This window comes from Coregonus clupeaformis, chromosome 6 (genome assembly GCF_020615455.1).
Source record: "Coregonus clupeaformis isolate EN_2021a chromosome 6, ASM2061545v1, whole genome shotgun sequence".
Lineage (NCBI taxonomy): Eukaryota > Metazoa > Chordata > Actinopteri > Salmoniformes > Salmonidae > Coregonus > Coregonus clupeaformis.
In genome coordinates this window covers 3,770,236-3,842,127 of record NC_059197.1, presented here as the reverse complement: position 1 = coordinate 3,842,127, position 71,892 = coordinate 3,770,236, and the positions used below count along the sequence as shown (strand labels likewise).

The 71,892-nt window shown below is 42.7% G+C and overlaps 3 protein-coding genes and 1 pseudogene across 4 annotated transcripts; 2 read left to right on the top strand and 2 right to left on the bottom strand.

Annotated features, from left to right (window-relative positions):
• Window positions 1–1,498: 1,498 nt before the first annotated feature.
• On the bottom strand, window positions 1,499–8,453 carry spcs2 (signal peptidase complex subunit 2). Its single transcript, XM_041877268.2, has 5 exons — window positions 8,352–8,453; window positions 4,074–4,157; window positions 3,785–3,945; window positions 3,074–3,208; window positions 1,499–2,882 (listed from the first exon to the last, which is right to left on the bottom strand). The coding sequence occupies exons 1-5, from the start codon at window positions 8,388–8,390 to the stop codon at window positions 2,696–2,698; spliced, it is 606 nt and encodes a 201-aa protein (XP_041733202.1). The 5' UTR covers window positions 8,391–8,453; the 3' UTR covers window positions 1,499–2,695.
• Window positions 8,454–13,074: 4,621 nt separating this feature from the next.
• Window positions 13,075–23,637, bottom strand: rnf169 (ring finger protein 169). The gene is made up of 6 exons (XM_041877269.2): window positions 22,837–23,637; window positions 22,190–22,263; window positions 21,562–21,654; window positions 21,319–21,428; window positions 20,974–21,076; window positions 13,075–15,453 (listed from the first exon to the last, which is right to left on the bottom strand). The coding sequence occupies exons 1-6, from the start codon at window positions 23,222–23,224 to the stop codon at window positions 14,212–14,214; spliced, it is 2,010 nt and encodes a 669-aa protein (XP_041733203.2). The 5' UTR covers window positions 23,225–23,637; the 3' UTR covers window positions 13,075–14,211.
• Window positions 23,638–43,196: 19,559 nt separating this feature from the next.
• Window positions 43,197–46,202, top strand: LOC121568435 (annotated as a pseudogene).
• Window positions 46,203–46,547: 345 nt separating this feature from the next.
• On the top strand, window positions 46,548–61,976 carry pgm2l1 (phosphoglucomutase 2-like 1). 2 transcript variants are annotated; one of them, XM_041877271.2, is made up of 14 exons: window positions 46,548–46,856; window positions 48,059–48,226; window positions 52,858–52,964; window positions 54,153–54,237; window positions 54,588–54,671; window positions 55,127–55,320; window positions 55,714–55,903; window positions 56,180–56,277; window positions 56,521–56,701; window positions 57,380–57,473; window positions 57,886–58,015; window positions 60,402–60,591; window positions 60,699–60,832; window positions 61,119–61,976. In XM_041877271.2, the coding sequence occupies exons 2-14, from the start codon at window positions 48,140–48,142 to the stop codon at window positions 61,219–61,221; spliced, it is 1,677 nt and encodes a 558-aa protein (XP_041733205.1). In that variant the 5' UTR covers window positions 46,548–46,856; window positions 48,059–48,139; the 3' UTR covers window positions 61,222–61,976. The 2 variants fall into 2 exon arrangements, with proteins under 2 accessions (XP_041733205.1, XP_041733204.1); XM_041877270.2 differs by having other exon boundaries at window positions 46,548–47,184.
• Window positions 61,977–71,892: the final 9,916 nt, after the last annotated feature.

Below are 71,892 nucleotides of genomic sequence, written 5' to 3'. Positions count from 1 at the left end.
GGGTTCATTGTCCATTTGGAAGACCCATTTGCGACCAAGCTTTAACTTCCTGACTGATGTCTTGAGATGTTGCTTCAATATATCCACCTAATTTTCCTTCCTCATGATGCCATCTATTTTGTGAAGTGCAGCAGTCCCTCCTGCAGCAAAGCACCCCCACAGCATGATGCTGCCACCCCCGTGCTTCATGGTTGGGATGGTGTTCTTCAGCTTGCAAGCCACCCCCCTTTTCCTCCAAACACAACGATGATCATTATAGCCAAACAGTTCTATTTTGGTTTCATCAGACCAGAGGACATTTCTCCAAAAAGTATTTGAAGCAGTGGCTTCTTCCTTGCTGAGCGGCCTTTCAGGTTATGTCGATATAGGAATTGTTTTACTGTGGATATAGATAATTTTGTACCTGTTTCCTCCAGCATCTTCACAAGGTCCTTTGCTGTTGTTCTGGGATTGATTTGCACTTTTCGCACCAAAGTACGTTCATCTCTAGGCGACAGAAAGCGTCTCCTTCCTGAGCGGTATGATGGCTGCGTGGTCCCATGGTGTTTATACTTGAGTACTATTGTTTGTACAGATGAACGTGGTACCTTCAGGCGTTTGGAAATTGCTCCCAAGGATGAACCAGACTTGTGGTCTACAATTTTTTTTCTGAGGTCTTGGCTTATTTCTTTTGATTTTCCCATGATGTCAAGCAAAGAGGCACTGAGTTTGAAGGTAGGCCTTGAAATACATCCACAGGTACACCTCCAATTGCCTCAAATTATGTCAATTAGCATATCAGAAGCTTCTAAAGCCATGACATCATTTTCTGGAATTTTCCAAGCTGTTTAAAGGCACAGTCAACATAGTGTATGTTAACTTCTGACCCACTGGAATTGTGATACAGTGAATTATAAGTGAAATAATCTGTCTGTAAACAATTGTTGGAAAATGTACTTGTGTCACGCACAAAGTAGATGTTCTAACCGACTTGCCAAGACTATAGTTTAACAAGAAATTTGTGCAGTGGTTGAAAAACGAGTTTTAATGACCCCAACCTAAGTGTATGTGGGGCGGCAGGTAGCTTAGTGGGTAAGAGCGTTGTGCCAGTAACCGAAAGGTCGCTGGTTCTAATCCCCGAGCCGACTAGGTGAAAAATCTGTCGATGTGCCCTTAAGCAAGGCACTTAACCCTAATTGCTCCTGTAAGTCGCTCTGGATAAGAGCGTCTGCTAAATGACGTAAATGTATGTAAACTTCCGACTTCAACTGTATATCAAGACACCTGCTGGTAACTCCTAACTGCTTAGGACAGCTCATGAGGTCTTAAATATCTGTCGACTAGGTGGGACTCGACTTAAGGCTTCTTGCATAGCTTTTATTTTTACCCATAAGAGTAGGAATAAAACGTCTCTATTCTCAGCATTTACGACCAACTTTCTATTCTGAGACACTTTGTGGATACAGGCCCAGATCAGCACTACTATTCATTGAGACATAGAACAAAAAACTAGACAATGTAAAAATGCCTTCTAACTTTATTTGAAACTTATATGAACAGGCACGTACAATAAGGTTGCGAAAGCCAAAAATCTACTGACAAAAACGGCTAAGTCTCTGTAGCACTCACTTTTTAAAGTCATACCACAGAGAAATGAACTGTATCCAGGAATATCATCCAACCTTTACAATATAAATTAAGTCTCAAATGGTCATGCACTCCTGAGTGAGGATATCTGATCAATACTATTTCATTTTCAAACCGTTGACAAAACATGTACATGAAAACAATTATCCCTGCTTTAAAGCTGAAACAGCGCCACTGGTCACCCCCAGGCAGTTTATTGTTTTTGAAAAGGAGTTGAGCATCCAGCAACATACATTTAAAAAAAAAAAAAAAAAAAAATTGCAGCACATACTCTGCTGTTCTCTCACGCGTGCAGTGATGTGCAATATCTGGAGGGGGGGGAAAAAACATTGTTCGAAATAACATCTTTGTTGTCGTAATATCGCAAAAGGACATGGCAGTTTCACTGAAACGGATTCCAACTTTAAAGAACTACTTCCAACAAACCATGTATTGAAGAGGCATGGTGACGACTACCAAATGTGTGGATACAGTCCCTTTTCAGATAGTTTCTTTTGCCCTTTAAAGCCTTATGTAACTAGATCCATAGTAACAAAATCCATTTAAAAAAAATATATGTATAATTGCAAAGCTTTAAAAGGACAGTAGTTACATTGAATAAAGCTTTCAGGACAAAAAAACTAACATATTTTACATAATTTCCAACAATAATGATCTGGTCATTCACTGCACGCATTATGTAAGGCTTTGTCCTACAGCATAAAATATGGGAAAGAAAAGTCAAAGACCAATGTCTGTTCATTTTTAGAACGGCCATTCAAGGGTAAAGATGAAAACTTGAGCGGCGCAAAAAATATTGTATTAATCTTTGTTTTGAGTTGTCTTAGGGGTCCTTAAAAGCAATGTCTAGATGAAACTTGTATCAAGGTAAACATAGGGGAAAGAATTTAATAGACAACCGTCATAAAATGTATTGAACAAATTAAACAATGGACAACAAATGCTGGCGTGCAGACTTTTATAACAACCAATAGCTAATACAAATGCACCCAGGACCGTACAATACCAGTGCACACTACTGCAGTTTCTGCCGATGTGGTGCAGCTTTGTAAAGAAGGTCTGATCATTATTATTTTGTCTTCTTCTCAGTGGCCAAGTTGTCATGGAGTTTTGACACACACTTTTCAAACTGGTCCATGACCAGCGTTCCGTTCCCGTCAAAGAAAGCACCCACAGACTTTGTGATCTCTTGCTCCCGCGTGTGTCTGGACTTCCCATCTGTGAAGGACACTCTTAGTGTGTACTGGTCATCAAACCTGCAGAGAGTAGAAGTCACAACACACAGTCAACACTTGGAAATTAAAACAAGAAAACGATTTGCTAGGATGGCTTCAATATCAAGATAAAAATGTTTTAAACATTACCAGGCATCATCTCTCAGAAAATGTGATAGTACCAAATACAGTACCAATTTTTTCCCCACTAAATGTAAACCATAAAAAAATACCTTTTCAGACTAGATGAAAGTTGCCAGGTGTGGTCAGGGTCCATGCCAGCGGGGTCTTTCTGGACAGAAACGAGGAAGATGTTCTTTTCTTGGTAGGAGGTGTATAAGGTTAGAATGCCCATCATTATGAAATACGTAAGGATCAGTTAGGGAAAACGTGGATATATAAATTCCAGAATCTGATAATTGTCCTTCCAAAAATGTCCATTAAGTTACTAAGCCGTGAGAATGTACATTTGGGTAATTCAAGATTTGGGGAGAGTAATAATAGCCTATCAAAAACATGTTATCAGCATCAGTCTGTAAATATCCAAATGGACATAAATTACATTAAAGCAATATCTACAGTTGGATGAATTGTTTTATAAAACCAATAAAGTAATGTTAGGCTGTGTTGTGTTACGATTGCATTACACCAATGGAATGTAGAGATTAAATGACAAAGTTTACGTGCACAACGATGGCACAGTTTGACATCATTAAGCACAATGAACACTGCCATCATTCCTCCACACACATCCCACAATTAATATTTGCTAACTTTAGTTGGATGATGTAGATGGGCGTATTGTACAGTGGTAAGTGTGAGGAGGAATCATGGTGGCAGTCAGAGTACAAAATTACCTCAAACTGTAGGCAATCATGCCAACTTTATGCATGTCTGCTATTGTGACAAAGCAGTAATTGTATTATTTTTCCCTTAAAGGATATGATATGACACAGATTGCCAGGACTGGCTTGGACTCAGGGAATGGATGAAGGAAGTCCCAAATTAAAGCTACGATGGCGAAGAGGCAGGAGATTGTGCAAATGAGGAGACGTCCATCTACGAGATTGAAGTTCTCGGCATAACCATACTTCTCCAAGAGCACCTGATGAATGTTGGGAAAAACATTATCAAAACAGATGTAAAATGTCAAAACCATACACTTTAACATACAAGAGACTATTGAAATCAACTAATCATTGTCTGTGTGTACTCATTGTACTGTATTCAAACCTTCTTCGCTGCATCATCAAGAGAATTCTTGACAGCTGCACCATCCCATTTGTCAATCTTCACAGGTTTCTCATCAATCCTCCACTGTAAACAAATGACAATGGTCAATAGTATGAGCAACACAGTTCTTGACAGACAGTTTCCTCCTCCTGTACCAAACTCCTATTGCAGGGGCATGTTAGATGACAATTACACCTTGTTCACACCGCAGGCCTTAATGCTCAAATCAGTTTTGTTTTTCAAATCGGTTTTGGACTACTGACTGTCAAAACATCAAGTTATAAGTGACCAAATCGGATGAGTGTGTGTGTGGTGTTCAGACAGCAGTCATTCGCTGACAAGGCTATGCTAGTTGTCATAGTAACAAGGGGTGTGTGTGCAGTGGTGTAGGCTGATTGGTGGGGTGTGCTTGTGCTTCCTATCACTCAGAAGTTATGTAGCATGCTAAGGTGACAATGCCTGCCATGGACGTTTCCCAGTTGCTTTGAATGTAAAAAATCATAGGGTAAGAACGCTTTTAAAGCCTCAAAGGATATAAAATGATTCAACTTTCAAAACGAGTCCTAGCTAGGTAGCTGTTTAGCTTTCTAGCACATGCACTCATTTGTTTGTAAACAATTAACAAGCTTGTTAGCTACCACATGTTCTTGACAAACTGTCAGAGTACCTAGCAGTAATCCTGTGTAGCTCAGTTGGTAGAGCATGGCGTTTGCAACGCCAGGGTTGTGGGTTCGATTCCCACGGGGGGCCAGTATGAAAATGTATGCACTCACTAACTGTAAATCGCTCTGGATAAGAGCGTCTGCTAAATAACTAAAATGTAACTAGGCAAATGATTGTCAGACAGCTCTGCAGCATGCTTAGGCAGGCTAGCTAAATAGTTTGACTAGAAACAGTACAGCAGGGTTCCCCAATTTGGCCCTTTTATTTGACCCCCCAAGCTTTGAGCAAAAAACGAATAAATAACTAAATAAATAAATAAATATACACAGTGCTTTCGGAAAGTATTCAGATCCACTGACTATCCATATTGTTACGTTACAGCCTTATTCTAAAATGCGGTCTAAGTCACTGCATCGCAGTGCTAGAGGCGTCACTACAGACCTAGGTTCGATCCCTGGCTGTGTCGCAGTCGGCCGCGACCGGGAGACCCATGAGGCGGCGCACAATTGGCCCAGCCTCGTCCGGGTTAGGGGAGGGTTTGGCCGGCCCGGATATCCTTGTCCCATCGCGCACTAGCGACTCCTTGTGGCTCTAGCGACTGCATGCTGACTTCGGTCGCCAGTTGTACGGTGTTTCCTCCGACACATTGGTGCGGCTGGCTTCCGGATTAACCGAGCAGTGTGTCAAGAAGCAGTGCAGCTTGGCAGGGTCGTGTTTCGGAGGACGCATGGCTCTTGACCTTCGCCTCTCCCGAGTCTGTATGGGAGTTGCAGCGATGGGACAAGACTAACTACCAATTGGATATCATGAAATTGGGGAGAAACAGGAATAAAAAGTACCACAAAAAAAACATATTTGCATAAGTATTCAGACCCTTTGCTATTACTTGAAATTGAGCTCAGGTGCATCCTGTTTCCATTGATCATCCTTGAGATGTTTCTACAACTTGATTGGACATGATTTGGAAAGGCACACACCTGTCTATATAAGGTCCCACAGTTGACAGTGTGTGTCAGAGCAGAAACCAAGCCATGTGGTCGAGGGAATTGTCCATAGAGCTCCGAGACAGGATTGTGTCAGGGCACAGATCTGGGGAAGGGTACCAAATAATTTCTGCAGCATTGAAGGTCCAATAACAAAGTGCCCACCAAGCCTCTTCCTACAGCTGGCCGCCCGGAAAAACTGAGCAATCGGGGGAGAAGAGCCTTGGTCAGGGAGGTAAACAAGAACCCGATGGACACTGACAGAGCTCCAGAGTTCCTCTGTGGAGATGGGAGAACCTTCCTGAAGGACAACCATCTCTGCAGCACTCCACCAATCAGGCCTTTGTGGTAGAGTGGCCAGACAGAAGCAACTCCTCAGTAAAAAGGCACGACAGCTCGCTTGGAGTTTACCAAAAGGCACCTATTTTTCGATTGATGTCTACCCTATGTGGGCCAGAAAGAGACAATGAAATATTTTCAATGTTTTGTTCGCAACATTACCAAAAGTATGTGGACACCTACTCGTTGAACATATCATTCCAAAATCACAGGCATTAATATTGAGTTGGTCCCCCCTTTGCTGCTATAACAGCCTCAACTCTTCTGGGAAGGCTTTCCACTAGATGTTGGAACATTGCTGTAGGGACTTGCTTCCATTCAGCCACAAGATCATTAGTGAGGTCGGGCACTGATGTTGGGCGATTAGGACTGGCTCGCAGTCAGCTTCCAATTCATCCCAAAGGTGTTCGATGGAGTTGAGGTCAGGGCTCTATGCAGTCAGTCAAGTTCTTCCACACTGATCAACAAACCATTTCTGTATGGACCTCGTTTTGTGCATTGTCATGCTGAAACTGGAAAGGGCCTTCCTCAAACTGTTGCCACAAAGTTGGAAGCACAGAATCGTCTAGAATATCATTGTATGCTGTAGCGTTAAGATCCCCTTAATTGGAATTAAGGGGCCTAGACCGAACCATGAAAAACAACCCCAGACCATTATTCCTCCTCCACCAAACTTTACAGTTGGCACTATGCATTGGGGCTTTCTCCTGGCATCCGCCAAACCCTGATTCGTCCGTCGGACTGCCAGATGATGAAGCGTGATTCATCACTCCAGAGAAGGCGTATCCACTGCTCAAGAGTCATATTGCGGCAAGCTTTACACCACTCCAGCTGACGCTTGGCATTGCGCATGGTGATCTTAGGCTTGTGTGCGGCTGCTCGGCCATGGAAACCCATTTCATGAAGCTCCCGACGAACAGTTATTGTGTTGACGTTGCTTCCAGCGGCAGTTTGGATCTTGGTAGTGAGTGTTGCAACTGTGACAGACGATTTTTACACGCCATGCGTTTCAACGGGCCCGTTCTGTGAGCTTGTGTGGCCTACCACTTCGTGGCTGAGCCGTTGTTGCTCCTAGATGTTTCCACTTCACAATAACAGCACTTACAGTTGACAGGGGCAGCTCTAGCAGGGAAGAAATTTGACGAACTGACTTGTTAGAAAGTTGGTATCCTATGACGGTGCCACGTTGAAAGTCACTGAGCTCTTCAGTAAGGTCATTCTACTGCCAATGTTTGTCTATGGAGATTGCATGGCTGTGTGCTCGATTTTATACACCTGTCAGCAATGGGTGTGGCTGAAATAGCCAAATCCACTAATTTGAAGGGGTGTCCATATACTTTTAGTGTATTTTTGGCATTGGAATTACCATTAAAAAGCGACATAATTAAAAAATATATATATTAACCCCCCCAAAAAACTACATTGAAAACGGATTCTTTTTTAATACAATCGAACCGACCTCAAAGACAAGCTAATTGCTCAGCACTACTTTCCTGTGGATATAGTGTCTCACATTCCTACCGCCAAAAAGGACCAACTAGTAAAGTACATTAAAATATAACTGTATTCAACATTCAGGCTTGTAGAGGTCATGAGAGGATACTTTCCTGATTCAAACACTCTTTCTGCCCGACGTAGAATTGAATGCAATTGAACGTCGGGTTTCCAAGCAATAAAAGCAGTTGATTCTAGGCTCCAATTGTTAATTCAAACAATTGCACTAAGTTACAATGAATGCAATCCAAGATAGTACGGTTAAATCGTTGCTTGCTGCAGTATTGAATTACTAGTTAAATAGTTACTGTGGCTAGTCACTATTATACATCTAGTGAAGTTTGTCAGCATTTGCTACCTAGTTTCCTAGCTAGCTATCTTGCGCGTAGTGTTAACATCTGGCTAGCCAACAACAGCCAGGAAGAATATTAGCTAGTAGCATGCTAGGCCAGCCATAGCTTATCCAAGTTAGCTAGCTGGTCAATCAGCTTCCCTCACTTCAAATAAGATCTGCGTTCCTCTTGAAATTAGAACATATAAATAACGTTACTGCTATAGCCCACGTTATTTGCATAGCCAATTCCTTTATTTCCTTCAAGCAAGTAAAACTAGCTTGCTAACTACTGTTAACGTTAGCTTAAACTCAAAATGAACGGTCTGTCTAGTAGACATGCTTGCCGTGGCGTAATACAATATTGGCTATGCGGCCAACTATTGAAAAAGACCCAAGCATGACAGAATTAATTTCCGATCCCTGTGTCTTATAAAATGAACAATGACGGTGTAAAATAATTCTTACTTTCTCAAGTAGACCATTCTTCCCATTTCTGGCTGCCATCTTTCCTTCCTGTACATTTGCTGTGTGTGACCTGGAACAATGTGATTGGCTAAAATTATAATTTTTGCAGCCAACCAAACTAACTAGGAACGACGTACGTTTACGGAAGCGGTTTGGACGTTTCAAATGATTGGTCAATGTTTTCATTGAGGCCCACAGTTCAAACAAAGAATGAGGATTCAATGGGCGGATTCGATTATGCTGAACCAGTCTATGGCCCATGACGTGAACGGGCAAATCTGCGCCGCTCGGTCATGTTGTCAACAAGGCAGCATGGTGCATCAATCAGAAACAGACAATATCTAATTTCCATAAAATATATGTTTCAATTTTTTATCAAAAGCAGTCACTTTTGCATGTGAATATACATAATCCTACACATTACTCTACGTGCTTAATTAAGTCACTTTTGGTTTGAGCAGATTTCGCCGTGGGTTTTAAACCGGGCGCCCGTGCCAGATTAATCATATCCCCTAATTTTAGCTCGCCCTGCTCACAGGGTCGTCAACTATCTGGGCAAGCGGCAAAGTCATAAACCCCGCCCATTTCTACAATTTATCTTCTTAAAACCTGATTTGAAACCTAACCCTAACCTTAACCACACTGCTAACCTTATGCCTAACCCTAATCTTAAATTAAGACCAAAAATATCATTTTAGATTTCACAATGAAATCGAGGAGGGGTTATGGATCTTTCTTTTTTTTTTTTTTTCACCTTTATTTAACCAGGTAAACCAGTTGAGAACAAGTTCTCATTTACAACTGCGACCTGGCCAAGGATGTATACTGAACAAAAATATAAATGCAACATGCAACAATTTCAAAGATTTTACTGAGTTACAGTTCATTGAAGGAAATCAGTCAATTGAAATAAATTCATTAGGCCCTAATCTATGGATTTCCCCAGTGGGTGGGCCTGGCTGCCAAGTGGGTGGGCCTATGCCCACCAAGGCCCACCCATGGCAACACCCCTGCCCAGTTATGTGAAATCCATAGATTAGGGCCTAATTAATTAATTTCAATTGACTGATTTCCTTATATGTACTGTAACTCAGTAAAATCTTTGAAATTGTTGGGTTTATATATTTTTTCAGTATAGATATGATAGCCAGCTGCAGCTATCACCAGGCTATGCTAGCTAGGTGGTGTCAGCTTGGCTAAACACTAGGTCAGCGCAGGCTTTAGCCTACACAAAGAACTGAATTAGCTGACCATCTTGAGATGGTGAGTCAGTCAGGAGTGGAGAAGTCCTTAACTTCAAAACTTTGTTAGCAAAGCTAGCTTAGCATAACTAACTGTACTCACTACTGCCCTTGTTTGTTGTGATTGTATTGTAAAAACACACCCAAGAAACACCCACATCAAACCACACCCCAAAGACAACGCTCGTTTGCCTTCAATCATGCCCGGTAGCATTTCTTAATGAGCATTGATGAAAAACAAAGCCAAATCAGGAAGTGCAGTCACCCTTTAATAGTGTTTTCTATGGCAAATAATTGTTGGTGTAGTAATGGCCGGGGGGACCTAGGGTACCGATGTACTTGGAGGGAGTTTCTCTTAGGTGTTGTGTGATTAAGATTTGCAGAGCTACGCCTCCCTTAGCTTAGGTGATCCTCCCCACCAAATACACAACCATATTGATTGGAAACAACTTGTGTCAATTAAATAACATTTCCTAGAGCTTTATACCTACATCAAGACTATTGGATATTGCTGGAAATACCGGTAAACGCAAAGTGCCTAAAAAAAACAACTAAAAAGCATGGCCCTAGATATAGCTACAAGAATATTAGCTTGAGGAAGAAAAATAAAAGCTTAAAGATTGTAAGATTTGTTGAATTTAGCTAGAAACTCAAGTTCAAATGAATGTTGAAATGAATTATTTAAAGTGATAATAACATGTTTATTTAAAACATTTTTAGAGTTTTATGTATGACCTCCAATGAGTCTAAATATAAATGCAAACCAATGACTAATATTATGTGAGGGAGATTACAAGTCTTTGCTCTCATTGTGTTGAGTTGAGTGGTCAAATCAATGTCTTGGAAAGCCGTTCAGCATTCAAACATTTCACATTTCAATACCAGATTCTGGAGAAAAAAACGATACAGGACCTACGTGCCAACTTCTTTACATACTTAAAGTGAAAGTTAAAACAAGACAAGCGCTTGAATGAAAAGAAAAAGTAATTCAGCACTCCTTTGTATTTGAATGTGTTATTGTGTTTCATAGTTCCTTCAGAACGTGAATGGACATGATCAGAACAAGTTGTTTCCTTCAAAGTACAGTGCTGTCAATGAATCATGTAGGCTATACAAGTGGTACATTCTGATTACTATAAAGAATCAATAACCTAATCTTTAATCAGGAATCTTTAATCAGGAAAGTAAACAAAAAAACTGCAGATGTATCATATGACACAGTCGACAGAAATTAGCCATTTCGCAATAACCTATTTCCATTTGGCACTAACTTCCCCTCCAATACTAAAATATGCATCTGCGTATTTAAACTGTATATATAAAGGTAAGTATACAAGTATTTGTGTACATAATTATGTACGTAATATTGCAATATCTTATACTTGAAAAATGTTAAGTAGTAATGGACATTAAAGCTAATATTTTGGCATATGCCATTGGAAAAATATACATCTTTAGGAAAACAAGAATCAAATAGAATATGAAAGACATTTCTCAAATAAAATATAATAGCCCTTTCAATAAGCGTCTCAAACAATATAGTAACTACAACTCAAAGATCAGAAAAATAACAATGCTGATGAGATATATTTATATGGAATCTCCAATTGAAATATTGCAGAAAACAATTGTCCTAATTAATACCATACTATAGCAGTCAACCCATAATTAATATAGATCAAAACTATAAGCTTTGGCAGTATTACAGCTTTATAAAGCTGTGCCATACACATGTATAGAGACATTTTAGTTTGTACTAGTCAAAAGAGGGCATAGATCATTTGAGAGAAATGCAACAGTGAGTGTAGAGGTAGAAGTGTGGGCATAAGATTGACAGAAAATACATACAGGTATTGAATTTGATCAGAAAATCACCCTCCAAAAAACATGTTAATATTGCACCCCTTAACAATATTACTGTAATAGTTTTCACATATTGCATACAGTGGGGAGAACAAGTATTTGATACACTGCCGATTTTGCAGGTTTTCCTACTTACAAAGCATGTAGAGGACTGTCATTTGTATCATAGGTACACTTCAACTGTGAGAGACGGAATCTAAAACAAAAATCCAGAAAATCACATTGTATGATTTTTAAGTAATTAATTTGCATTTTATTGCATGACATAAGTATTTGATACATCAGAAAAGCAGAACTTAATATTTGGTACAGAAACCTTTGTTTGCAATTACAGAGATCATACGTTTCCTGTAGGTCTTGACCAGGTTTGCACACACTGCAGCAGGGATTTTGGCCCACTCCTCCATACAGACCTTCTCCAGATCCTTCAGGTTTCAGGGCTGTCGCTGGGCAATACGGACTTTCAGCTCCCTCCAAAGATTTTCTATTGGGTTCAGGTCTGGAGACTGGCTAGGCCACTCCAGGACCTTGAGATGCTTCTTACGGAGCCACTCCTTAGTTGCCCTGGCTGTGTGTTTCGGGTCGTTGTCATGCTGGAAGACCCAGCCACGACCCATCTTCAATGCTCTTACTGAGGGAAGGAGGTTGTTGGCCAAGATCTCGCGATACATGGCCCCATCCATCCTCCCCTCAATACGGTGCAGTCGTCCTGTCCCCTTTGCAGAAAAGCATCCCCAAAGAATGATGTTTCCACCTCCATGCTTCACGGTTGGGATGGTGTTCTTGGGGTTGTACTCATCCTTCTTCCTCCAAACACGGCAAGTGGAGTTTAGACCAAAAAGCTCTATTTTTGTCTCATCAGACCACATGACCTTCTCCCATTCCTCCTCTGTATCATCCAGATGGTCATTGGCAAACTTCAGACGGGCCTGGACATGCGCTGCCTTGAGCAGGGGGACCTTCGTGCGCTGCAGGATTTTAATCCATGACGGCGTAGTGTGTTACTAATGGTTTTCTTTGAGACTGTGGTCCCAGCTCTCTTCAGGTCATTGACCAGGTCCTGCCGTGTAGTTCTGGGCTGATCCCTCACCTTCCTCATGATCATTGATGCCCCACGAGGTGAGATCTTGCATGGAGCCCCAGACCGAGGGTGATTGACCGTCATCTTGAACTTCTTCCATTTTCTAATAATTGTGCCAACAGTTGTTGCCTTCTCACCAAGCTGCTTGCCTATTGTCCTGTAGCCCATCCCAGCCTTGTGCAGGTCTACAATTTTATCCCTGATGTCCTTACACAGCTCTCTGGTCTTGGCCATTGTGGAGAGGTTGGAGTCTGTTTGATTGAGTGTGTGGACAGGTATATTTTATACAGGTAACGAGTTCAAACAGGTGCAGTTAATACAGGTAATGAGTGGAGAACAGGAGGGCTTCTTAAAGAAAAACTAACAGGTCTGTGAGAGCCGGAATTCTTACTGGTTGGTAGGTGATCAAATACTTATGTCATGCAATAAAATGCAAATGAATTACTTAAAAATCATACAATGTGATTTTCTGGATATTTGTTTTAGATTCCGTCTCTCACAGTTGAAGTGTACCTATGATAAAAATTACAGACCTCAACATGCTTTGTAAGTAGGAAAACCTGCAAAATCGGCAGTGTATCAAATACTTGTTCTCCCCACTGTATATCTAACCTGGCCACACTGATCCTTTAACTCAACAATATAAAATGACCAGGAGCTAGATATTAGAGTGTGAGCGGCTGTACACCTCAACACCCACACGTTTCAGGCTGCCTGCATTGCAGTTGTTCTACGCAGATTGTCAGATCGTTAAAACGTATTGATGGGGTTTCTGCAATGTTAACCACTACTCTGGCAAATACTATCTAACATTGACAGAATCCAATCAATATGACTTAATTGATCATCTGTGCAACTCTTTGTGTCGCAAGACGCCCTGCTGTTCATGGTAACACCACATTGTTGAATCTACCTTCAACTAAAAAGAATAACAAATTATGCAAAATAAATTATGTTAAGAAAGGCAATGAGATATAGAGCGATTGAGGTGCTAATGGACACTGTCTGTGTGCAAAATATTTTAGCTGAGCCAAGGATATAAACGGAGTTTTCACAGCAATGGAACTTACATTTTACGAGTGTTTTAATGCATCATTCCTAATGCACAAAGATGTAACAAGTGTTTCCCAAAACATCACGTAGAGGTGCTAAGTGCATCGTTGGAGCAGAAAGGAACATGTGGATCATGAAATAAATCAATAGGATGTTACTCTGCCGGGTTAATGGGAATCTGAATGAAGGGTCTGACAAAGTAATAGTGCTAGATCTTGTGTCCACATCCTTGGCTGAGCTAGAATCAGAATCATACATGAGCCTGAACACAAAGATTTTCAAATGTCTGCACAGTATGAATCTCAACACAACCTCATGCCGTGAATAATATTTTGCTTTTTCTCAGTGCATTAACTGCAGAAATATGATGTAGTGTATTTTTAAAATGTCATGAGTACCTGCAAACGAGAAGAAAATAAAATGTTTCAGCAAAATCATGTTTGTAGAAACTAAATCTAATAGGAATACATCAAAATGAACATTAATTTATGACATAAACCAGCTAGGGCTTAGTTAATCTTTAAAAGCACTGAATTTGGAACCTGGTCAACAAAAGAAGTATAGTTGTTGTATGCAAGAAGTTGGCTGATTGAATTATATAAAAAAGCACAAGAATAACAAATTAATAATTGCAATTAAAGTGCTCATTCCTTTTGGAAATTCTTCCTGATCTGCGTGGATTGCATTCAATTCTGTTTTCATTGCAGGATCGGAGAAAGTACTTGTCAAGACTGGTCTTTTGCTTGTCTACTTGTTGCTGTTCCCTGTCAAACTGTCTTTGAAGATTCAACGCTAGCTCTCTGTCCTCTCTCTCTTGCTGTACCTGTTGAATGTACAGGTCAGCCTGTGCACACTCTATATTAAAACCATATTGGCTCTGGGATCTTGGTCTCTTGAGTCCAGACTCTGTCTCCTCTAGGTGTTTGGTCTTCTGGCTCCTCTTCTTGCCCCTCCTTGAGGTAGGTTGGTTCTGGGCACAGTTTCTATTGCCCAATTCTTTTCTCTGATCCTGTGAGTCCTTTGATTTAAGTTTGCAACCCCTAACACTGGCATTTATATTGTGTGGGACTAAGGTTGGATTTTGATGAATTGAGGTTGGTCCACAATGTGATTCAGGTACCACCATAGACTCAGAAGAAACCCCACATTCTGTTACAGTCTCCTCACTAGTTAAAGGTACAAATGGAGTATGAAACTTTGTGAATTGTTTTTGATGGAGGGCTGTCTCTCCAATGGCCTGGTCAAATATCAGTCTTTGTTTATTATGTATACAAGTTCTTTCATTTTCTTGCTCAGAGCAAGCAGTCTTGGCACACCTACCCAAGTGTTCTTTTCCCTTATTTGCTGCTAGAGTGCAGCTACAGGGCTTGCTGTCCTTCTCCTCTATGGGGCTTGGTTTGAAAACAAGGTCCTCGAACATGGGGCTGTTCATGGGGCTGGTCAAGGTGCCCTTCGAGGTCACTTTGACAGACTGACGATCCACCTCTATCTGCTTCCATTTCTGGAGGATAGTAGGGCTGGCTTCATAGCTGGTGGGCCTCTGCAGGCTGCGGAATAAGTTCCGGGGGGTGGACTTCACAATTGTGGGTTCCATCACTCGCCCGTCAGGTAGTCGCTTTGGTGGGGTGCACGGCGAGCACACTATTGGCTTGAAGTGATTCAGCTCCTCAGAGATACTGTCATTGCTCTCTGGGCTAATGGACCTCTCCTGTTTCAACTGGGGGACCATAAAAGGTGTTGATGGAGCCATGATGACACCTCGCCAGCTACGCCTCTTGTCTTGGACAATGATGGGTGCCGAAAGAGATCGGCTGTTCTCAGAGGACAGAAGGATTCCTGCACTGTAGCTGTGAGCAATACTTGCCTGTACAGAGACAACAAACCAACAAAAAAAAGAAGAGCAATGTTTTAAAGGACATGAACAGTCAAAATCATATTGGATGATATTTCAATGAAACCAGATCAAAGTATGATGACCAAAGCATGAAAAATTATTTAATCAATTTTGAATCATTGATCAAGTTTGATCATAAAGTTACTGGTCCCATCCCCCATGTCAAACACTTAGATTCAAGGAGGTGGGTTTATTAAAGGGATAGGGTGACATCACCAATGTTCCCTCAAATGTTTTGGGGCACTGAGCAAATTGAATGTCTACAGGCCTACATTGCATGAGACTTTTAAAAACGTTTTAACATTATACTTTTTTACTTAGTCTGTAACACCAAGGGCCAAATAGGTAATGCAAGAAATCACATTACAAAATAAAATTAATTATTATTACCATACAGAGAATTAGACAATGTAGGCTACTCCTCTGCCTATTGGCTTATTTACATAGTCAAGCCTGTCTCAAAATACAACACAGCCCCTTTAATTAAGACATAAGATTTTTACCTGACTGGCTTTTCAAAGACAGCTTGAAATGTAGTCTACACATTTTGTGCTCTTGTAGGAAGCAGTAACTCCCCATTGCTGACCTATACGTATCTATAACTGGGCTAATAACTCGCTAACTAGCAAAGAATATCAACAAATGTTCACACACGCGGCTCTGATCTAAAAAGCGCATGAATTCACTTGCAGGTTATTGAAAGACCTCTCATGGGCTACCCGGCCGAATTGTACTCCATTGCGCTCTGGCTCTGCCTACCATGACTGTAAGTCGCTTTGGATAAAAACGTCTGCTAAATGGCATATTATTATTATTATTATTACAACAAAATCACAGACTCAATCTTGGATTGTTGCATTGAAAAGGGACTGATATAATGTTGATTTGAACACAGAAAAAACATTGATTTATATATTGCAAACTAATGGGGTGAACTCAGTGATGTTCAATCTCTTGCACCTCTGCGCGGACTGGCATTTCTTCTGCGCGACAGTCCTGGAGGCGGTGCGCGTCCATGCACGCACGCACCTTAGAGGGAACATTGGACATCACCCTAACTCTAATTTTTATGCACCAATGGTAACATGATATTCTCTTACCTAATTTAAATAAGTACCGCCTTGTAACCAACAGCAGAGAAGGCGTGTTTGCGGAGGGGCGTGGTTTGTATACAGAGCCTTCAGAAAGTATTCATACTCCTTGACTTATTCCACATTTTGTTGTGCTACAGCCTGAATTCAAAATGTAGTAAATATATATTTTTTCTCACCTATCTACACACTATACCCCATAATGACAAAAGTGAACACGTTTTTAGAAATTTGAGCAAATTATATGAAAAACGAAACAGAAATATCTCATTTACATAAGTACTCACACCCCTGAGTCAATACATGTTAGAATCATCTTTGGCAGCGATTATAGCTGTGAGTCTTTCTGGGTAAGTCTCTAAGAGCTTTGCGCACCTGGATTGTACAATATTTGCACATTATTCTTTTTAAATTCTTCCAAATCTGTCAAGTTGGTTGTTGATCATTGCTAGACAGCCATTTTCAAGTCTTGCCATAGATTTTCAAGCCGATTTAAGTCAAACGTAACGAAGCCACTCAGGAACATTCAATGTCATCTTGGTAAGCAACTCCAGTGGCTTCATTACATTTGAGTGGCTTCGTTACAATTGAGCATTTGACAACTCTGCATCACAATGGTAGGGATTAGCTGAGCTGGGCTTGTGTTATTGTCTCAATGCAGCCTTATAATGCTGTGAAAGGATCCAGGAACCCAAATGATTTGGGTGGATCCCATCCTCCTTATAAAAGGTGGTAAGGGTAGGCAACAACACATCTGCCACGCTGATCCTCAACACAGGGGCCCCTCAGGGGTGCCTGCTTAGTCCCCTCCTGTACTCCCTGTTCACCCATGACTGCGTGGCCAAGCACAACTCCAACACCATCATTAAGTTTGCTGACGACACAACGGTGGAAGGCCTGATCACCGACAATGATGAGTCAGCCTATAGGGAGGAGGTCAGAGACCTGGCAGTGTGGTGCCAGGACAACAACCTCTATCTCAACGTGAGCAAGACAAAGGAGATGATCGTGGACTACAGGAAAAGGAGGACCGAACACGCCCCCATTCACATCGACAGGGCTGTAGTGGAGCGGGTCGAGAGCTTCAAGTTCCTTGGTGTCCAAATGACCAACAAACTATCATGGTCCAAACACACCAAGAAAGTCGTGAAGAGGGCACGACAATGCCTTTTCCCCCTCAGGAGACTGAAAAGATTTAGCATGGGTCCCCAGATCCTGAAAGAGTTCTATAGCTGCACCATCGAGAGCATCCTGACCGGTTGCATCACCGCCTGGTATGGCAACTGCTCGGCATCCGACCGTAAGGTGCTACAGAGGGTAGTGAGTATGTCCCAGTACATCACTTGGGCCAAGCTTCCTGCCATCCAGGACCTATATACTAGGCGGCGTCAGAGGAAGGCCCAAATAATTGTCAAAGTCTCCAGTCACCCAAGTCACAGACTGTTCTCTCTGCTACCGCACGGCAAGCGGTACCGGAGCGCCAAGTCTAGGTCCAAAAGCCTCCTTAACAGCTTCTACCCCCAAGCCATAAGACTGCTGAATAATTAATCAAATGGCTACCCGGACTATTTGCATTGACAACCCCCACTTTGTTTTTACACTGCTGCTACTCGCTGTTTATTATCTATGCCCCTACCTACATTAATATGCCATTTAGCAGACGCTTTTATCCAAAGCGACTTATAGTCATGCGTGCATACATTTTTGTGTATGGCTGGTCCCGGGGATCGAACCCACTACCCTGGCGTTACAAGCGCCGTGCTCTACCAACTGAGCTACAGAGGACCATGAACAAATTATCTTGGACTAACCTGTACCCCCGCACATTGACTCGGTACCGGTACCCCCTGTATATAGCCTCATTGTTATTTTATTGTGTTACTTTTTTATTGATTTAATGTTTATTATTATTATAAATTGTTTACTTTATTTAGTAAATATTTTCTTAACTCTATTTTCTTAACTGCATTATTGGTTAAGGTCTTGTAAGAAAGCATTTCACGGTAAGGTCTACAACTGTTGTATTCTGCACATGTGAGAAACACAATGACTTGATTGATTTGATTTGTTAAGCAAATGTTTACTCCTGAATTTATTTAGACTTGCCATAACAAAGGGGTTGAATACTTACTGACTCAAGACATTTCAGCTTTTAATTCATTTGTAAAAATTTCTAAAAACATAATTCCACTTTGAAATGATGGGGTATTGTGTGTACAGTGCATTTGGAAAGTATTCAGACCACTTGACTTTTTCCACATTTTATTACGTTACAGCCTTATTCTAAAATTGATTAAATTGTTTATTTTCCCTCATCAATCTACACACAATAACCCATAATGACAAAGCAAAAACAGGTTTGTAGAAAGTTTAGCAAATGTATTAAAAATAAAAAACTGAAATATCACATTCAGACCCTTTACCCAGTACTTTGTTGAAGCACCTTTGGCAGTGATTACAGCCTCGAGTCTTCTTGGGTATGACGCTACAAGCTTGGCACACATGTATTTAGGGAGTTTCTCCCATTCTTCTCTGCAGATCCTCTCAAGCTCTCTCAGGTTGGATGGGGAGCGTTGTTGCACAGCCATTTTCAGGTCTCTCCAGTGATGTTCGATCAGATTCAAGTCCGGGCTCTGGCTGGGCCACTCAAGGACATTCAGAGACTTAAAAAAAAAAAAAATATATATATATATATATATATATATATATATGACATTTAGCAGACGCTTTTATCCAAAGCGACTTACAGTCATGCGTGCATACATTTTTGTGTATGGGTGGTCCCGGGGATCGAACCCACTACCTTGGCGTTACAAGCGCTGTGCTCTACCAGCTGAGCTACAGAGGACCACAATCAGGAGCCACTCCTGCGTTGTCTTGGCTGTGTGTTTAGGGTCGTTGAGCTGTTGGAAGGTGAACCTTTGGCCCAGTCCGAGGTCCTTAGCGCTCTGGAGCAGGTTTTCATCAAGGATCTCCCTGTACTTTGCTCCATTCATCTTTCCCTCGATCCTGACTAATCTCCCAGTCCCTGCCGCTGAAAAACATCCCCACAGCATGATGCTGCCACCACCATGCTTCACCGTAGGGATGGTGCCAGGTTTCCTCCAGACGTGACGCTTGGCATTCAGGTCAAATAGTTCAATCTTGGTTTCATCACACCAGAGAATCTTGTTTCTCATGGTCTGAGTCCTTTCGGTGCCTTTTGGCAAACTCCAAGTGGGCTGTCATGTGCCTTTTACTGAGGAGTGGCTTCCGTCTGGCCACTCTACCATAAAGGCCTGATTGGTGGAGTGCTGCACAAATGGTTGTCCTTCTAGAAGGTTCTCCCTTCTCCACAGAGGAACTCTGGAGCTCTGTCAGAGTGACCATCAGGTTCTTGGTCCCCTCCCTGACCTCGACACAATCCTGTCTCGGAGCTCTACAGACAATTCCTTCGACCTCATGGCTTGGTTTTTGCTCAGGTGTGTGCCTTTCCAAATCATGTCCAATCAATTGAATTTACCATAGGTGGACTCCAATCAAGTTGTAGAAACATCTCAAGGATGACCAATGGAAACAGGATAAACCTGAGATAAATTTTGAGTCTCATAGCAAAGGGTCTGAAAACGTTTGTAAATAAAAGGTATAGTTTTTTTATTTTTCATAAATTTGCTAAAATTTCTAAAAACCTATTTTCACTTTCTCATTATGGGGTATTGTGTGTAGATTGATAAAGAAAAACATTAATTTAATCAATTTTAGAATAAGGCTGTAACGTAACAAAATGTGGAAAAAGTCAAGGGGTCTGAATACTTTCCGAATGCACTGTAGGCCAGTGACCCAAAATCTCATGAAAAATGTTTACACTATTCATCTATAGCAAAGATACTTATGTCTCCCCTTTCATCTGTGTCTGGTGTTAGCTAGTTACTGGCTAGCTCTTCAGCCAGCATTCAAAACTCTGACGCAGTTGTCATGTCAACACATTGGTTAGTGCTGCTGCGAACCGCATCATAAGAGACATGCCAATTTCAATGTTGTTTGAGTTGCTTTGTGTATCAACAAATTTGCTTGAGAAAATGTTACTCCAACACTCCATAAAAGTTTCTTGACGTAGACGTTTCAAAGAGCTCTCAGTCAAGGCGAGCTCATGAATATAAGCTCCCAGCCCACTCAGCCTCTTTTCAAACTTCCTGGTAGTTAGCCATGAGAGAAAAATTTGCCATGAGAGAAAATAAATGTCTACAATTTTGAGCTTTTCTATCCCCCCAAAATATGGGTGATACAATATTTTAGTTACTCAAAAGGCTATTTTACATGGGAATCAGAATGACTGTTCGGGACCTTTAAGCACTTCAGAACCAAACAGCTCTGACCATTTTAGGGATTAAAATCTTCCTTTAAAAGCCCAGCTTCATACCTTGTCCAGTCCAGGAAGATGAGTAGCCACCCTTATTTTTTGCCTTCCCTCCTCTGTATCAGTACAGCTCTGGCTTCTCTGCACCACATTGGTCTGTAGACCACTGAGGGAAAAGGGGACTGAGTAAATAACTGAATTAAAAGTGCAAAACACATTAAATGTAACATCAATCGTTCAAAGGCTTCGAAAATGTGTGCAAAGAATCAATACTGCAGCATTAAGTAAAAAAATTTAGCAACATGATTATTAATTACTGTTATATGAGGACATTATTACAGTTACAAGCAGCCTTCAATGTAAAAAATAAAACAAACATTGATAATAGAAGCAAGGGGATTTCAGTACTCTCTTGTGAAGTCTGCCGAGATCTTTGTTCTTCTAACAAACGCAGACACATTTCTGGTTCTCTTCCCAATGGGTTCTTCATTCTCAGAGTCTGACAGCAACCCATAGAACTGGAAGAAAAAGCTGTATATCTCAGCATCATGTTTACACTTATTAATCAATGTGTTGGCATACCAATCTGAGCAATCTATTCACAATCTATTCGATAATCTATTCATATGAGGGTTACAAGATAAAACTTACAGGATCTTGAAAGTGCTTGAGTGTTCCACATTCCTCTTTTCTGTGGTGGAGGACTTTCCTCCTCCCCTCATCGTTCTCTTCATTCATTGGTACCTGAAAAAGAAAAATTCCTTCTTACTGATAGTAACTGAACCCAAGGGATCATTCACATGACCTGTGGTTGTTTAAAATCAATGTGTTGTGTGCCAATCTACAACAATGGAATTTGTGATAGGAATAAGATGATATCAACATATTAAAATGTTCTCTAATTCAAGTCTCAAACACATAGTTCTCTCCTTTTGAGGGGTTTAGGGGCATTGTACAACAACACTTCTGTAAAGAGCTATGTTAAAAAGGATGCACTACGGGGGAAAACACAAAACCCCTCCTATTGTATTTGAATAATCAATAAGTGTTATAATTAAGCAATAAGGCCCGAGGGGGTGTGGTATATGGCCAATATACCACGGCTAAGCGCTGTTCTTAACCCCCCCGAGGTGCATTATTGCTATTATAAACAGGTTACCAATGTAATTAGAGCAATAAAAATAAATGTTTTCTCATGGTATACGGTCTGATATACCACGGCTTTCAGTATTCAGGGCTCGAACCACCCAGTTTATAATAGTCCATATTACAATATTACCTTTACTTGTTGCTTTCCATACTCCAGTCGGATCTCTCCAGATTTGGATACCTGAGCAGGCGAGCGGAAAATCTCTGAGAAAAATAAAACATTTAAAATGATCAAAATCACTCAAATATTCTCAAAACAAGAGCTGGGTCGAAAAGGTTTGGGAACCACTGGATATAACAGGTATACACCAAATGATGTAACATATTACATAGAAAAACACCCCAGACAGTACAGTCGACTGTCAATATAGTAGCTCCTCCCACAAAAAGCTCCACAAGTCTGGGCAAGTCATAGCCAAACTTTCTCTGCCTAGAAAAGTATATCAAAACTGACTGGTCTTGTTCTCTCTCCAGCCTTGTTTGTACAAGAGCCTCTTGGTTCTATGGAATGACCATTCAAGGCGCGTACGGGAAAACGCATAGCCCCGAGTTTAATAGAATTTGTTACAGTGTAACAGAAACCGTTCTAATTCCCAATGATATCGTTGTAAAACAAAGTAGCCCAATATGCTTTACTACTCTGTGTTCGTTACCATAATGGCAGGTAGCCTATAATAGGAAACAAATTAAGAAGACTGGACAAAATCCTTACGACATACACAAATGTATGCCTACAGCATAGCCTAAAACGGAATTGATGTTGTCAAAAAAGCATACCTTCTCCACCAGTCTCACAGTCTCTCTGCTCCATTCTCCTCTTGCATCGTTGTGGATAACTCTTTCGAACAATTTCCCAAAGTTCGATGTTTACTAGGCTTTTCTCCCGGGACTGTTTACGGGCCCAACTGGATACTCGCAGCCGGCAGAGGGGACAGCACAAACTGGTAAATTCCACTGTCCGCTTGAAACAGTGCAGACACACCGAGTGGCTACATGGCATAGTTACGGGCTCCAATAAAATCTCCGAACAAACCGGACACCTTGCCTCGTCCAGAGTCAGCAGCTGTGAATGTGTCCGAGTTTTCAGCATATCGGCGGGCCTGGCTTTGCATTTTTGCCCCAATCGACTAGTGGATCTTGCGGACCCTGTCGCCGCCATTTTCATTGGTCCCTCCCTACCAAAGATGGTGGATAAATGAAGATAAGTTACTCAGGCCGTTTACCATTGAAAACAATTGTCAGTTCCGGTCTGCGTAAGGGGGTGGTTCCATAGATACCAGCGCAATAGCAGCTGGGTCTGGTCTACTTAACTCATTGATCCATGCGCATACCTTTTGGCGGGCATGTGCTCAAACGAAAAAAAGGGCACCCCAAAAAAAAAAATCCCCGCTGCCGCGATCATGCTTGTTAAGCAATTATTACAATAAGAGGGGAAAGCAGCACAATCTGACGAGTAAAGTATTGTGCTAAACTATTTTGAACTGGAATCAATTCTGCACTTATTAACAATGACCAACACAATTCCAGTCAAAATTGAAGATGGTAAGAAATACTGTAGCCTACCATTACTATATCCAACCCAACTCCATTTGGGGCTCCCGAGTGGCGCAGCGGTCTAAGATACTGCATCTCAGTGCTTGAGGCGTCACTACAGACCCCCTGATTCGATTCCAGGCTGGATCATAACCGGCCGTGATTGGGAGTCCCATAGAGCGGCGCACAATTGGCCCAGCGTCGTCCGGGTTTGGCCAGTGTAGGCCGTCATTGTAAATAAGAATTTGTTCTTAACTGACTTGCCTAGTTAAATAAAGGTTAAAAAGTGGCCACTATCATGTATTCAAACTTTTGACCAGCGACCTTCAAAATGGAGTGGTAAATAACGTGTGACCTAATTGCTGCCCAAATGTATAGCCTGTCATTACTGACATAAACGGTGATGCATTTTCAAAACGCAAGATAGGCTACAGAAATAAACTGCGTTTTACACCTGCATTTAGAGCTGAAACGCATTCATGTTAGCAGCCAATATCAAGTAGGGATATATCATGTCACTTCTCTGGAGTCAAGAGCAAGCAAAATCATACAGCCTAGTTGTAGCAGAGGTTGCAGGATTGAATGGAAAGCATGTTATTTCTGTCTGCACGATTTTTTTTCACCTTTATTTAACCAGGTAAGTTGAGAACAAGTTCTCATTTACAACTGCGACCTGGCCAAGATAAAGCAAAGCAGTGCGATTAAAAACAACAACACAGAGTTACATATGGGGGTAAAACAAAACATAAAGTAAAAAAATACAACAGAAAATATATATACAGTGTGTGCAAATGTAGCAAGTTATGGAGGTAAGGCAATAAATAGGCTATAGCGCAAAATAATTACAATTAGTAGTAACACTGGAATGATAGATGTGCAAGAGATTATGTGCAAATAGAGATACTGGGGTGCAAATTAGCAAAATAAATAACAATATAGGGATGAGGTAGTTGGGTGGGCTAATTTCAGATGGGCTGTGTACAGGTGCAGTGATCGGTAAGGTGCTCTGACAACTGATGCTTAAAGTTAGTGAGGGAGATAAGAGTCTCCAGCTTCAGAGATTTTTGCAATTCGTTCCAGTCATTGGCAGCAGAGAACTGGAAGGAATTACGGCCAAAGGAGGTGTTGGCTTTGGGGATGACCAGTGAGATATACCTGCTGGAGCGCATACTACAGGTGGGTGTTGCTATGGTGACCAATGAGCTAAGATAAGGCGGGGATTTGCCTAGCAGTGATTTATAGATGGCCTGGAGCCAGTGGATTTGACGACGAACATGTAATGAGGACCAGCCAACAAGAGCGTACAGGTCACAGTGGTGGGTAGTGTATGGGGCTTTGGAGACAAAACGGATGGCACTGTGATAGACTACATCCAATTTGCTGAGTAGAGTGTTGGAGGCTATTTTGTAAATGACATCGCCAAAGTCAAGGATCGGTAGGATAGTCCGTTTTACGAGGGCATGTTTGGCAGCATGAGTGAAGGAGGCTTTGTTGCGAAATAGGAAGCCGATTCTGGATTTAACTTTGGATTGGAGATTCTTAATGTGAGTCTGGAAGGAGAGTTTACGGTCTAACCAGACACCTAGGTATTTGTAGTTGTCCACATACTCTAGGTCAGACCCGTCGAGAGTAGTGATTCTAGTCGGGTGGGCGGGTGCCAGCAGCGTTCGATTGAAGAGCATGCATTTAGTTTTGCTAGTGTTTAAGAGCAGTTGGAGGCTACTGAAGGAGTGTTGTATGGCATTGAAGCTCGTTTGGAGATTTGTTAACACAGTGTCCAATGAAGGGCCAGATGTATACAAAATGGTGTCGTCTGCGTAGAGGTGGATCTGAGAGTCACCAGCAGCAAGAGCGACATCATTGATATACACGGAGAAAAGAGTCGGCCCAAGAATTGAACCCTGTGGCACCCCCATAGAGACTGCCATAGGTCCAGACAACAGGCCATCCGATTTGACACATTGAACTCTATCTGAGAAGTAGTTGGTGAACCAGGCGAGGCAGTCATTTGAGAAACCAAGGCTATTTAGTCTGCCAATAAGAATGCGGTGGTTGATAGAGTCGAAAGCCTTGGCCAGGTCGATGAAGACGGCTGCACAGTCCTGTCTATTATCGATCGCGGTTATAATGTCGTTTAGGACCTTGAGCGTGGCTGAAGTGCACCCATGACCAGCTCAGAAACCGGATTGCATAGCGGAGAAGGTACGGTGGGAATCGAAATGGTTGGTGATCTGTTTGTTAACTTGGCTTTCAAAAAAACTTTCGAAAGGCAGGGCAGGATGGATATAGGTCTGTAACAGTTTGGATCTAGAGTGTCACCCCCTTTGAAGAGGGGGATGACCGCGGCAGCTTTCCAATCTCTGGGGCAGTGGCGGCTCCTGAAAAAATTCTCAGGAGGGGCAATTTTTCTGATGATTTAGGTGACCTACACACATTTTAAAAAAGATATGTCCAGCAACAACATGAAGACAGGGGCAGCATATAAGTCAATACCAGAAGCATTTATTGACTGATCTGGGGAGATGGATTCCAGTTTCTGTGACAGATTACAAATAATCTCTGATGCCTTTGTTATATTAGCTTTTGGTTGAATGTACTGTCGTAGTAAATATATAATGTTATAGCTTGGTCTGACTAAAATCTTGTGCATGACCCATTTTGTGTTGGGCCTTTGTATTCAATACAATGAACAAGAGTCCTATCTTGTCAGCCTTGTCAGCAGGTGGCTAAGGATAACACCCACGCCATAGGTCTCTCAGTTCTTCCAACTCACGAGTTCTTGCCCTGAGGACACACACACACACACCCACACACACACACACACACACACACACACACATCATCACTGATAAACACACACACACACACACACACACATCATCACTGATAACAAACACACACACACACACACACACACACACACACACACACTGATAACAAACACACACACACACACACAAATCCTCTTCTCTTAGGCTGAACATCTGAAGACAGAGAACCCGACTCAGAGCCAATGCAACAGTGACACTAGCCTGGAGGTGACCTCGCCCAACTCATCAGGACCAATCAGAAGATCAGAACTACTAGATTCAACCTACTTCATTTTATTGTATAAAATGTCAGCACACAATGTTTAGGGGCTCTTCTGATAAACTCCCTACGAGTTTGACGAACGGGTCCGTGCACGCGATTCCAGATATCTTTACCTCTGAATAAACTGCCTTATATTATACAATTATCCACCTTGTCCAAAAGTCTCTACTTGGTCTCCGTTCTCCAGTAAACTTGTTTTATCAACAATAGTAAGGTTCAATGACACAGAAAGCAGTTCAATGTCGGGGTACAGAGTCGCTCTCTTACCAGGATCGCGGTCCGCTCTGACCAGGGTGAAGCCGGCCGGCTCCACCTCTCTGTCCGGGACTCTGTCATCCAGCCAAGTCTCCCAGCTGTATTGGGATTCCGCTGCCAGCAGCGTTTTCATTATTTAGTCCGTTCGTAGCGGGTATGTACACGATCAACAAGATCAGTCCAAAACCGAAGATCAGTCCAAAGCAGAATGTTTGCAGAATGTTTGTAAACTAAGTCTACAAATTAAAAACATAAAATAACGCCACACTGCAGGTCGCAACATAGACGCTGCTAGCCGCCATTGTCTTAGTTACGTTCAACGTTACGTCACGTATGACGAAAGCGCGTAAGTGCATGCCCACAGACACCCATAGAGAATGTATTGAAAGCTTTGAAATGTGAAAAAAATAGATTTTACATGACAGGCTATGAGAGACTTCTGGGCGATTTTCAACCTGACTGAAATCGCCCAAAAAACGGGCGGGGCCATTTGAAGCACGACTTTAGCCTGATTTGACATTTAGTGGCTGGCAGATCAGACGTGAACACTGATAACTGCTGTTGCCGTGATATAATTGATTAGAAAAAAAATCCCTTCCTTTTCCCGTTTGGCAGTGCGTAGCCCATATCGCCCTATTGAACAAGCCGTCCCTGCTCTGGGGATCTCAGACGTTACGAAAGAGAGGTTGAACAGGCTAGTAATAGGGGTTGCGACAATTTCAACGGCTAGTTTTAGAAAGAAAGGGTCCAGATTGTCTAGCCCAGCTGATTTGTAGGGGTCCAGATTGTGCAGCTCTTTCAGAACATCAGCTGTCTGAATTTGTGTGAAGGAGAAGCGGGGGGGGCATGGGCAAGTTGCAGCGGAGGGTGCAGAGCTGGTGGCCGGGGTAGCGGTAGCCAGGTGGAACGCATGGCCAGCCGTAGCAAAATGCTTGTTGAAATTCTCGATTATTGTAGATTTATCGGTGGTGATAGTGTTTCCTAGCCTCAGTGCAGTGGGCAGCTGGGAGGAAGTGCTCTTATTCTCCATGGACTTTACAGTGTCCCAAAACTTTTTGGAGTTAGTGCTACAGGATGCAAATTTCTGTTTGAAAAAGTTAGCCTTTGCTTTCCTAACTGCTTGTGTATATTGGTTCCTAACTTCCCTGAAAAGTTGCATATCGCGGGGGCTATTTGATGCTAATGCAGTACGCCACAGGATGTTTTTGTGCTGGTCAAGGGCAGTCAAGTCTGAGGAGAACCAGGGGCTATATCTGTTCTTAGTTCTGTATTTTTTGAATGGGGCATGTTTATTTAAGATTGAGAGGAAATTATTTTTAAAGAACAACCAGGCATCCTCTACTGACGGAATGAGATCTATATCCATCCAGGATACCTTGGCCAGGTCAATTAGGAAGGCCTGCTCGCTAAAGTGTTTTAGGGAGCGTTTGACAGTGATGAGGGGTGGTCGTTTGACCGCGGACCCGTTACGCACGCAGGCAATAAGGCAGTGATCGCTGAGATCCTGGTTGAAGACAGCGGAGGTGTATTTAGAGGGTAAGTTAGTCGGGATGATATCTATGAGGGTACCCATGTTTATGGATTTAGGGTTGTACCTGGTAGGTTCGTTGATAATTTGTGTGAGATTGAGGGCATCTAGTTTGGATTGTAGGATGGCCGGGGTGTTAAGCATATCCCAATTTAGGTCACCAAGCAGTATGAACTCTGAGGATAAATGGGGGGCAAACAATTCACATATGGTGTCCAGGGCACAGCTGGGGGCTGAGGGGGGTCTGTAGCAAGCGGCAACAGTGAGAGACTTATTTCTGGAAAGGTGGATTTTTAGAAGTAGAAGCTCAAACTGTTTGGGCACAGACCTGGATAGTATGATAGAGCTCTGCAGGCTTTCTCTACAGTAGATTGCAACTCCACCCCCTTTGGCAGTTCAATCTAGACGGAAAATGTTATAGTTGGGGATGGAAATTTCAGAATTTTTGGTGGCCTTCCTAAGCCAGGATTCAGACACTGCTAGAACATCAGGGTTGGCGGAGTGTGCTAACGCAGTGAATAACTCAAACTTAGGAAGGAGACTTCTGATATTAACATGCAAGAAACCAAGGCTTTTACGGTTACAGAAGTCAACAAATGATTGCGCCTGGGGAGTAGGAGTGATACTGGGGGCTGCAGGGCCTGGATTAGCCTCTACATCACCAGAGGAACAGAGGAGGACTAGGATAAGGATACGGCTAAAGGCTTTAAGAACTGGTCTTCTAGTGCGTTGGGTACAGAGAATAAAGGGGGCAGATTTCCGGGCGTTGTAGAAAAGATTCAGGGCATTATGTACAGACAAGGATATGGAAGGATATGAGTACAGTGGAGGTAAACCTAAGCGTTGGGTAACAATGAAAGAGATAGCATCACTGGAGGCACCGATTGAGTCGGTCTCCGCGTGTATGGGGGGTGGGACAAAGGAGCTATCTAAGGCAGGTTTAGCTGGGCTGGGGGATCTACAGTGAAATAGTACAATAAGAAATAACCGAAACAGCAATAAGCAAACCATATTGACATGGGAGAAAGGCATAAAGCAATCACAGGTGTAATTTGAGAGAGCTAAGACAACAGCTGGTAATGGCGACACAGTTTGGGCTGAGGCTAAACATAAATGCTAGCCTGCCAGCCTGTAAACCCTGTTCTTTCCCACAAATAACGTAATACATTTGCCAGAATATGTTACATCATCCCATAATATTGAAGGTAGTGCGATTTTACAGCTGCTTATCTTTAGGCATTTGGCCAGTAGCCACCCAAACTAGGCCTATCTGAAATATGAAAATTGTAAATCAAATTGTCAGGTAGCCTATTGTTCTGGCTATGAATGAGTAGTAGATTTCTAAACTGTAATTTTTTATGGATGATAACGTAGGCCTACACTGTTTTGCCAAGCAAAACTGGAGGAAATGAAACAAGTTATTTCTGATCAGTAATCTAGATATGAACACCCGCCTTTGCGCGCCAATGGTGATGACTGGTCATTGGTCAACAATCTGTCAGAGTGCTGTGTGTGGATGAGTGAAAGGAATCAAGCGCAGGAACAAGGATGACTTCAACAGACTTTAGTAAGGTCCAACACAGGAACAATGAGTCGCCAACCCAACCGGGCGGCGCGAACAATTACGCACAAACACAGTGCGGAAAAAACAAGAAAAGCGCACGCAGTCTGAACTCTCGAAAAAATACAACAACGAGAGATACAAACTCCTCGGAGGCTGGCTGACAATAAACAATCACGCATAACACCTGACCCAAACACACAAAACTAAATAGGGAACACAATCAAACACAAACAAGGGACAGGTGTTACAAAGAGACAAAACCAAACGAACATGAAACATAGAACGGTGGCAGCTAGTACTCCGGAGACGACGACCGCCGAAGCCTGCCCGAACAAGGAGAAGGAGCAGCCTCGGCCGAAACCGTGACAGTACCCCCCCCTTGACGCGCGGCTCCAGCCGTGCGCCGACCCGGGGCTCGGGGACGACCCGGACGACGCGGAGCAGGGCGCGCAGGATGACCCCGATGGAACTCGGTCAGCAGGGACTGGTCCAATATGTCCCTCCTTGGCACCCAGCACCGCTCCTCCGGACCGTACCCCTCCCACTCCACGAGATATTGAAGACCCCCCATCCGGCGTCTCGAATCAAGGATGGACCTCACGGTGTACGCCGGAGCCCCCTCGATGTCCAACGGGGGCGGAGGAGTCTCCTCTATCTCATACTCCTGGAGTGGACCAGCTACCACCGGCCTGAGGAGAGACACATGGAACGAGGGGTTAATATTCCTATAGTCAATAGGCAGTTCTAACCTGTAACACACCTCGTTCAACCTCCTCAGGACTTTGAATGGCCCCACAAACCGCCGACCCAGCTTCCGGCAGGGCAGGCGGAGGGGCAGGTTTCTGGTCGAGAGCCAGACTCGATCTCCAGGTGCGTACACAGGCCCCTCACTGAGGTGGAGATCGGCGCTCGTTTTCTGCCGACGGATGGCCCGCTGCAGATGTACGTGGGCAGCGTTCCATGTTTCCTCCGAGCGCCCGTACCCATTCATCCACCGCAGGGGCCTCGATCTGGCTCTCGTGCCAAGGTGCCAGAACCGGCTGGTACCCTAACACACACTGGAAAGGGGTTAGTTGGGTGGAGGAGTGGCGGAGAGAGTTCTGTGCCATTTCGGCCCACGGAACGTATCTCGCCCACTCCTCCGGCCGGCCCTGGCAATAAGACCTCAGAAACCTACCCACCTCCTGGTTAACACGTTCAACCTGCCCATTACTCTCCGGGTGGTAACCCGAGGTAAGGCTTACCGAAACCCCCAACCGTTCCATAAACGCTCTCCACACTCTGGAGGTGAACTGGGGGCCTCGGTCAGACACTATATCCTCGGGTACCCGTAATGCCGGAAGACATGGGTAAACAGAGCCTCAGCGGTCTGTAGGGCAGTGGGTAGACCCGGCATGGGAAGGAGACGACAGGCCTTCGAGAACCGATCCACAACGACCAGGATGGTAGTATTCCCCTGTGAGGGGGGGAAGGTCGGTAACAAAATCCACCGAGAGGTGGGACCAGGGTCGTTGTGGAATAGGCAGGGGTTGTAGCTTACCCCTGGGCAAATGTCTGGGTGCCTTACACTGGGCACACACCGAACAGGAGGAGACATAAATCCTCACATCCCTAGCTAACGTTGGCCACCAGTACTTCGTGCTAAGGCAGTGCACTGTCCGGCCGATACCGGATGGCCAGAGGAGGGGGACGTATGAGCCCAACAAATGAGGCGATCGCGTACCTCGAGCGGAACGTACGTCCGACCCACTGGACACTGTGGAGGACTTGGGTCGGTGCGTAACGCCCGCTCGATCTCGGCATCAACCTCCCACACCACCGGTGCAACCAGACAAGACTCTGGTAGTATGGGCGTGGGCTCAACGGACCTCTCCTCCGCGTCATACCGCCGAGACAGAGCATCTGCCTTCCCGTTCTGGGACCCAGGGATGTACGTGATTTTAAACACAAACCGGGCTAGAAACATAGTCCAGCGGGCCTGGCGAGGATTCAGTCTCCTAGCTGCCCGGATGTACTCCAGGTTACGATGGTCAGTTAGAATGAGGAAAGGGTGTTGAGCCCCCTCGAGCCAATGCCGCCACACCTTTAGGGCCTGTACCACGGCTAACAGCTCCCTGTCTCCTACGTCATAATTCCGCTCCGCCGGACTGAGCTTTTTAGAATAAAACGCACAGGGACGGAGTTTAGGTGGTGTGCCAGACCGTTGGGAAAGAACGGCCCCTATACCGGCCTCTGACGCGTCCACCTCTACCTGGAAAGGTAAAGAGGGATCCGGATGCGCCAACACCGGCGCCCGAGGTAAACAGGTCCTTCAGTCTCCCAAAAGCCCTGTCCGCCTCAGCTGACCACCGCAAGCGCACCGGACCCCCCTTTAACAGAGACGTTATGGGAGCTGCCACCTGTCCAAAACCCCGGATAAACCTCCGGTAATAATTTGCAAAACCCAAGAACTGTTGCACCTCCTTCACAGTGGTTGGGGTCTGCCAATTACGCACAGCTGACACCCGGTCTACCTCCATCTTCACCCCTGACGCAGACAACTGGTAACCCAGAAAGGAGACCGACTTCTGAAAAAACAGACATTTCTCTGCCTTGACATATAGGTCATGCTCCAACAGCCTCCTCAATACTCGGCGCACCAGGGCTACATGCTCTGCTCGGGTAGGACTGTACACCAGAATGTCGTCGATGTACACGACTACTCCCTGTCCCTGCATGTCCCGGAAAATCTCATCGACGAAGGATTGGAAGACTGAGGGAGCATTCATTAACCCATATGGCATGACTAGATACTCGTAGTGTCCGGAAGTCGTGCTAAACGCTGTCTTCCATTCATCGCCCTCTCTAATGCGCACCAAGTTATATGCGCTCCTGAGATCCAATTTTGTAAAGAACTGCGCACCGTGCAGTGACTCCGTCATAGTCGCAATCAGAGGAAGTGGATAGCTGTACTTCACCGTAATCTGATTGAGACCGCGGTAATCAATACACGGGCGCAGACCTCCATCCTTTTTCTTCACAAAAAAGAAACTCGAGGAAGCGGGTGAAGTGGAGGCCCGTATGTATCCCTGTCTCAGAGACTCAGCGATGTACGTCTCCATTGCCTTCCTCTCCTCTTGAGACAAGGGATACACATGGCTCCGCGGGAGAGCTGCTCCTGACTGGAGATCTATCGCACAATCCCCCCGTCTATGAGGCGGCAGCTGCGCCGCCCTAGTTTTACTAAACACCAGTTTCAAATCCTCATACTCGGGGGGAATATGCAGTGCTGTCATTAGATTCGGACTTTCCACCGAGGTCGCCCCTATGGAAACACCCAGACACCGCCCCTCACACTGGGCAGACCACCCTTTAAGAGCTTTCTCTCGCCACATAATAGTAGGGTCATGGGTCATCAACCAGGGAAGGCCCAGCACTACCGGATACGCAGGAGAGTCAATCAGATAGAGCTGAATCGTCTCCTCATGACCCTCCTGCGCCATCATTTGGAGGGGTGCTGTGACCTCCCTAATCAACCCAGACCCTAACGGACGGCTATCTAGGGCATGAACAGGGAAAGGCTTATCAACTGGAAGGAGGGGAATCCCTAACTCTATACAAAACTGGCGATCTACAAAATTCCCAGCTGCGCCTGAATCTACCAGCGCCTTATGCTGGGAACGAGGTGCAACCTGTGGAAAACAAACAGGCAAGGTTAGGTGAACGACAGAAAGCTCTGGGTGAGTAGGGCGCCTACTCACCTGGGGGGACCCCCCAATGCGTGACCTGCCTTCTCCTCCACCGGGGGACCCTCCCCAACACCTAGCCGCGGTGTGCCCTCCACGGCCACAGTTAGTGCAGGGAACGGCCCCCCTCGGGTTCCTACTCCTCCGTTCTCTAGCGCCAGCACCCCCGAGCTCCATAGGGCTCGGCTCGGAGGTGCTGGAGAGTGGAATGGGCGAACCCCACCCGGGACGTCCACGGGTGGCGAGCAGGGTATCCAGCCGAATGGCCATGTCGACAAGTTGGTCAAAGGTCAACGAGGTGTCCCTGCACGCCAACTCTCGCTGGACGTCTTCCCGGAGGCTGCAACGGAAGTGGTCTATAAGGGCCCGCTCATTCCACCCTGCATCGGCCGCTAGAGTCCGGAATTCCAAGGCAAAGTCCTGGGCGCTCCTCATCCCCTGTCGGAGGTAGAACAGACGCTCCCCCGCCGCCTTCCCCTCTGGTGGATGGTCAAACACAGCACGGAAGCGGCGGGAGAACTCCGCATAGGTAGTGGTAGCGGCGTCCATTCTCCTCCATTCGGCGTTGGCCCACTCCAACGCCTTGCCGGTGAGACAGGAGATGAGGGCTGAGACGCTCTCGTGTCCCGAGGGCGCCGGGTGTACGGTGGCGAGGTAGAGCTCCACTTGCAGCAGGAACCCTTGACACCCGGCAGCGGAGCCGTCGTACGCCCTCGGGAGCGAGAGCCGAATCCCACTGGGTTCCGGAGATGGGACAGGAGGACTGACCGATGGGGATGGTTCGGTAGGTGGGGTCGTGGGTACCCCGCTGGTTTCCCATCGGTGGAGAGTGTTCATCACCCCCTCCAGGGCATGACAGACCTGGTTAATCCGGTCCTCCTGCCCACGAAGACGTTCCTCCATACCAGCTGTTGGCGCGGTCGCTCCTGCTGATTCCATGGAATGATGCGTGATTCTGTCAGAGTGCTGTGTGTGGATGAGTGAAAGGAATCAAGCGCAGGAACAAGGATGACTTCAACAGACTTTAGTAAGGTCCAACACAGGAACAATGAGTCGCCAACCCAACCGGGCGGCGCGAACAATTACGCACAAACACAGTGCGGAAAAAACAAGAAAAGCGCACGCAGTGCGAACTCTCGAAAAATACAACAACGAGAGATACAAACTCCTCGGAGGCTGGCTGACAATAAACAATCACGCATAACACCTGACCCAAACACACAAAACTAAATAGGGAACACAATCAAACACAAACAAGGGACAGGTGTTACAAAGAGACAAAACCAAACGAACATGAAACATAGAACGGTGGCAGCTAGTACTCCGGAGACGACGACCGCCGAAGCCTGCCCGAACAAGGAGAAGGAGCAGCCTCGGCCGAAACCGTGACACAATCAAGACGCGCTTTTTGGTTCTGAAGCATAGTTGAGAATTTAACAATGACTTGCTTGCAGTGGGTTCAAAAGACCAAGGACAAAAACATGTATAAAAATGTTTTGTACACCACCACCGAAAAGGGCACTTTGGAGACAAAGGGGCATTTGCTCTGCACAGGTAGAGCCCTATCTGTGCACGTGCCTGATTGACTGTAATTTAACCCCAAAAAATGAGGGAGTGGGGTGTCTCTCTTCCTCTTCCGTCTCTGTCCCTATCTCTATGATTGAAAACAATCCCCGCCCAGTCACTCAATGCACGAACGACAACAGAGGAATACAAATTGGGTGTGCTTGATTTAGCTTGCTGGATTAGCGGAGTTCGCGCCTTGGATTAGCCTACACGCGCCGAGCCCCTAGTGCAGGGTTTCCCAAACTCGGTAATCTGGACCCCAATGGGTGCACGTTTTGGTTTTTGCCCTAGTGCTACACAGGTGATTCAAATAATAAACTAATCATCAAGCTTTTAACAGCAAGCTGTGTAGTGTTAGTGCACCACTTGGGGTCCCAAGGACCTAGTTTAGGAAATGCTGCTCTAGTGCAAACTCCACCTACCCAGCACACCACATGTACTAAAAAAGCATATATAGTACCACAGTATGAGTCACAATACCCTTAAAACCTAGCAGTAAAACAAGGAAATGGTTCCAATTGTTATTCCACCATTCATTTTTCCCATAGCGGATTTTAGTAACACTTAAAATAAGCGCTGTGTTTTGTGTAGGTTTACCCTGGGTGACGTTTTGATAACCGTGTAAATCTCTCTTGGACTTTTATCAATATATTCACCTGTATTTACTCTCAGATACGCCAGGGTAAGCCTACACAAAACACAGCCCTTATTTTAAGTATCTCTACTCTAAAATTCCCTATGGGAAAAAATGTATGGTGGAAAAACGATTGGAACCATTTCCCTGTTTGACCACTAGGCTTTATGGGTATTATGACACATCCAATGTGGGGCTCTATAGGCAGGCTATCTGACTGTAGGCTCGTGGCAATGCATTTACTGTGGGCGCCAATAGTACAAATGCCTACTGTTGTGGACTGAGAGTTGACACATGCCTAAAGTTATATTCACTGCTATAATATAAGCTATTTGTAAAACCCAACTTGGCCATTGTCTTTTTTCACTTATTTATTTTTCAAGAGTTTCCCATATTCTCCCAAAGACAACCCGCCCTGGAAATGAATTAATGTTATGATCACTGTTGATTGGAAACTGCCAGTTTGCAGTGAATTTGCAAGTCACTTGAAAAACAATCAGTGACATAACTCTAAACATATGGTAGACTAATCTTTTGCACCTCCTTGTAATACTAAAAACTGCAGTGGATGTTGTTCTCAACCTCAAATCAAACACAAGTCACATTGAGACTACTTAAGCCTTGTTTACACCGCAGGCCTTAATGCTCAAATCAGTTTTGTTTTTCAAATCCGTTTTGGTCTACTGACTGTCCAAACAGCAAGTTACAAGTGACCAAATCGGATGTCTGTGGCTACGCTAGTTGTCATAGTAACGACGTGGTGCTGCAGTGGTGCATTAGTATTTGTATTTGTATTTGTATTTATTATGGATCCCCATTAGCTGCAGCAGCTACTCTTCCTGGGGTCCAGCAAAATTAAGGCAGTTCATACAATTTTAAAAACATTACAATACATTCACAGATTTCACAACACACTGTGTGCCCTCGGGCCCCTACTCCACCACTACCACTTATATACAGTACAAAAATCCATGTGTACGTGTGTGTATAGTGCATATGTTATTGTGTGTGTATGCATGTGTCTGCGCCTATGTTTGTGTTGCTTCACAGTCCCCGCTGTTCCATAAGGTGTTTTTACTACATAGAGCCATGTAGTCATGGCTCTGTGTAGTACTGCGCACCTCCCATAGTCTGTTCTGGACTTGGGGACTGTGAAGAGACCTCTGGTGGCATGTCTTGTGGGGTATGCATGGGTGACCGAGCTGTGCGCCAGTAGCTCAAACAGACAGCTCGGTGCACCCAACATGTCAACCTCTCATAAACACAAGTAGTGATGAAGTCAATCTCTCCTCTCTATAACCATGCTGAAAGTTTGTTGTCAATTTGTTTACTGTAAAATAACAGTGTATCTGGTCAAACACAATTTTTTCCAATAGTTTGCTAAGGGTTGGTAACAGGCTAATTGGTTGGCTATTTGAGCCAGTAAAGGGGGCTTTACTATTTTTAGGTAGCGGAATTACTTTTGCTTCTCTCCAAGCCTGGGGGCACACACATTCCAGTAGGCTTAAATTGAAAATATGGAAAATAGGAGTGGCAATATCGTCCGCTATTATCCTCAGTAATTTTCAATCCAAGTTGTCAGACCCCGGTGGCTTGTCATTGTTGATGGACAACAATACTTTTTTCACCTCTTCCACACTCACTTAACGGAATTCAAAATTTCAACGCTTGTCTTTTATAATTTGGTCAGATATACTTGGATGTGTAGTGTCAGCAATTGTTGCTGGCATGTCATGCTTAAGTTTGCTAATTTTGCCAATGAAAAATATTGAAAGTAGTTGCAATATCAGTTGGTTTTGTGATGAATGAGCTATCTAATTCAATGAATGATGGAGCTGAGTTTGCCTTTTCCCCAAAAATGTCATTTAAGGTGCTCCAAAGCTTTTTACTATCATTCTTTATGTCATTTATCTTTGTTTCATAGTGTAGTTTCTTCTTCTTTTTATTCAGTTTAGTCACATGATTTCTCAATTTGCAATATGTTTGCCAATCGGTTGTGCAGACAGACTTATTTGCCATTCCTTTTGCCTCATCCCTCTCAACCATACAATTTTTCAATTCCTCATCAATCCACAGGATTTAACAGTTTTTACAGTCATTTTCTTAATGGGTGCATGCTTATTAGTAACTGGAATAAGCAATTTCATAAATGTGTCAAGTGCAGTGTCTGTTTGCTCCTCATTACACACCACGGGCCAACATATATTCTTTACATCAACAACATAGGAATCACTACAAAACTTATTGTATGACCTCTTATACACAATATTAGGCCCAACCTTTGGAACTTTGGTTTTCCTAGATATGGCTACTATATTGTGATCACTACATCCAATGGATTTGGATACTGCTTTCAAACAAATCTCTGCAGCATTAGTAAAGATATGATTAATACATGTTGATTATTTAATTAATGTACTGTTTGTAACTACCCTGGTAGGTTGACTGATAACCTGAACCAGGTTGCAGGCGCTGGTTACAGTTTGAAGCTTTCTCTTGAGTGGGCAGCCTGATGAAAGCCAGTCAATATTTAAATCACCCAGAAAGTAGGCTGATTGGTGGTGGTGCTTGTGCTTACTATCACTCAGAAGTGATGTAACAAGCTAAGGTGACAACAATGCCTGCCATGGACTTGTCACAGTTGCTTTGAATGTTCAAAATCATAGGGTAAGAACACTTTCAAAGCCTCAAAGGATAACATGATCCAACTTTCAAAACAAGTCCTTTTTGGCGAGCCACAGCAGTCAACTAGCTAGCTTGGTAGCTGTTTAGCTTTCTAGCACATTCACAAATTTGTTTGTAAACAATTAACAAGCTAGTTAGCTACCACATGTTATTGTTAAACTGTCAACAGAGTAGCTAGCAAGCAACAAGGTATGCTGAATAACAGTCAAAAACCACTTGAGGGCAAATAAATCAGATTTGACCGTTCAGACACAAGTCACGTGGCCAGGAATCAGATTTGTATCTGACTTCAAACTACCTATGAAGGTGGTTTGAAATGTGGCTTGAAATATTTGATTTCATGTGCTTTTTGGCTGTTCAGACTGCAGGAAAAAGAACAGACTCAAATCAGATATGCAAATAAATAGGAGTTGAGTCACTTCCAATTGCCAATGTGAACAAGGCTTTAGAGATCGGATTGCACTGTTGTCTCAGCTTCAGACTTAGCTCAAGTTTTTCTCTACACTGTACCCAACCACATAATACCCAGTATTATTCAAAACTCAGCAGCAATGTAATATCTTCCATTCTCATTTTATTCTGAAGTATAGTGTTTTAAAATGTCTAACCATTTCATTTCAAAACATATTGTATGTGTGATAATCATGTCAGGGAAGCTGGAATTGAAGCAAAGTTTGAGGTGCATGACAATAATATGTGAAAAAGAAAAGGAGAGCTGCACACTAGGGGCTCAGATGCAATAATTTAATAACCAACGTTTCAACAGACAAGCTGTCTTCATCAGGGTATAATGACAAACACTGCAGTTCACTAGTAGTGTCACACACAGGTGTCTGTAATCATGGCCGGGTGTGGCTTGATATCATTGGTTAATTTACAGATATAAATATAACATATAAAAAACATTAATGGATAGCATACGATCATATCTACAATTTGGCTACATAGGCCTCCAAACATTTACAATGAATAGCAAAATCACAATAATCACAAGAATGGCTTCAGATCAAAGTCTACGTTGAGACCGAAGGGAGCAAGGGTCTTTAAATTAAAGATTTCGATGTTAAGAAACATCAATTTAAGGGAATACTTTAGCTCCCCAAATCGTGATATTTCAACTGAACATGTAGGCTGCTCACCTGCACATACTCCGACTCCTTTTAGAAGGAAGAGTTATTTTGTATCTCCAGCCAATCGCAATCACTCTATTGAGACATATTGCAGACTCGTTGAAAAATATGTTGGTAATCTCCTTAAGAACAAACATGATTACATATCTTTCCATAATTTACCTAAGGATGAAAAACAAGCTTTGCTTGATTTACAATCCGATACGTCAGTCCTTACCCGCCCTAATAATAAGGGTGGGTCGGTTGTACTCATGAATAGGACAGTTTATGTAAATGTCTGTCATAGACTGCTTGACAACACCTTTTAAAATAAACTCAGAAGTGACCCCCACTTCCCAATTTCAGAACACTATCTTTACTGTCCTAGATGGGTATTTAAGTTCTGGTCAAATCACCAAAAAATGACACGACTTTTTGGCTATTCAACACCCTAAAATTGCCACTTTCTATACTTTGCCGAAATTACACAATAATGTTACAAAACCTCCAGGGCGCCCTATTGTAGCGGGCATTGATGCAGTAACGACCCATTTATCGACTTTTGTTGACTTTTTTATTAGACCATTCGCAGAACAGCTCCCCTCCTTTGTAAAGGGCACAAGCGGTATGATCTCTATTATTTAATCTCTTGATCCTCTCCCTGAGAATACTTTGTTAGTTACTTTTGATGTATATCAATATTCCACACGAGGGCGGTATTGAAGCCATGGAACATTTTCTTCTGCAACGTGACCCTAATCAACTACCTTCCAGTGCATGCATTATAACATTGGATGAAATAGTACTCACACACTACTATTTCATGTTTCTAAATTATTTCTTTATTCAGAAGAAGGGTACTGCTATGGGAGCCCCTATGGCTCCTAACTATGCTAATTTGTATGTGGGTTACATGGAGAAACAGTCAATTCTCAATCCTCTCAAAAATGTTTCTTGCCTAACATTATTATTTGGAAACGGTACCTTGATGATATTTTTGTTCTATGGAGGGGGGTGATGCAAAACAGTTCCCGGCATTCCATGCTTTTCTTAACTCTTGTTCTGAGCACCTGAGATTTACTATGCAATCGCGGGGCAGAAATCACAGAGATCAATTGGTAAACTCTGATTTACCAACCCAAAATACCCCTGCACAACGACTATTTGCGCCTCTACGGGATGGAAACAACACGTGTAATGGCTGCGCTCAATGCAATGACACTTACAAATGTAGATCCTTCAAACACCCCCAAACAGGGAAACAGATCCCAATCAAAGGTGTTATCACGTGCTCCACTAAGGCAGTTATTTATCTTATAACTTGTCCTTGTGGTAAAAAGTATGTGGGTAAAACGAAGCGCGAATTAAAAGTTCGGAGCATCATAGCACCATTAGGTTCAAAAACTCGACGTACCCAGTTGTGGCCCACTTTTTGGAAGCGAACCACTCGATTTTGTCCCTACTATATAAACTAGTGACCCGCAGTGTTTGTCATTATACCCTGATGAAGAGAGCTTGTCTGTCGAAACGTTGGTTATTAGGTTATTAAATTATTGCATCTGAGCTCCTAGAGTGTGCGGCTCTCCTGTTATTTTTCAAGTGTTCTACTCCGCTAGCCAGCACCTCGCCTAAACAGGTGTGCGTTCTTTCGCCTCCAGCATGACAATAATATGTCTAATTTCATGGGGACATCAATGCAGACCAATGGGGTAGCTGTGAATGTCTGTCTTATAATCACGGTCTTCAATTGCAAGAGGATAAATGCCAAAGTGCATTGAAAAGTAACTGTTGCATTGATTCAGCTGGAAGTTTAGGCGCAGGAGAAAAACTGCATTTTAGAAGACATGGGCGACACAGCATCTGAAAGTTATAGATTTTTTTATAGTAGTCCTTTACATTGGCAGCCACTAAATCAATATTCAACACAACATTACAGCATTTTGAAAAGTACACAACGTAGCTCTCAGAAACAGACCCTATGCATCATATTTTATGTACACACTACTACAGTCGTTTTATAACGTTAGTCAAGGTAATAATAAACATACACAAATCCTTTAGCACATCCAAAAGGTCCAAATGGTAGTTCTGCTGACAGGCAGACAGCACGGCAGACCCCGCTGTAGTTTGAGCATCCCCATGGAATTGGAAAAGCAGCTGCCTCATCTACATCACCTGTTTTTGTATAATTTTAAGTATCTTCATTTGATTAAATTACCTTTCACACTTTCATGAAATGTATGTACAGTATTATAAATAGGTTCTTAGATGTTTATAGCAATTACGTACTTATCAAGAGAGAAAATGTATCTGCTGAGCAACTATTAACAGTGTCACAGTTTACAGTTTTGTAACAGTTTAAAAAGACACGCAAATTATGGTCTGTGGTAAAACGAAATAGCAAAATATCACTCATAAACTTTACAGATAGATGAATCAATCATCATTTCAGTAATTCTGACCTTGTCTGTTTCACAAGTTGGTCGTTTTCAAGACTTACATGCAATGGCCAAGAAAGCGAGGAGCACCAAGAGCATCATGCAGTGATATTTCATGATAGTTTTCTGATATTGACTGTTCTTTAGAACAGTTGCAATACGACAGTTTCTCTCAGGTTTAGCCTATTCTTTGCAATCAGTCCCAGTTAACTTAATAAGACTAGTAGTCAGAGCTTGTGCTTTAAATAAGGAGGGGGAAAAAATGACCGAGAACATAGGGACCAGTGGGCAGTACATTTTGGAATTGAATCCTATCATGTGTAATTACATTAGCCTATTCCTAGACCTGCCCTTCTTGTTCTTGTCTGAATAATGTTACAGAGCTACCTGTGAAATTAAAAATAGGTTCCACTCAATGTAAGACATGTCGCCCCACTTAATTTAAACACTCAAGGAACCTATCAGAGCTGCATGACAATAATCTAAATTGACTCCCTCATTCCATTCCTTTCATCTGCGATTATTTAAAAATACTGGATAGGTGAAAGCAATGTGGTGTGGTCCCCTATCCTACCTGGCATATGCTTTTACCAGTCCTGTTTTTCCAGGTCAGTGTACAGTAGATGGAGGGACATTGACAAGAAGGTAGATACCACCTCTACCCCCCAACACCCAGGCCTGGTTCAAGTACTTATGAAATCAATGTATTATTGTCTCCATATCCTGGATCTAACAGGATAGATGGGTGAAAGCAAGGGGTTCCATTAACTTTCACAAATCTACTACAGGCCTACTAGACTACCTTAAGGAAAGGGGGAATTTGCATTTTCAAAGTATTCAGAGGGGGCTCCATAAATATTTTCTCTCTGCTGTTGTTCGAACACTGAAACGCTAGAGGGTGGTAACGTGACCCTCTGTGCCTCAAATCAGAAAGGCTTGCGGTTACAACCCCGTCCAGTTGGAGGCGATAACGCACCACTCACTAAAGATAAAATAACGAATCCAATATGGCTGTGCCCATGGCGACACCTGTGGGAGAAGTGTGGGGGATGATTAAGAGGATGAGTGTGGTCAGAAGAGAGTAGGATTATCCAGTGTTGACGAGTGGGGAGGATGTGGCAGTAACAGATGAGGAGAAAGCAGAGATGATGGCCAAAGCATTTGTCCAAGTGCATAGATCCGCAAATCTGTCAGAGGAGGGGCAGAGGGGGAGAGAGGTGCATCCTGGAGTGCTGGGAAGGAGGGAGGGTGTAAATGATGTGTTGAATGCACCATTTACCAGGGCAGAGGTGAAAAGAGCAATAGGTAAGGCTGGGTTAACTTCACCTGGGAAAGATGAGGTGTGCTATGTTATGTCAGAAGGTGCTAAATATGAAGGAGTGGGGGGCTGGGCGTTCCTTATTGAAGACCATGTATGTTGCATTGATCCGATCTGTAATAGACTATGGCAGTATAGCATATGGTTCGGCAGCCCGGACCTCACTGGAAAGGTTAGATATCATACAGGGGCAGAGACTCAGAATATGTAGTGGGGCGTTTCGGACGTCCCCAGTGGCTGCATTACAGGTGGAGATTGGGGATATGCCATTGCAGATTAGGAGACAGCAGCTGGCAATGAATTATTGGGTCAACCTACAAGGACATGGGGTGTCTCATCCTGCGAAAGGGATTTTACAGGCATGCTGGGAACATGAGCGAAGACAGAACACGAGCTTTGGGTGGGTGGGTAATACCCAGGCGAAGGAGATGGGACTGTATGGAAGGGAGTTTAGTCCAACGGTAGTTATTCCTGTAAATCCATCATGGCTACTCCCGCCTCCAGTAGTTGATCTAGAAGTGTTGGAGAGACTACAGAAAGATAGGGAGGGTGTTGATCCAGCTGATTTCTTTAAGAGACGTCTGGAAACTGTGTATCAGGATTTTGTGGCCATTTACACAGATGGTTCAAAAGATCCAAGGACAGGACGTACTGGGTCAGCATTTGTAGTGCAGGAATGTGGGGTGGAAGTCAGGAAACGTATTACAGATCATCTGTCTGTATATACGGCGGAGCTGATGGCCATAATGTTGGCCTTGCAGTGGGTGGAGGAAGTCAAACAAGACAGAGTAGTTATTTGCTCTTATTCATATGCAGTGTTAATGAGTCTCCAGTCCTTTAGCTCACGTAGCAGACAATACCTGCTTTATGAGGTGCTTCAAACCCATGGCAGGATTAAACAGATGGGTATTCAGATAAGATTTACTTGGGTCCCAGCCCATGTGGGGGTGGAGGGGAACGAGGCTGTAGATGAACAGGCTAAACAAGCACTTAGTATTGGGGATGTTGATGTTGAAGTTTCAATGAGCAAGGCAGAGGCAAAAAGACTGATATATACAGTGATGGTGCAGAGATGGCAGGAGCAGTGGAATAGAGATAATAAGGGAAGGCATTTATTTCAAGTACAGAGGAAAGGAGGACGGCAGGAAGGGACAGAAGAGAGGACACTGTTTTTACATGATTAAGGGTGGGACACAGCCAGTTGAATAAGACATTAAATGTGATAGGAAAGCATCCATCAGGAAAGTGTGATTATTGTCAGGAAATAGAGACCGTGGAGCATGTATTGCTACAGTGTGGGCAGTATCAGAGGGAAAGAGAGAGGATGAGATCTAGTATGAGGGAGAAGGGGATACAGGAAATTAGTTTAAAGAGTATATTGAGTAGAACGTCATTATATATAGTCTCAAATATTTTGTTATCTTTTTAAAGAGAAACAGGGTTGGAAGGTATGATTTAGTTTCTCCCTGTCTCTGGCCCACACTCCAGTACCGTAGGTGGCGGTAATGCACCATTACGTTGGATGCCAACCGCCGATAAACCCCACTGAAGAAGAAGAAGAAGGGCTGCGCCGATGGCATGGATGTCAAGTATGTACACTATTGAGTATGTCGCTAATGTCCAGTCATTAACAAAGATTACAAGTGATGACTAGCGACTTTCAACGTATCTGGCCCCATCTACGAGATCTCGACACTGGAGAACCTGAATCATGGAGCCAGGCATGATCAAACACAGGCAAAGGATGCAAAGTTCGTTGTGAAAGACGCGAGCTGCATGGTCTACTGTACTTTATGTCCTTCAGAATAGAAACTTGGCATTGTCTGTCTATCGAAAACAGTGAACAAGGCCTTTACACTCAATTATCATAAAACATGCACCCTTCAAAAGCAGCAGTTGAAGTGATCTAGTTGGGTCGTATTTCCTAGGCGCGTGCATTACAAGTACAGCAACTCTGTTAGGAGACATCTGGATTCTAAAGACAAATTGCACAATGCTCTGCTACTGTGTGAACACCCGCCTGTCTACACCATTGGAATCAGACAGGCCCTATACCCATTCGAAGAGGAGCAAAGACAAACTCCTTGGTGCTGAATTGTTTCGTAGCAACCGTGGCGGACTCATAACTTTCCATGGCCCAGGGCAGTTGGTGTGCTACCCAATACTCAACTTGGGCTGCTTCAAGAAAAGTGTGAAATGGTACGTGTTTTAGCTGAAGAGGACTGTCATCAACTTTTGCAGGAAGTATGGGATAAAAGCATCCACCTCCCCAGACACTGGGGTCTTGGTTGGAGACAACAAGATATGTGCCATAGGTAGGTTAACCTTTGATTGAAATAACCTATTTTTTGCTATGTTTACAACAACAGAGCTACAATGTGTCATGCTTGATATTACAGTCAAATGTTTCCTCTTTCAGGAATCCATTGTGGGACATACATACCATCTCATAGCTTGGCACTGAACTGCAACACAGATATGGGCTGGTTTGAAAAACATTGTGCCATGTGGGATTGTTGGCAAAGGTGTCACATCCCTCAGTGAATAACTGGGAAGAGATGTCTCTATTGAAGTACCATCCCACGACTGCTGGAAACTTTCAGTGACCAGTTTGACTGCACACTGCTTCATGGATAATATTCTAATAACAATTAAACAATGCACGGTAAATAAAACATGTATATTTTGACAATCATGATGTTGTTTTCACTCCCTCTCCCGGGTGTACCTGTCAGCAAAGAAACTACGTTTCCCAGATTGCGCTATGATGGCGTGAGCCCGCTGTTTTGGTAGTCCAAATGTAGCCGCGCGACTGAAGGCTACTATTTGGTCGTCATTAGTTACCACAGCCACAAAGTCATAATTATGGCTAAACCCCGCCTATTTCAAAAAAATAATCTTACAATGATTTGAAAACTATCCTTAACCACACTGATAACCTTATGCCAAACCCTAACCTTAAATTAAGACCAAAAATATATGTATTTATTTCATGAATTCTTACGACATTTTGACTTTGTGGCTGTGGTAACTAGTCCCAACTTCAGTCTACTTAACTAAGGTAGCTAGCTAACTAGTTTAACATAATAAAGACAACTTGAGTGCTAAGATAGGACAAGCCTGATAAGGAGGGGTCATTATGCTGCTACGCTTGATAACTAGTTATAACTAGCTAGCGTGCTGTTTTTCAAGGGTGATCACGCCAGCCAGATGTCTACTGCAGATGATAACATGACATCTTACTACTACTAGTAGCTAGCTAGCTAGCTAGCTAGCTCGGCCGCTCAACAACAGTCAACACCACCACTCCAGCGCGTCAAGCTAACGTTAGCTAGCTAGCGTCCTAACGGTTTGTTAGACAATACATTTCTTATCTTATCTTGGCTGCTGTTAGCTAGTATATATCTGTTTTGTGAGTTTCGGTAGCCAAAGCAAACACTCACACAGAGACAACGTCAAGACCGATAGCTAGGGACGTTCTGTCCTGCCTGGCCTATTGCTAGCTTGCTAGTTTTGTAAACTAACGTTAACAACGTTAGCTACGTAGTTAGCTAGCTTTATGTTTTGCTGCACAATATCTTGCTATGGAGAACAACGGAGACCTGGACCTAAATTGCCATGCAACTGGGGACGTGCGACTTGATAAGGCTATTTACCAATGGATAACGTGGGATAAGGTCAGTGAGTCAACTGTCAGTGGCGTCATCATAGTTAACACTTTTTATTGACGGTGTACTGACTTGGGTTGTCACTTGCCTGGTATGTCAGGTGCAAATGCCTTATGTCCTTCAAATCGATGGTCTTCTGAAATCCCTATGTGTGTGTCGCATAGTGGCAGGTAGCCTAGCGGCTAAGAGCGTTGGGCGAGTAACCGAAAGGTTGCTGGTTCAAATCCCCAAGCCGACTAGGTGAAAAATATGTCTGTGCCCTTGAGCAAGGCACGTAACCCTAATTGCTCCTTTAAGTCGCTCTGCATGAATGCTAAATTACTCAAATGTAAAACATGTTAAGGAGGGCAAGACCTAGCCATTGTGCCAGATCTGTTTGTGCTAACATTCCACACCTTGTCATATGCGCACAAACAAGTCTGGTATCAGGCTACAATTTTACCTATTTTTCTTATTACTAATCGCATGCAGCCTCTACTCCACCCCTAACACTTGCACTGGAGCCCTAGTTTAGAAAGGGCATAAAAGCAATGGATATGGCTGACCCCCACTCTCTAAATGTCAGACTTCTTAACCTGACTTGGACTGTCAGATGCAGTAAGGAACTGTAAGGGCCCAGATCTATGTCTAGATTTAAGAAGATATTCTGTATAAACAAATGCTGATTGAACAAACAAGATTAGGCTACTTTTAGCAACAGCCAAGATTATATTTTTGTTCAGTTCCAGTGTAGCGCAACCATAATGCTAAAGCAGTGGGAATTGTATATTTGACTCAATCAGCAAGCAAGTCAGTCTTCAATTAAGGGGTGTGCAACTGTGTTGAGTAATGATGTCAGTAAGAGAGTGCTGAATGTGTAGCTAATGTATTTTTTCCCATTCAGAATCCACGGACCAGAGCTCAGATAGAGGCCCTGTTGCTGGATGGGCAAGTGGAGGAGCTGAGGCGTAGGCTCTGCTCCAGGATGGCGTTTGGGACGGCAGGGCTGAGGGCAGCCATGGGCGCAGGCTTTGCCCTCATTAATGATCTGACTATCATCCAGTCCACACAGGTTAATAATAGTTTATTTCTATAAGCAAACTATTCTGGCACAAGTTATGTTAAAGATATAGACTCATTCAGCTATATGACATCATTGTGTACAGTGGAGCGACTTCCTGGTTACAGATCTCAACAACAACAAAATTGGCAGAGCTGAGATCTTCGTGGCAGTAAATCATCAACCTTGGGTTTATGTGGTACTATGCACCTTTTCCATTTGTTTATTAACTGCCAATAACCTCATTGAAGTAGAAGACTACCAAGTAGAAATTGACTTTTAAAATGGAGATAGCCCACAATGGCGCTTCCTATCATTGAGGGGATTCGATTAATCTGGCCTGGGCCCCTGGGTAGGCGTGTTTTGCACCGGGTGAAAGTTGATTGTATTCCTTTTGGAACCGGGCTGCCTACTGGGCATGAGCAAGGAGCCCCGTTCAGTCCAAACGAGTAATAACTACCATTCTGTGTTTTTCACATGCAAAAGTGATTGCTTTTGATAAAAACGCTTTATCTGCCTTCCCAATGAAAAGTAGTTTGAAAATTCAAATATATCGTTTATGGAAAAGAGATGTTCTATGTTTCTGGACGATGCACCATGCTGCCTTGTTGACAACATGACCGAGCTGTGCAGATTATTGTTCGATTTGAGAAGGGCGCTCTTCCCTCATCACTTTTGCCTGTTCACGTCACGGGCCATAGACCGGTGCCCCGCGGCTCAGCATAATCCAATCCACCCCTTGCAAAAATAGGCGTTCTCTCTTTTCCATCTTCAAGGAAACAGCCAATAGATGCAGCCTTGACAGATTTGAAGGTTGTTGCAGTTGTCTGTAAGCAGGTAGGCAGCCCGCTGTGTATGATGTCATATAGATGATTTTACCTTATGATTAAGTACAATGCTGTCCAATGAGTATGCATAATATATAAATCCCAGGTTAATGTAAAACCCCTATATCAATGTTTTAAAATAAAAAGTGTCAGATGTAACAGTGGTTTCTATATATTGGTATCAGCCATTTTAAGGTCCACCATTAATGAGATCAATGACTTCAGCATTGCAATATGGTGGTGGAGTACCTACCTCCCAGTAGTTTTTAGATATATATTTAAGGTTTATTTTGAATTGTACACATTTGCAGCAAAAAAGCTGAATTGCAGCATACATAGGCCTATGTAACTAAATCAAATTAAATAAAAACTAGCAGTGTCACAAAGGCATAGGGCTGTTGTAGTATATACACTGAGTATACAAAACATTAAAAACACCTGCTCTTTCCACGACAGACTGACCATGTGAAAGCTATGATCCCTTATTGATGTCACTTGTTAAATCCACTTAAATCAGTGTAGATGAAGGGGAGGAGACAGGTTAAAGAAGGATTTTTAAGCCTTGAGACATGGATTGTGTATGTATGCCATTCAGAGGGTGAATGGGCAATGACAAATTGAGGCTGTTCTGAGGGCAAAAGGGGGTGCAACTCAATATTAGGAAGGTGTTCCTAATGTTTGGTATAATCAGTGTATATAAACTCAGCAAAAAAAGAAACGTCCTCTCGCTGTCAACTGCGTTTATTTTCAGCAAACTTAACTTAACATGTGTAAATATTTGTATGAACATAACAAGATTCAACAACTGAGACATAAACTGAACAAGTTCCACAGACATGTGACTAACAGAAATTGAATAATGTGTCCCTGAATAAAGGGGGGGTCAAAATCAAAAGTAACAGTCAGTATCTGGTGTGGCCACTAGCTGCATTAAGTACTGCAGTGCATCTCGTCCTCATGGACTGCACCATATTTGCCAGTTCTTGCTGTGAGATGTTACCCCACTCTTCCACCAAGGCACCTGCAAGTTCCCGCCCATTTCTGGGGGGGAATGGCCCTAGCCCTCACCCTCCGATCCAACAGGTCCCAGACGTGCTCAATGGGATTGAGATCCGGGCTCTTCGCTGGCCATGGCAGAACACTGACATTCCTCTGTCTTGCAGGAAATCACGCACAGAACGAGCAGTATGGCTGGTGGCATTGTCATGCTGGAGGGTCATGTCAGGATGAGCCTGCAGGAAGGGTACCACATGAGGGAGGAGGATGTCTTCCCTGTAACGCACAGCGTTGAGATTGCCTGCAATGACAACAAGCTCAGTCCGATGATGCTGTGACACACCGCCCCAGACCATGACGGACCCTCCACCTCCAAATCGATCCCGCTCCAGAGTACAGGCCTCAGTGTAACGCTCATTCCTTCGACGATAAACGCAAATGACTCGTCAGTGAAGAGCACTTTTTTCCAGTCCTGTCTGGTCCAGCGACGGTGGGTTTGTGCCCATAGCCGATGTTATTGCCGGTGATGTCTGGTGAGGACCTGCCTTACAACAGGCCTACAAGCCCTCAGTCCAGCCTCTCTCAGCCTATTGCGGACAGTCTGAGCACTGAGTGAGGGATTTTGCGTTCCTGGTGTAACTCGGGCAGTTGTTGTTGCCATCCTGTACCTGTCCCGAAGGTGTGATGTTCGGATGTACCGATCCTGTGCAGGTGTTGTTACACGTGGTCTGCCACTGCGAGGACGATCAGCTGTCCGTCCTTCCTCCCTGTAGCGCTGTCTTGGGCGTCTCACAGTACGGACATTGCAATTTATTGCCCTGGCCACATCTGCAGTCCTCATGCCTCCTTGCAGCATGCCTAAGGCACGTTCACGCAGATGAGCAGGGACCCTGGGCATCTTTCTTTTGGTGTTTTTCAGAGTCAGTAGAAAGGCCTCTTTAGTGTCCTAAGTTTTCATAACTGTGACCTTAATTGCCTACCGTCTGTAAGCTGTTAGTGTCTTAACGACCTTTCCACAGGTGCATGTTCATTAATTGTTTATGGTTCATTGAACAAGCATGGGGAACAGTGTTTAAACCATTTACAATGAAGATCTGTGAAGTTATTTGGATTTTTACGAATTATCTTTGAAAGACAGGGTCCTGAAGAAGGGACGTTTCTTTTTTTGCTGAGTTTATATACAGTATATACACTGAGTGTACAAAACATTAAGAACACCTTCCTAATATTCAGTTGCACCCCCTTTTGCCCTCAGAACAGCCTCAATTAGTCAGGGCATGGACTCTAGAAGGTGTCGAAAGCGTTCCACAGGGATGCTGGCCCATGTTGACGCCAATGCTTCCCACAGTTGTCAAGTTGGCTGGATGTCCTTTGGATGTTGGATCATTCTTGATACACATGGGAAACTGTTGAGCGTGAAAAACCCAGCAGCGTTGCTGTTTTTGACACAAACCGTGTGTGCCTGGCACCTACTACCATACCCCGTTCAAATGCACTTAAATATTTTTACCGAAACTTTCGTAATTTTTCGATACTAGAACATGAAAAACTGTTCAGTCCTAGATTAAAAAAAAAAAACTTCTGGTACTTCTGTTAAATGTGTCTCACGGATCAGCGCAGCCGATGTCCCGCATATAGCGCGAGGCGCTCACGGTGCCTGCTCCACTTACTCATTGCTAGCCTGCACTGGGAGTCTTGGCTGCATCATGTTAGCTCCCCACTCATGCTGCACTGAAGTTAACACACTTGAATAATGCAACAAGGCATGTAGAAATGTTAAAACTGTTAATTACTGTTCGCGAAACTATGTCCATACAAGCTAGAACACTTTACAATGCAATAAGATACCGGTAGCATCCAACTTTGTATGCTAACTTTTCTTACTAGCTTACAGCTGAAGATAACAAATTCAAAACCCTTGTGCTTTGTTTGTGATTATGTGCCATAATGCAAAATATGCTGATTTCCAAGCTGACTGCCTCTAAAAACATGTAGTTCACTTATGCAAACTGACTGTGCGTGTGAATAGGGCTCATACGGGTTGCACCGTCTTGCCTCATGAATGACGTCATTACTTGTTTATAAAATAAGGTACTTCTATGCAAATGTTGTTGATCAGTACAATAAAATAAGGCCCAAATGGAAGGGAAACAGATTGTTTGTTATCTGTAGCCCCATGAAATCAGCTAAAACAAGCTCAAGAACTCAATGCATGCACACACTCCTATTCACCAGTATTGTGAATAGGCCTAGGCTAAATATTGATTTACCCATTTTATCAAAAGAGATTTACCATTCAAATAAATGGTTACCATTATATTATGTAGTTCGATTGGTAAAAACAAAGTCAAATTGATTGTATCATTTGTATAATTGATTCATTAATGTAAACATGGCTGTCTCTGAAAAATGTACGTTAAAAAATTCTAATACAATTATATTGAACTCAAAAGATTCCCTACGGTTGAACAGAGCAGTAGCAAAGTTTATCTGTCTGGATCAAGTGCCATTCTGTGACTGGCTAATATACATTTCCTTTTTTTGCTGGGGTATCGTTTTGGTGTTGAGTATCGTCATGTTATCGAGTATAGTGATACCAAACCTGGTATCTGTATCGAATTCAAAATTCTGTTATCGTGACAAACTGACTGTGTCTCATGGAGCAGAGCACACAAAAGTCTAACAACCCACCTACCTACCAGAGTTTCCTTTACCTCCTTTACAAAGTGAAAACATGAAGGATAATAGGAAAGAAGAATTTTAAAGAGGTATAGACATGGCCTCATCATTCCATTCTTTTTCCATTCCTCCTCACTGCAGGGAATATACAAATATCTGGCCAGGTTTTTCCCCGACTTCGGTAGCCGTGGCATAGTGGTTGGATACGACACTCGAGCGCAGGAGGCCAGTGGTTGCAACAGTGAACGGTACTATACTATACCTCCTCCTTCTCCTCTGCAGATCATACCACCACTTGCAAACACGTATAACTGGCTACATATTAGAAAGTCTGATTTAATGTAAATGGATAAAAACTGGCTGTAAATATCAGTGGGCCTTTTAGTTATCTAATAAATAACTCCTAATGTAATGCTGATTGTGGCTTTGGATTGCTCTGTCGACAGTGCAGTGTGATACAGTTTATAAAGAGGTCACATTCCTGCCTGAAGTTGTGTGATGGCAAAATAGTCGTGAATACAGATGGACCGAGTAAGAACATTGATTGCATTCTTGGCCTACTGTTAACTGCACACATTTCTAGAGCCGAAATAATAACAGGACATAGATTTTTTTAGGGCATTGTGTGTAGGCTATTTCCCAGTTGACAAGCAGGGAACCCACAAGCTAAAGTTTTAGAATATTAGAGAGTTTGGAGCAGCAGGTAGCTTAGAGGTTAGAGAGGTGGTAACAATAGAAAAATCTAACATGTTTCAATGCCCAGAGCATTATGAATGAAACGGAACAATAGTACCGCCGATTTACTAAAATATAACTACTCTAGAATGAGTGGCCTAAAGCAACTAACTCTTTGGCTTTGTTCACAAACATTAGATCAGTGACCACAACGCTAGTACAGTACTGAACCCCAAAAAACGATAAAGAAGTGTCACTTTTCCAAACGATTGTCTGATGCATTTTGTGTATTGTATGCTTTAAATGCCATGTCCTGTTTGAACGGGAATTTACCCCCCCTATTTTTTAACACTCAAAAAAAACATTTAATCAATAAAACATTTAATCAGTCATCTTCCTCAATTGAAAGGGATGATGACTCAATCTTTGGGAGAGGGAGGGAATCTGATTTCATTGGTCCTCAACTCGTGGTTCAGACACTTCATTTAGGATAAATAGAGTTAGCCAGAGTTATTCTGCCCAGGAGCAGGTTAGTTCTGAAGGATTCATTGCAATCGAAATTGACCTGGCTAAAAGGTGAGCCACTTTCGTGGTACCTGTTATCCCGAGTTGAACTCAGAGTTGACCAAAGTTACCTCGCTAACTCTTCAAACCACATACAGTACATAGTATAGGGCTCTGGTGTGTATGTGTGTGTCTGACAATGGACTATTGGTGTTATTCTTCTAAAGAAATATTACGATTATTTTTCTATTCCACAGACTTGCCCGGTTGACTGCAGCTGTGATGCTTTGTAAAGATATTCCAGTGTTTCTCTTCTCCACATATGTCCCCACTCCCTTTGTGGTAAGATCAAATAGTTTGATTTGAACTATTCCATTAAAATTTAAACCTGGTCACTTTATCCCTCCTTGGACATAAATCACTTGTTTCTTGGTTGCTTACCAATTTGTTTCCTATATACTGGTGATGTCATACATGTAGGGCCAGGTGATTTACCTGGCCATGTGACCTGACCAGACCAGGAAGGAGTCTATGCCTTAGTTATAATGGTTTTTAATGGCCAGATTGTGTCGTCAAGAAAAACCTCTGGATGTACTTATATGGCTATACAGCTGGTAAGATTGCTTTCAGATTAGGCTAAGAATTACACTAATTTAGTTCCCAAGGCCTTACTGTTTTGTGATCTCTCCTAGCCATATGCTGTAAAGAGGCTGGGTGCTGCAGCTGGTGTGATGGTCACTGCCTCTCACAACCCTAAAGAAGACAATGGATACAAGGTATCAGACTTCTGCTTTTCATCTTACCAGGGTCACTTGAGTCAAGGCATGGAGCGTACAGCATCTAGAATCCTTATTGAACTAAAAGCTTTTAACACTGCATTTTGTAGGGGACTGTATGCTATTTATCATACAAGAAAACAGTTATCCCTCTTATAAAATATGCCTTTATTCCTAGTGTTGTATTACTAGCAGGGTTTACAAACTCTGTCTTGGGGGCCCCGCCTGGGTGCACGTTTAGTGTTTTTCAAATAATAATCAAAGCTTGATGATGAGTTGGTTATTTGAATCAGCTGTGTAGTGCTAGGGCAAAAAACTAAACGTGCACCCAGGGGGGTCCCCAGGACTGAGTTTGGGAAACCCTGTCCTAATGGGAGGATGAATTAGGTATGCCATACAATGGCAAGATAAGCTGTGCATTAGCATTTGGTACAGTGTCTTGCTTTTCTTTGAAGGTTTACTGGGACAATGGAGCCCAGATCTCTTCTCCTAACGACAAGGAGATCCTGAAGTGCATTGAAGAGAGCTTAGAGCCATGGAGCGAGTCCTGGAACGAGAGTTTGGCAGACAGCAGTCCACTGAGGAGCGATCCGCTGAGGGAGATATCCAAAAAGTATATGGAGGACCTCAGCTCTGTTTGTTTCCACAGGTACCAATTCACAGTGCTAGGAGTCTGTACTTTAGAAAGTGATCACAAGTAGTCTATGCTGATTTATTCACAGTGGCGTGTGCTGCCTTTAACAATTGGATATTAATTCAGAAAAGTATGATTTATGGTGTAATTGGGAGTCGGCAAACACATTTTATTATGAAGCAGGGAGCCGGCAAACACCCTCACACTGGCTGTGAATGTGTTGTAGTTATCACATATTTTTTTTAATGACCCCCGATGACCTTTTCTTATTCAATTTGTCGAATTGTTTGAATTCAGATTCAGAAAACTTTAATTTCCTTTGTCCACAAGTAATTTTGCAGCAAACACAATACATATTTGTGGAATAAAAAACATACTCATACATGTTTTTACTTGCTTGTTTCTCAGAGAACTGAACACCAAGTCCCCATTGAAGTTTGTGCACTCGTCCTTTCACGGAGTAGGGCATGACTACGTCCAGCAGGCTTTCCGGGCGTTTGGGTTCCCCCCTCCTATCCCTGTGCCAGAACAGAAAGATCCTGATCCGAACTTCTCCACTGTCAGCTGTCCAAATCCAGAGGAAGGAGAGTCTGTTTTGGTGAGGAAATATTCAAAATTCACCAAACTTTTCAGTGCTATCTGTGTAACCGAGTTGCTACACTAGATGCACAATTCTCACTGTGTGTCAATGCAGCCTACTACTCTGGCCATGCGAGCAGCACGTGAAGGAAGTGTTAATGCGGCAGCCTCGTGTCTCTGTAGCATAAAATGACACTGTCTTTTTTCTACAAATTGGTGTGCATCTCACTCCCGTGAATATAAAGTGGCTTGTGCGTCCTCCATGATTGTTGTTTTGATATATTTGGTGTTGCAGGAGCTCTCCCTTCGCCTTGCTGAGAGAGAGAATGCCAAGATTGTCATGGCAACTGATCCTGATGCAGATCGTTTAGCTGTTGCAGAGCAATCTGACAGGTAAAATACCTGATACAAATGTAGCCTACTCTCTTAAAATATATTTATGATACTGAATATTCGACCACAAGCTATTACTGAGATGCACAGATCGAATGTCATTTTATTCAAAGGCCAAGAGCTTTTCCTGACCATGTGATCTGGCTAGGGAAAACTCTGGGCCATCGTTGTTAGCTACAACACGTTTTTCCTGCTGAGATGACAAAACTCTTGACCTTAGCTTTGTCGTCATGTTCTGTCAAGGTGCGGATGGAAGGTTTTCACAGGTAATGAGCTTGCAGCTCTGCTGGGCTGGTGGATGCTGTTCAATTGGAAGGAGACTCACTCAGACCCGGCTGATATGGAGAGGATGTACATGCTGGCCACCACAGTCTCCTCCAAGATCCTCAAGGCCTTTGCACGGATAGAGGGCTTCCATTTTGAAGTATGTACGTTTTCCTCCTCCAGGTGAATGAAGGATGGTTGGAGGTCGAGCAATATACACCCTTAGCTTTCAGACTTGCTCTGGTTGCACTGCCTGCTGTCACGATAGTAGCATGAGAGCCCTCTGCCAGGTGCTCAAAAACCTCACCTCTGGGGTGTATTCACTAGGAACCAAATGGAAGCAGAGGGGAAGAGGCGAAGCGAGAGGGATAACTAGGCCCAAAATCTGTCTCCTCCAGCAGGTGGTGTTTTTTTGTTAATTTTTTGCTCACTAAGCGAGGAGTTTTTGTATGAAGGTCAATGAGTGAACAACAAATGTAATGGCTTATTTGCCATGTGAGGCTTATTTAATCTAATAGAAGTTTCATAATGCTTAGGTTGTTACGAGTGTACTGATATAAGTAAGGACATGTGACATCCCATCAACTTTGGAGAAAAAAAAAACGTTATATCGGAATGGTTGAATGGTCCCACCTGATCTTGCCTCCCGACTGCATTTTTGAAGACATTTATTTAAATTTTTAGAGCGGCCACTTGAGTATCTGGTCAATATAATGGAGAAACTGTGACGGAGCAAACGGGTGGAAATGGGGAAGGACCTGAATTTGTCCAATAAACACTTGTTTTAATATTTCTACAGTGTGCGCTAATGAATGCACCCCTGTTCCCTCTGTTTCAGGAAACATTGCCTGGTTTCAAATGGATCGGAAAGAAAATACACGAGTTGGCAAAAACAGGGAATGAAGTGATCTTCGCCTTTGAGGAGTCTATAGGTTAACAAATCTCTTTCAGTTCTTATAACATTTGCTTTGTCCTTTATGGTGAAAGCAGTTTGAAACTTTGAATATAAAGTAATGGTGGTGGTATCCACTATTGCAAACAATTAATGATCAATCCTGAACATAATATAAGGCTTTATCAAATTATTTTGAGTTGATCAACCTATTTGCCTATTTCTTACATGTCAAGTTATCTTTAATGCATATTATAGAAAACAGTTGAATTTAATTGAGAATATGATGTGAAAATGTTTAAATTAGCATTTCTACCAAATGGGTTGATCAGTACACTGTTTACCTGAGGTACAGACAGGCTGCTAAGGAGGGAGAGTTGCAGTGACCATTGGACTAGTATTTGATAAATATGCCCTGATATGTCTTTTTTGTTTTGTCTGCTGTGTTTCAGGATTCCTGTGTGGCAGCATGGTCCCAGATAAGGATGGAGTGAGTGCAGCTGTGGTTGTGGCTGAGATGGCCTCTTATCTCTACAACAAGAACCTGACCCTCCATCAGCAGCTAGAGAACATCTATGAAACGTAGGTGTCATTCCAGTTTCCTCCTATACCCCATGTTCTGGTTTACTGAGTTTATTTGGTGTCACTTTACATGAAGTGGCCTAAAATCTCAGTATCTACATGGTAGTTAGTTAGACAAGTACAGTGGAATAACTAGGTAGTAGGTACACGTTGTTACAACTGTGATACCATACCTAACTATGTACCTAACACAGTATACTAAAACTTTGGGTACTTTTTTGTTGTTACATGAAAAATGGTTTGGTAGTAGAATTTCTGTTACTTTCGGTACTTCTATCAAACATGTCTCACGATGTATACTGACTGAGCGGATCTTGTCTGTCTACTAATATGTCAGATTTTTTTTTCAATGGAGCAGTAGTAGGCTAGGCTTCTTCATCTTGCACATGCAATGCTGAGTAAGTTGACCCAGCGCAAGTCACTTTTGAGAAGCTAGGAGCGCAAGAGAAGATGGATGGATATATATATATATATATGGCTTCTGCCAACAAAATTAGTAACAAACATCAAAATCAGACAACCCATAGTAGAATAGTTCACCTATTTACCTAGTCAGCTTGTCGTTGTGCGTTCCAATGCGAGAAATTCCCTACATTATATTCACTGTTTATGCAATTTTTTGGGAGACATTGAAGTCCTCATTACTTTGCTAACTAGTAACAGCATCATGTTTAGAGTTTGGGATCTAGCTAATGATTAGCCCAATGGGGTATGCATATGGACAACCCCATGCTTCAGCCTATTTGTCATCAGTCTGTTCAGCCTATTCAGCATCAGTTGGGCTACAGATGATAATGCTTATTGCTAATAGCACACCTGTCTGATAATATGGATCAAGTATAGGCTGTGGTAAAAGAGTCAGCCCTGAATTTTTTTAAATTACCGATATGTTATTGGGTTTATTTCTGGGGAAATGAGAACTGACCTTCTCACAGTCCTTCTACAAAAAAATTATCCTTGTTTTCATTTTCTGCCGTGGTATCATTTTGGTGTTTAGTATCTTGATACTTAACCTGGTATCGAAGTAAAAATTCTGGTATCGTGACAACACTAATGTAACTACCATAGAAATACATATACACTATATATACAAAAGTATGTGGACATGCCTTCAAATTAGTGGGTATGGCTATTTCAGGCACACTCGTTACTGACTGGTGTATAAAATCGAGCACACAGACATGCAATCTCCATAGACAAACATTGGCAGTAGAATGGCCTTACTGAAGAGCTCATTGACTTTCAACGTGGCAACGTTAGAGGATGCCACCTTTCCAAAAAGTAAGTTTGTCAACTTTCTGCCCAGCTAGAGCTGCCCCGGTCAACTGTCTGTGCTGTTATTGTGAAGTGGAAACGTCTAGGAGCAACAACGGTTCAGCCGCCGAAGTGGTAGGCCACACAAGCTCACAGAACGGGACCGCCGAGTGCTGAAGCACGTAGCGCATAAAAATCGCCTGTCCTCGGTTGCAACACTCACTACCGAGTTCCAAACTGCCTCTGAAAGCAACATCGGCACAATAATTGTTCGTCGGGAGCTTCATGAAATGGGTTTCCATGGCCGAGCAGCCGCACACAAGCCTAAGATCACCAATCGCAATGCCAATCGTCGGCTGGAGTGATGAATCACGCTTCACCATCTGGCTGTCCGACGGACAAATCTGTGTTTGGCGGATGCCAGGAGAACACTACCTGCCCGAATGCATAGTGCCAACTGTAAAGTTTGGTGGAGGAGGAATAATGGTCTGGAGCTGTTTTTCATGGTTCGGGCTAGGGAAATCTTAACGCTACAGCATACAATGACATTCCAGACGATTCTGTGCTTCCAACTTTGTGGCAACAGTTTGGGCAAGGCCCTTTCCTGTTACAGCATTACAATACCCCTGTGCACAAAGCGAGGTCCATACAGAAATGGTTTGTCGAGATCGCTGTGTAAGAACTTTACTGGCCTGCACCGAGCCCTGACCTCAACCCCATCAAACACCTTTTGGGATGAATTGGAAGCTGACTGCGAGCCAGGCCTAATTGCCCAACATCAGTGCCCGACCTCACTAATGATCTTGTGGCTGAATGGAAGCAAGTCCCTACAGCAATGTTCCAACATCTAGTGGAAAGCCTTCCCAGAAGAGTGGAGGCTATTATAGCAGCAAAGGGAGGACCAACTCCATATTAATACCCATGATTTTGGAATGAGATGTTCAACGAGCAGGTGTCCGCATACTTCTGGTCATGTAGTGTCGTTTCTGATAAATGAAAGTTTGGTGTTTTTGCACCATAAAGTTGGGCCGTTTTATTTCTGCTTCACTTTATTGAGCTACCATAAATCTCCATTGTGTCTCTCTCTTCTCCAGTCAAATGCTAATATCCTTTTATTGTTGTTGTCTTTCAGTTACGGTTATCACATTTCCACAACGTCCTATGTCATCTGCCACGACCCCCCTACGGTCAAGAGAATATTCACACGTCTTCGGAACTTTGAGGGAGAGAACACTTACCCCAAATCCTCGGGTGGACACAGCATTGTTGACGTGAGAGATGTGACTACAGGATATGATAGTAGTCAACCTGACAAACTTTGCGTAAGTGTAATGTTGTGGTTTATTTTTAATTTCATACATTAGTGTGCTTCAAATTGAATGGTTCATAGTGAGAGGTATAGTTAAAAACTCCTCATCCTCTCTCTCAGGTGCTTCCTGTGACAAAGAGCAGCCAAATGATCACCTTCACTCTGCAGAATGGGATCGTGGCCACACTAAGGACCAGTGGCACAGAGCCAAAGATTAAGTTCTACACAGAATTCTGTGCACCGCCCGGAAAAAGGTTTGTGTTGAGTGTAACGACGCCCCCTTCTACTAGCAATGACACACTCTGGAGGACCAGTTAGAGCTAGCCACAGTGTTACGGAATAGTTAAAAAAGAACCAGTATAATGTCTCCGTATTGTAGTGGCAGAGATGGCAGGAAAAAGTAAGTTGGACCTTGTTTAAGCTATAGTGTAAGACGAATGGCTGCGCATTTGGGGAAATTAAGGTAAAGCCAAGCCATAGACCAGCTAGCATCGTAAAAATGTTTAGCATTTTAAAATTTGCTTTTATTTTTGCTTTCAGTGACATCTCAAGTCTTGAGGAGGAGCTTAAGAAAGTACAAGATACTCTTGTCGAGGAGTTTCTGGAGCCTGATAAAAACAACTTGATTCGCCGATCAATCTAGTTGGGCTTTTCATCTTGGTCTATATACAGATGCATCGGTTCGTATTGTTGTTTTATCCTGCTTGTGTTCTATTAATGTTTTTCCTAACTGTGAAACCAAAATGTATTTCAGACTATTGCTTGTCTGGGTTTTTTCATTTGTGTGCAAGGTGGGTTACGTGGATTACTATGCAGGAGTAGAATTTGTAAACCAGAATCTGCATATCTGTTTTTGTCATGAGGATTTTCCATTTATCTAAAATAAGGAGCCTAAGATAAACATCAGGATGGTCTGTGCCGTTCCATGAGAAGAAATCGCAATGAGGTGAGATGACATGCAGTCCCCAGCCAAGGTTTACTAATGACAATTCCTCTTCTCCATTGTAGTGCACATAACCATACCGCTAGTACTTCTGTTCCTAGCAGGCTATGCTAATAGGCTACCTAATAGATGTGTATGTGGTGTATGAACAGTACCTCTCACTTATCACATGCTGCTTCTAATCTATGTACAGTTGATAAACTGTACCCAAAGGCTAAGTATTGTAAGGTATGACATTGCACATGTACGTAACGTAGATGGCACTCCTGCCTCCCCATCTGTTACGTTGCATCAGTGAGCGTTACAGCTTCAATCATTTCATAGTCTTAACACCTGTACTCTGTAAGTACCCATACCAAAATGACAATCCAGAAAGGAAGAAGTACACTACATGGCCAAAAGTATGTGGACACCCCTTCAAATTAGTGGATTCGGCTATTTCAGCCACACCCGTTGCTGACAGGTGTACAAAATCGAGCACACAGCCATGCAATCTCCATAGACAAATATTGGCAGTAGAATGTCCTTACTGAAGAGCTTAGTAACTTTCAACGTGGCACCATCATAGGATGCCACCTTTCCAACAAGTCAGTTTGTCAAAGTTCTTCCCTGCTAGAGCTGCCCGGTCAACTGTAAGTGCTGTTATTGTGAAGTGGAAACATCTAGGAGCAACAACAGCTCAGCCGCAAAGTGGTAGGCCACACAAGCTCACAGAACGGGACCACTGAGTGCTGCAGCGCGTAAAAACCGTCTCTCCTCTGTTGCAACACTCACTACCGAGTTCCAAACTGCCTCATGAAGCATCGTCAGCATAAGAACTGTTTGTCGGGAGCTTCATGAAATGGGTTTCCATGGCCGAGCAGCCGCACACAAGCCTAAGATCACCATGCGCAATGCCAAGCGTCGGCTGGAGTGGTGTAAAGCTCGCCGCCATTGGACTCTGGAGCAGTGGAAACGCGTTCTCTGGAGTGATGAATCACGCTTCACCATCTGGCAGTTTGACAGACGAATCTGGGTTTGGCGGATTCCAGGAGAACGCTACCTGCCCGAATGCATAGTGCCAACTGTAAAGTTTGGTGGAGGAATATTGGTCGGGGGCTGTTTTTCATGGTTCGGGCTAGGCCCCTTAGTTCCAGAGAAGGCAAATCATATCGCTACAGCATATAATGACATTCTAAATGATTCTGTGCCTATAACTTTGTGGCAACAGTTTGGGGAAGGCCCTTTCCTGTTTCAGCATGACAATGCCCCCGTGCACAAAGCGAGGTCCATACAGAAATGGTTTGTCGAGATTGGTGTGGAAGAACTTGACTGGCCTGCTCAGAGCCCTGACCTCAACCCCATCGAACACATTTGGGATGAATTGGAACGCCGAATGCCCGACCTCACTAATGCTCGTGGCTGAATGGAAGCAAGTCCCCACAGAAATGTTCCAACATCTAGTGGAAAGCTTTCCCAGAAGGGCAAAGGGAGGTCCAGCTCCATATTAATGCCCATGAATTTGGATTGAGATGTTTGACAAGCGGGTGGGGGGTGGGATTGGCCCAATTGTTTGTGTGCAGTATGATTGTGAACATGACAATTGACTAGTTTCCATGCATTATTAGCCCTATGTTCACCTGAATGCCAAAGTCTGTTTCTATTTGTTGCTTTGTAGCTAAACAAGTCACCTGTTTTGCACCATTTGGTCATTTTTAAATTTTATGACAATTTTCTTTTTTCTCATTTAGGAGACTTTGTAGTTACAGCAATATGTTTTAACTTACTGTTATCATTTTGAAACAGGAATTCACATATAACACATTTACATATTATACCAACAATTGTAACCCTTAAGTTTAAGAAATTTAGTGGTGTGGAATTCCAAAGTGTTCCTGCAACTGTCATTTTGAAAATGACCTTGTGTTAGTAATTTTTTTGTTGTTTCAGGTAAAAAATGATACGAAGTGTTACTGTGTCTGTACAATTTAGCGCAGATGAGTAGTTGACTTCCTTGAATTTCAAAATATTAGCTTGTATGTATTGTCAGCCTAAAAAGGATGAAAGTTGTATTACTTAAAGGAAAACTCCACCCCAAAACTATCTTTTGGTATTTGTTTAATTTGTCCATTGTTGATATGTTGCATGTCAGCAATCAAGTTGGACTAATGAAACAAATACCACAATTATTTTCCTTTAAGCAAATGTTTGTAAAACAATTGTTGTGTAATTTTATTATGTAACTGTTTGTTTACTCTGTTCTCCAGACACACCTAAACTTAAATTATTTAATTTGAGTACATTATATATATATATATTTTTATGCAACACATTTAGCCAATGCCTGTAATTAATTTCAATACCATAACCTGTACGAATGAATATTGTACATATTTAAGATATTGGATGGCAATCCCAAAGTAAAGACATTCTATTGAATTGTCAGAATATGAATATAGAGCATATATTTTCAATTGTATCAGGAGGATAAGAAAAATGGTTGGAAGTTTTTGATGAGATGAAATGTTAGTTCAATGTAAGACTCTTCTGTCCAGTATTTGTTTCTTGTTTATGCAATTATATCAGTATACCAATCCAAATGTGTACATTGACACATTTCCTTGTAACATGCATATTATAGTTATTGCACCAATGAAAACTCCGGTTTGCCTAAAAAGTGGTTGTGATCCATTTATTTTGAGGAACACTAAAGAGCCTTCCTGCTAACACTAAAAAGGGGCATGATGATGAGCACAGAGGGGCATGACTTACAGCTGTGTTTGTCACCTCTCAATAATCTTAAAACAATCATTTCCCCCAGTATTATAACCACAAGATGTATTGACATATGCATAATAAATCGTATTTCTAAAGCTTTCATTTACAGAAAAAAATCAATCATTGTAATTCGCTCTGGATAAGAAGAGCTTAATGACTAAAATGTAAATGTCTCAACAAAGGTAAAACACAACCCTATATTCAGGCTTAGCAAAATGAAAAACTTTACTTCCGTTACCTTCTTAGGTAGCCTACATTTTCCTTTCAAACTCTAATCTACAATTCATGCTGTGCAGATGACAATACACTACAGGTAAAACATACATTGAATTGGAATAGTTTGTTTCCACTCTTTATGAACTGGATGCTGTTTGCCTCCTATTGGCTGTTTTTAGTTTTTTTTAAACGTTTTTTTCCCCCCGTGCCAATCTGAATGTTGGTATGTACTGTACTGATCAATATCAGTGTGTTTCAACCAATGGCGTATAAGGTTCTAAAACACATTAGGAACACCTGCCATGACAGACTGACCAGGTGAAAGCTATGATCCCTTATTGATGTCACTTGTTAAATCCACTTCAAATCAGTGTAGATGAAGGGGAGGAGACCGGTTAAAGATAGTTTTAAGCCTTGAGACAATTGAGATGTGGATTGTGTACACTACCATTCAAAAGTTTGGGGTCACTTAGAAATGTCCTTGTTTTTGAAAGAAAAGCAATTTTTTTGTCCATTAAAATAACATTAAATTGATCAGAAATACAGTGTAGACATCTTAATCTTTTCTTTTTATTGGCCAGTCTGAGATATGGCTTTTTCTTTGCAACTCTGCCTAGAAGGTCAGCATCCCGGAGTCGCCTCTTCACTGTTGATGTTGAGTCTGGTGTTTTGCGGGTACTATTTAATGAAGCTGCCAGTTGAGGACCTGTGAGGCGCCTGTTTCTCAAACTAGACACTCCAATGTATTTGTCCTCTTGCTCAGTTGTGCACCGGGGCCTCCCACTCCTCTTTCTATTCTGGTTAGAGCCAGTTTGCGCTGTTCTGTGAAGGGAGTAGTACACAGCGTTGTACGAGATCTTCAGTTTCCTGGCAATTTTTCGCATGGAATAGCCTTCATTTCTCAGAACAAGAATAGACTGACGAGTTTCAGAAGAAAGTTATTTGTTTCTGGCCATTTTGAGCCTGTAATCGAACCCACAATTGCTGATGCTCCAGATACTCAACTAGTCTCAAGAAGGCCAGTTTTATTGCTTCTAATCAGCACAACAGTTTTCAGCTGTGCTAACATAATTGCAAAAGGGTTTTCTAATGATCAATTAGCCTTTTAAAATGATAAACTTGGATTAGCAAACACAACGTGCCATTGGAACACAGGACTGATGGTTGCTGATAATGGGCCTATGTACACCTATGTAGATATTCCATTAAAAATCAGCCGTTTCCAGCTACAATAGCCATTTACAACATTAACAATGTCTACACTGTATTTCTGATCAATTTGATGTTATTTTAATGGACAAAAAAAATACTTTTCTTTCGAAAACAAGGACATTTCTAAGTGACCCCAAACGTTTGAACGGTAGTGTATGTGTGCCATTCAGAGGGTGAATGGGCAAGACAAAATATTTAAGTGCCTTTGAACAGGGTATTGTAGTAGGTGCCAGGCGCACCGGTTTGAGTGTGTCAAGAACTGCAACACTGCTGAGTTTTTCACCCTCAACAGTTTCAGTCCTCCATAGGAATGAATATATTTCAATTAAATGTTTAAATGACAATGAAGTATTTTTGTTGTCAGGACAGTAACATTACTCATCTCAAAATTATACTTTAAGGAAAATGTTTTTTATATATTTTTTGTTTACCTGGCAAGTGTATTAAGGTGTCTAATATAATACATGTGGCAAAACGAATGCAGACATTAAATGCATTTCTATAGCTTCCAAATTATTGTATACACTGGTGGGGAGTGCCAAGATGTAGGCGTGGTGGCTTCAACACAGTGCCCCAATGTCATCTAGTGTGTATATATAAATCATTGGTTTCAACACTGGAGAGCTATGATTTCTATAACACTGCCACTACCAGCAACTTAATTGTTCTGATACCACAAAGTAGAATCCCTTTGGTGGTTTATGAAGAAATCCTGTGTTGAATTTTGGAAGTCTCAAAATGCCTGAGGCCACTTATCAATATTGCATAGAAACTATTCTAAAATACTACTGGTCAAAACAAGCATGATTGGTTGAGATGGGTTCTAAGCCCGTTTAGCACGGTAGGCCTATAATGCAAACGTGCATCTTTTTTTCAGCCAAGAAATTCATTATCTTGATCGCCACTGTAAAAAGCATCTAGACATTGTCCCCTTGCTTCTAGCCTAATATTTGGTTTGCAACAACGGGGGTTTGTACAAACGTTTGTCTGCCTCAGACCTTTTGAAACAATGTTTACATTTTGAATAGCGATCTCCACCATCCCATTCATTAAAACTATCATTGCGCAATACATTCAACATTGGCAATATAAAACATTGGCAATCTAAATACTGTAGTATTACTATATATACACACACACACACTAGTATTCACTGTGTTTTTGCAGACTTTACTGTAGTACACACTGTAGTGTTTTTGCAGAATGAAATCCGCAAAAACATTAGTGAATATTGGAGTATTTACTGTAGTGTTTTGCAGACGTGTATACTGCAATATTTACTGTAGTGTTTTGCAAACGTGTATACTGCAATATTTACTGTAGTGTTTTGGGAGAAATGACTGTAGTAACACCTGCTGACTAGGGTTAGCTTAAATGGCACACCTACAAGACTACCAGTACCCCAGTTACTGTTTAATGAGGGGAACACCTCAACCAGAACATAAGACAGGTTCGTGATAGGCCACCTATTGAGTTGGGTCAACAGTTCTGAGCAATGCAACGGACCAGACGACACCTTCACAAAAATATAAATGTTTTATTACAATTGTAATATTTAAACGTTAGACATGTTCTAGGCCCATTAAAGGGAAATATTACAGAGGCAGATATAAAGAACAAACAAAGGTTATTAAAGCTTAGAGGATTAGGTTTGCTTGTTTGACAAAAATACACATTAACAAGATTACACCAAAATGACTTCTTAGATCTGTTACTTCCACTAGATAGCTTTCTGAAATACCACAGTGCTTTCAGAGATTCAGCTGACCAAGTTCACAAGATTACCAAAAACAGTGACAAACAATACTGTACGTCTGATGTTAGAAAAGAAAAGTTAACCACTGCATTTACATAAACAGATATTTTAGAAATACAAATTACTTTACTTAAAGACAGTCACCTTATTGGAGGTTGCTGCCAATAAACTGCCTGGACCTCAAACCAGCAAAGCATCTCCAAACAAACCAACTAACAACAAAATGACATTATTGCAGTGACTTTACATAATGAACATCTTGAATATTGTCACAAATGAATGATGATCAAACTCAATACATACCATTCAGAACAACCCCAAACATTTCAAGACAGCATGGGCATGAAACGCCGCTGATGCACACAACCTTCCAGGTGCAAAGCTCTCACCTGAACGTGACCAAGGGGTGCTTTTATAAATTTCCCACATGTCCTCCCCTAATAAGGGTCACCAGGGAAACACTGACCAAAATGTTGGTTCCTAGCCTGTCACACAATATTCTTCAGTTACAAGATTTTAACAGTTACAAGATTGTAACTGATTGAGGTTGAGGTGAGGGTTATGGTAATGCACATCTACTGTGGGACTCCAGTTAAAGGGGGAATTGTTTGTAGAGCTCCGAGACAGGATTGTGTCGAGGCACAGATCTGGGGAAGGGTACCAAAACATTTCTGCAGCATTGAAGGTCCCCAAGAACACCCTGGCCTCCATCATTCTTAAATGGTAGAAGTTTGGAACCACCAAGACTCTTCCTAGAGCTGGCCGCTCGGCCAAACTGAGCAATCGGGGGAGAAGGGCCTTGGTCAGGGAGGTGACCAAGAACCCGATGGTCACTCTGACAGAGCTCCAGAGTTCCTCTGTGGAGATGGGAGAACCTTCCAGAAGGACAACCATCTCTGCAGCACTCCACCAATCAGGCCTCAGTAAAAGGCACATGACAGCCCGCTTAGAGTTTGCCAAAAGGCACCTTAAGACTCTCAGACCATGAGAAACAAGATTCTCTGGTCTGATGAAACCAAGATTGATCTATTTGGCCTGAATGCCAAGTGTCACGTCTGGAGGAAACCTGGCACCAATCCCTACGGTGAAGCATGGTGGTGGCAGCATCATGCTGTGGGGTTGTTTTTCAGCGGCAGGGACTAGGAGACTAGTCAGGATTGAGGGAAAGATGAACGGAGCAAAGTACAGAGAAATCCTTGATGAAAACCAGCTCCAGAGCGCTCAGGACCTCAGACTGGGGCGAAGATTCACCTTCCAGCAGGACAACGACCCTAGGCACACAGCCAAGACAACGCAGGAGTGGCTTCGGGACAAGTCTCTGAATGACCTTAAGTGGCCCAGCCAGAGCCGGACTTGAAACCAATCGAACATCTATGGAGAGACCTGAAAATAGCTGTGCAGCTACGCTCCCCATCCAACCTGACAGAGCTTGAGAAGATCTGCAGAGAAGATTGGGAGAAACTCCCCAAATACAGGTGTGCCAAGCTTGTAGCGTCATACCAAAGAAGACTCGATGCTGTAATCGCTGCCAAAGGTGCTTCAACAAAGTACTCAGTAAAGGGTTTGTATACTTATGTAAATGTGATATTTCAGTGTTTTTATTTTTGATAAATTAGCAAAAATTTCTACAACACTGTTTTTGCTTTGTCATTATGGGGTATTGTGTGTGGATTGATGAGGGGGTGGAAAACAATTATCAATTTTAAAATAAGGCTGTAACATAACAAAATGTGGAAAAGGTTGAGGGGTCTGAATACTTTCCGAAAGCACTGTACATACAAATCTGTAAATGGCAATAAGCAATGACAATATGCAAATGTCATAAGCATATAAAATGGTTAAAGCTATGCATAAATATAGCAGCAGTTAACAATGACTGGACAGAAAGTGGTTGCAATAGCATGCAGCATGGTAGGCCAAAGCTATAGCAGGATAATCTATCAATAGCTACATAGCATGACAACCAAACAAACAATATAAAGCAGGCTTAGTTAGCATATTAGGCAATCCACAAAAAGTGCAACACTTGAAGGAAAATTCCACCCAAAACCTACAGTAAATACTATAGTATACTACAGTCATAAATGTGTAACATGTTTGAACTAGGACCACAATGGAAATAAATTGTACACTTGTTTTGTGTTATTCTCTAGAAAATGTCTAAATGCATTGCATCCACATTTGTGGTTGTATTGTGCTTTTAAAAAAGTCAGATAAAATCAAACAATCAAGGGATACTACAGTGTGGAGTATAGTATTCTACAGTATACTACACAATTCTATAGTAAGCACTTCACAATCCCTGGCATGAGCTCCCCAAGGACAGCACATTCAAAATCAAAACAGTATACTACAAAATTATATAGTAAGCACTACACGGTCGAGGGATACTACAGTGTGTAGTATAGAATTCTCCAGTATACTACAAAATTCTATAGTGAGCACTACACATTTGAGGGATACTATAGTGTGTAGCATATAATTCTAAAACTTCTTTAGTAAGTAGTAAGCACTACACAATCGAGGGATACTGCAGTGTGAAGTATAGTATTCTCTATTATACTACAAAATTCTAAAGTAAGCACTACATTATCGAGGAATACTACATTGTGTAGTATAGTATTCTACAGTGTACTACAAAATTATATAGTAAGCACTACATGATAGAGGGATACTACAGTGTGGAGTATAGGATTCTATATTATAATACAGTTTACTACAGAATTCTATAGGAAGTACTATAGTATTCTATAGTAAGCTGAAGTTATTTGTTACATGGGTGTAGCCATTGTTTACGTCCATTACATAGCAACCCATTACTACCAGCCACCTGATCCACCTTGTTCCATTGTTTCCAACTGTTAGCTAACTATCTGCAACTAGCCATAGTGGACAAATGTAATATCACCTTTGATTTTACTTTTCATCCGACGGACGACGAAGAAGTTGAAGTAGGCCTACATGTGGTCCTCTGTAGCTCAGCTGGTAGAGCACGGCGCTTGTAACGCCAAGGTAGTGGGTTCGATCCCCGGGACCACCCATACACAAAAAAATAAATGTATGCACGCATGACTGTAAGTCGCTTTGGATAAAAGCGTCTGCTAAATGGCTTTATTATTATTATTATTATTATTATTATTATTATTATGTGGATCAGCCCACTGTAGAGACATGCCGTTATAAGTGAAACTGCGGTCAATGACATTGAGAAGGGGAGGAACGAAGTCGGGACGACAAGGCAAACTGAATGGACAGTCAAGTTCTTTACGAACTGGCTCTCGGAGAAGGCCATTCTGGTGGACTTCAAGACCATACTGAAGTGTGACCTGAATGTCATCCTCCGAGATTTTTATGTAACAGTGCAGAATGGAAATGGAGAGGAGTACGGCATAGCCAGTTATACCGAGTTGCGGGCCGGGCTAAACCGCTTCATTAATGACCCTGCCATGAGCCTGTCCTGGTGCCTGATGCGGGACACTGAGTTCACCACTTCCAATACTGTTTTCACTGGTGTGGTGAAAATGCTAAGAGGAAAAGATCAGACAGTTCACCACACAGCGATCACCAGCCAGGATCTAGCAAAGATCAGAAGCACTCAGCCCAACCCATCCAGAACCCTTCTCCACAAGGTCTGGTTTGATATCCAGTTGCTTTTTGGCCACAGAGGGAAGAAGGGAAAGACAAAGCGGGATGAAAACGTCAACTACGCCACACTGTCATTTATAATGAGGACAGATAAGAACCATAAAGAAAGACAAAACCGACATGGGTGCATGTTTGAGGACCAAGGGAACCCTCTGTGGCCCGTTACTTCATTGGAAAAATATGTTAGCAAGCTCCCGCAAGACCGGCCTTCTACCTGCATCCCAAGAGGGTGGTCTCCGCGGGCGACAGTGTGTGGTACAGACGGGAGCCAGTCGGACTTAACACACTACAGTGATCCCATGCTGCTCCGACTGTGCAAGGTTTGTTGTGCAAATAAATAGCATACACATTTTGACATTAGAGCTAAGACACAGCCTTCTCAAATTAAGTTGTTGCGTCCAAGTTACTAATCTCTCTCTTTCTCTCTAGGAGGTCAGCACACAAAAATACATAAACCATTCCATCAGAAGAACCACCATCCAGCAGCTGTCTCATGCTGGCCTGGAGGCAAGAGAGATTAGGCGATGACCTTTATTGATTAATTGATTTGATTGGGATCCCCATTAGCCGACGCCAATGGCGACAGCTAATCTTTCTTGGGTTCGACACAAAGAAAATGACATTACAGACAAAAATACTTTACAATTGACATACAGTACCAGTCTAAAGTTTCCAGGTGAAGCTGGTTGAGAGAATGCCAAGAGTGTGCAAAGCTGTCATCAAGGCCAAGGGTGGATACTTTGAAGAATCTCAAATATAAAATATATTTTGATTTGTTTAACACT

What these genes read in the sequence shown, in the direction of transcription:
- rnf169 (XM_041877269.2), bottom strand. Translation starts at nt 23,224, where the DNA reads ATGAAAATGGCGGCGACAGGGTCCGCAAGATCCACTAGTCGATTGGGG. An exon ending in ATGGAAAGCAACAAGTAAAG is followed by an intron (nt 21,655 to 22,189) that starts GTAATATTGTAA and finishes TTTCTTTTTCAG; the next exon opens with GTACCAATGAATGAAGAGAA. An exon ending in TCAAGCACTTTCAAGATCCT is followed by an intron (nt 21,429 to 21,561) that starts GTAAGTTTTATC and finishes TTTTTCTTCCAG; the next exon opens with TTCTATGGGTTGCTGTCAGA.
- spcs2 (XM_041877268.2), bottom strand. Translation starts at nt 8,390, where the DNA reads ATGGCAGCCAGAAATGGGAAGAATGGTCTACTTGAGAAA. An exon ending in TTGATGATGCAGCGAAGAAG is followed by an intron (nt 3,946 to 4,073) that starts GTTTGAATACAG and finishes AACATTCATCAG; the next exon opens with GTGCTCTTGGAGAAGTATGG. An exon ending in CTTTCATCTAGTCTGAAAAG is followed by an intron (nt 2,883 to 3,073) that starts GTATTTTTTTAT and finishes TACTCTCTGCAG; the next exon opens with GTTTGATGACCAGTACACAC.
- pgm2l1 (XM_041877270.2), top strand. Translation starts at nt 47,092, where the DNA reads ATGGAGAACAACGGAGACCTGGACCTAAATTGCCATGCAACTGGGGAC. An exon ending in GTTGCAGAGCAATCTGACAG is followed by an intron (nt 56,278 to 56,520) that starts GTAAAATACCTG and finishes TGTTCTGTCAAG; the next exon opens with GTGCGGATGGAAGGTTTTCA. An exon ending in CTAGAGAACATCTATGAAAC is followed by an intron (nt 58,016 to 60,401) that starts GTAGGTGTCATT and finishes GTTGTCTTTCAG; the next exon opens with TTACGGTTATCACATTTCCA.